The sequence below is a fragment of the Chroicocephalus ridibundus genome, chromosome 2 (assembly GCF_963924245.1).
Source record: "Chroicocephalus ridibundus chromosome 2, bChrRid1.1, whole genome shotgun sequence".
In the NCBI taxonomy this organism is placed as follows: Eukaryota; Metazoa; Chordata; class Aves; order Charadriiformes; family Laridae; genus Chroicocephalus; species Chroicocephalus ridibundus.
This window is the reverse complement of record NC_086285.1, coordinates 127,847,483-127,919,571: the sequence shown is the minus strand read 5'-3', so window position 1 is coordinate 127,919,571 and position 72,089 is coordinate 127,847,483.

Below are 72,089 nucleotides of genomic sequence, written 5' to 3'. Positions count from 1 at the left end.
TAGGCATGTAGCATGGGTAATACCAGGACGTTTACCTCTCTAAGGCAAGTGAAGATGTTCAGTATTTGATATGTGGAACAGTTGGAGAAGGCCAACAGAGAGAGATCTAGAAAACGTGACCTATGAGCAAAGATCAAAAGACTTGGACATGTTTATTCTAGAAAAGAAAAGATTAAGGAGACGACAAAATAATAGCCTTCACGTAAAGATGAAAAGAGAAAAAGAATAAATTGTCTCTACAACCATGGTGAATCAGATAAGAGCGAATAAAATAAGATTGTATCAAGGAAGATTTAGGTCAGAGACTAAAAAAAGTTTCTGCTAGGAGCAAGAACCTGTGTTTTGACACACAGAGGGAGGAGATGCGATTGCCAGCACTGAGATCTTCAAGAATAAAGCAGAAGACAAATTATCATCAGGGGCCTGGATTGTCCTTTTGTGCAAAGGCTCCTGCCAGCATTGTTTTCTAACTTTATGGTAATTTTTAAGCTATTTTATCTGGTCCAATGCTTCCTGACTAAGAAACAGAATCAGCGTGTATCAGGGACTCAGGGTAGACTGGGGAAAGAGTAAGACATCTGAAGATCATGCATCTGCTACACAAGTCTGACGTGTCCAGACAAGAAGAACACAGTTCAGGACTGAATCTTTTCAGCGATGACTGGAGACACTGAGGTTGGCTTTGTGCGCACATGCAATGGAGACAAATGCTCCTTTCTTCCCCAAAACACAGGGAAATGCATTAAAACAAATGTTCTGGGTTAGGATTAAGCTTGTCAAATCCAGGAAACTGAGAGTTAAACTTCTCACTCTTTCCCACAACTGAAAGCTGTTGTGCTTGGTCCTTGATGCATAGCTTGCATTTTTGCATACTTCAGGTAATTTAGGGGATTTAGGAAGGCTCGCTATAAATATTACATAACAGTAACATTCTGTCGTATTAAGGATGAATACCAGGGACTTTATCAGTGACAGGAGGTGAAGTTTGAATCATGGCAAAGGGTCATGTAGAAAATGATGTTCAAATGGATTTAGAATCAGTTCAAGCATACTAAAATATGCTAATTTTTTATCTTCAACTCAGCCTGCTCTCTGCCAACCCCTATTTCCAAAAGACCAAACTATGTTGCAAAACCAGAAAACCAAGTACTGCAAAATACTTCTTGGACCTTCTTGGATGTGTTAACTCAAATACTGCTGATGACTTCAGTGGATTTGAATCTTATGAATGCCTGAGTGCAGTGCATGGTGATAATGTAACCAGCAACATGATTTATGTTCATACTTTTGGAGCAGGGGGAGGAACCAAAGGGTAGAATATGCCTCTTTGAATAATAATGCCTTATTTTATCATAGCATTTTACCCTTTCAACATCACAGTCTGTCATGTTTTGAACAACCTAGATAATGCAGAGTAGGAAAGGAGGCTTAAACACACAAATGACAAGTCTCATCAACTGTTTTCTCCCAGCATGCCCACAGATTTCTCACAAGGTTGGGCTGCTGTGACTGGAGTTTTCCAGTCAGAGATTTTGCAGAAAAAACCATAAATCATTAGAAATAAAATCAAGTAAACAAGAATGTGAACATCTTAGATGGAAAGGGAACAAGGGACAAGGCTAGTCTGCAAGAGCAAGACTACTAGCAGTTCCCAGGTGGAAGCCAGTGGACATTAGATGCGCTCTCTACACATACAGCAGTGTATGCAGCTTGTCAACTACACTGATTGTGTGACCCAGATCCTAAATGCTATGGGTGTTAGCCACCTACAGGGGATGGTTAACCATCATCAGGGCAATATGACAGGATCTGAGGTTGACCCTAGTGTGTACAGTGCCCTCACTGATCTGGGTGCTGGTAACAGGGTTCATCAACAGCCCCTCCCCCCCCAAACCAGTGATAAACCACATCCAGGATGCATCCAGCGAGGACAGTTGGGAGCAGCAGGAGAAGGGACCAAAGACAGGACTGGACAAGGCCATTACACAGGTCCAAGGTCCATCCAGGAGACAGGACCAGAGGCATGACCAAGCCTGTGCTGAAATGGGGCTCCTGGGCCCACGGACAGAGGTGGGGATGTAGGTCTCTGGTGAGGCCATTAAGGCCTGTTGATGCACACGGAGTACTGGCAGACACATAAGTACCATTAGGAACGCAGGCTGTGTGGTCATTACATGGTACCGTGAAGTGGTGACCAAAATTTGGAGAGTTTTGTGCATCACTGTTCTGCACAGCCAGGGGGATTTATAGTCCAAACTTGAGGAGACTTAACAAAATGAAGATTGGCCTGTTGGGGATAATATGATTTCCAGGTGGGCTTTATTAGTTCTTTGATTACCTATCCTTTCAAAACACACTCTTTCCTAAGGAGGACTCTTTCAACAGTCATATTAGATGATGTCACTTATGAGATGCTCACCCTCCTTCTAGAACTCAAATCTTGCCTGATTACCAAAACAGGCAGTTTGTATCAGCAGAAGCCCGTTACTGTGCAGTGTAAAAAGGGAGGGCACGGGGTGCTGGAAAGGTTAATATGTAAGTAAGAAGTAGTCCCTGCTGCTTCTAATTGCGTGCCCCAATTCTGACCTGAAAGAATGGCAGGGAAAGGAAAATGTCATTAAAAAACTACAGGTAGTGAATTTTGAGTTGCAGCTGGACTAAACATATTCATACAGTGCTTTCTTAGCTCTTTCCATTTGTTTGAACCAAGCTGTGCTCCTGTGAACATTTTTGAACACCGAATGTCAAGCCAAAGCCAAGATTATGAATTGATATGCGGTATCCCTTAACTTGACAGAGCAAAATTAGGTTTGGATTGGCTACTTAACACTGTGGATCAAGCTAAAACAAGCATTTCTTTATTTCCTAATCACAGAAGTCAAAAAGTAGAACATGCTCTTGCACAGAATGACAAGAGAGGGCTATGCACACCTAAGCTTTCTCTCTGAAGTCCCGTCTTTGTGTTTATGGTGCCAGCTGATGCCATGCAGACACCAGCCTTTACCCTTGCAAAATTCAGTGAAAGTGAAATGCAGTTCAAGAACTGCACTTCTGTGGTCACAAGAATCATAAAAGTTCCCCAAACACTGGTTAAGCTGATAGAAATGCTGTGACCTGGGTTGTGAGAAAACAGAAACTGAACTAGGTTTGTGGCAAATCTTATGCAATAAAAATTTACCAATATTGCCCAAGTTGTGGATTTTTGACAGTGGCAAAACACCAGCAGGGTGGCTTAGATGACAACTGCGGCCATTGCCACGACTCCAGCATTCTGCTGAGGGTGTCACTGGGGCTGCGGGTTCAGAAGGTGGACACTTTAAGGACTTCTACATATTATAGCACTGACTGGTTTAAATAGTCCATCTCATGTGAACTGTGATTAACAGTATATATGTAATAAGATAAGAAACCTTATGTTGTCTCCATCTCATGGAAAAGGCTCAGCAGGGCTGTAGCTCCTGCCCCTGCAATCTCCTCAGGTCTCTGATACTGTAGCAGAAACCTTTTATGGCCACATCACAGAGTCTAGTTGTGGTCATCACAGCCTTGAGGACCAAGGAAGAGACACGTGTAGCTGTAGGGGAGCTAGCACCCTCAGGGGTTCTCTTCTCCTGAAATTCTCCAAAGGACCAAATGGGAGCAGCATCTCACCCAGTCACTCTCCCTCCAGCTCCATATTTTCCTCTACACTAGTCATAAGCAGGAATGACAGAGTCCAGTTGTAGTATGGAAACAATATTGCCGGAAGAGCAAAGCCCCTTTTATTCAAAAGGATGGTCTGTAGGGCTGAAAGCTTCTTTCCACACACAGGATGGGATGCTGCATTTCTGCCATCCTCCATATGGACATGTATTTCTGGTTCAGTTAAAAGTGTCTGGTACATATTTCATCAGAATTGTGTCTTAAATAAATCACAGGAAAAAACCTCAGACGAACAAACGTAAGCTGTCAGCAGCTATTTTCTCTGACAGTGAGACACTACTACGTGTCCCACACTTTCCTGTCCATAGTAGTCTGTGAATGTATAAGGAGAAGGCATTTGGAGTGGGTTCAGAAGCGTGTCTTACAAAAAAAAGGTGCCTGTGAGATCACAGGGCTCTTGTTTGTTTATACTGAAGGAGATGGAAGCAACACTTCTATCTAAGGAGGCAAGAAATCTGTTTCACACCAGTGGCAAAAGCTGTCACCTCCTTGAGTAGCTGAGAGCACCTAGAGATGTTGCAGGCCAAGAGCCTGTTCACACCTCTTGGGCTGGAGCTCTGTGTTGGTGGCAGAGCGCTCGCTGGAAAATTCATCTGCTCCCACGGTCTGTTTTCATGCTATTTTTCCTCACTGCTTATTCCTTGACTTTTCAGCAGGCTTCATGGGCATCGGAGCATGTGCTGGCCTGGCACTCACCAACAGCGTGTGGATACAGGGTGCTGGCTTACAGAGAAACTGGGTGGTTGCAGGCTGGCTCCTGCACTCTGTAGCCACCTACATTGGGCTCCAAGCTTCCCAGCCTGTTGAGCCTCCTCATCTAGATAGGATTATGCACAGTGTTCACAGTCTGTTGCTTATCATTCCCTGTGGGTTGCGTCTCTAGCTCTTCTGATAGCAGCTGAGGAAGCCACTGACACCAGGAAGCCACCAATCTGGGCTGGCAGAAGGGACACAGAGAAGTGATGAGAAGTGATATCCAGTGTTCCAGGCCATTGTCCTCTTTTTTCCCTAACCTCATGTTCAGCATACATCTTGTAGCCAAGGACAGCAGTTTCGTACTATCCTTTTTTTAATTTCAGGTTGTGCTGGGGTTGAGGTCACCTTCTCCCCAGCCCTTTCCTACTCCTGCCTTTCTGCAATGGTTCTGATTATGGCACCTATTGCTATTACCACCGTCAGATATCCTGGGGAAGACTTTCAAGTCCTAAAAGTCCTGGGGCAAGCACAATTATTTTATAATAAGAGAATAAGCGGTGCAGCCCAGAGAATAAAAGTATTGACAGAGACTACGACTCAAGTCTTAAATTTGAAACTCACTTTGATGACCTGAAGCAAGTTTCTGGCCTCATTTTTTCACCTCTTGTGATGAGACTGTAAACTTAATAGTCTCTTACAGTGTCTTTGCCCAGACAGACTCTATCAGTGGATCTTTTTTTTCTCTCTGAGAGGACATCTAAGTACCATTGTAATGCAAAACCAAACAATCTTATAAAACCAGAAGAGACCACAGCATTCAACAGGTTTGGGATTTTGCCACACACAGTAATAAAGAAAACAATAAATATTAGAAGAAGGTCAAAAAAGTTAAGTTTAATTTGCTCCTATTTGTAGTTCCCCCTTTGAACAGTGTGATATGAGAATCTTGTTCCTTGTATACGGAGGTAGAATACGTTAGGGAGTTTGAATGCAAAAAAGTGGTACCGCACTTCAAACTTCACCTCAGAATTTGACCCTGGGCAGCCATGAGTTGTTACAGCTGGAATATTTCACAGCACAGCTGTCATAAAGTTATTCCTTAACATTTGAAAGTTGGATGAATGAAAACATTTGAAAATATTAGTGTGCCTGCTTACTGTGGATCCCTCTCCCCTGTGGCTGAAGGCAAGATAAGAACAAATATGAACATATATTGATATGTCTCCTATGAATTTAATTTTGCCAATGTCCATTAAAAAGGCTGGTCATTTCCCTGAAGGTCTTAAACAGAACACAGGACAGAAATTAAAATTACTTTGACGTTTTAGAAAAATCCTTTTAAAGTATCTGTTTTTACCTTGTTTTTACTGCTCTTTTCACAGTCCTTTATAAGTCTTATGATACCTTGCTGACCTCTCTATCAACGGATAATTAGAAGGCCATCAAGTTCTCAGTGACAATGACTGTCAGATGTCCTTTTGAACACATGGTTGCTGGGAAACAAGACCTTGCACTGCATTCCTTCCTTGAAATATTTGTCCTATTTTTTATATACTCCTGCCAGTAAGTATGTCAGCATTCAGCCAACATGCTGGAGGGCAAAATGCTAGCTGAAGCTTTTTTGATATCATGTGTTTCTTCCCAAAAGGAAAAATAACCCAAACAACCAAAAAGCTCGCATGCATTGTGCTGCAAAGGGCTGCATCAACTTGACTTCCATTTTCATACCAGATCTCCCTGTCTGAATTGGTCTTTGAATGGAAATGCATATGACTTTTACTCCCATTTAGGAGTTCTTACTCTTGAAAAGCCACTGAAGTCTAAAGCACAACTGTGTATACAAGAATGTGGCCCGTCATGTCTGAATGACCTTTTGGATCATAATAAAGGATTTTTAAAAGTTCCAGTTCCTTATGATGGTGACCAATGCATTTTGGAAAAAAAGAAGTGTTGTCAAATGACAACCATGTGGAGTTTAGCAAGGATTCTGCAAGGCTCTGTTTAAAGCCTCTTGGGCACACTCCAAAAGCCCTTGAAATACACCCCCCTCCCATCCTAACAGCCTGCTGTAGTGCTTTCTGTGTGCCTATCTTATGATAGTGTCTATTTGTCTGACTTTTAAGGAAACTCTTCTCCACTTACTTAAAAAAAAGAACAACAGCAAACAAGCACAGAGAAAACTGAGAAAGACCAGAGCGTGAAAGGCATTTGGGGACAGATTCTGAACTTGCTACAATAACTGGGAATTACCAAAAAAAAAGAGGTAGAGCTTTGTCATGAAATGCTCCACTTAGAGGGATTAAGTTAGCTGACTGTACACTTGCCTATCAGTAAAGAAAAGAGAGAAAGAAATACAGCATCTGTTCCAGTAATTCCCCCGGGAGTTTGTCTTTTTCAAAGATGTTTTCCTCTCAAGGACTGTTTTTCTGTTTTTTTGCTCTACTCCCCCCTCGGCCACTGAGTGAACTAGTGAGAACAAAATAAGCAGTGCGTAAAGGCTGAATACTGAATCTGTTAAAGTATCCAGCAGACAACTGGATGGGATAGGGTTCCTGCATCAACTGCATCATCACGAAAGGCATAAAGAAACAAATTAAAGTGGTAGCTTATTTCTGGCATTTTCTGGTTTAGGGGGCTTCAGCTTTGTAACTTTGATGCTAACAGCCTATTTGATTTAAATAATAATATGCAAATAAACATCGTATGAGAGGAAGAATGGGTAAAAGAGCAAACGCATTTGCATACAAAGCGTGTATAGTATACTCATCATCATTTAATATATACTATGAGCTAAATTCTCCTCTCAGATACAATGGTACAAATCCAGATCAATGTTATTGGCTTTGACAGAATTAATCTGGATTCACCAAAGCGAATGGGGAGACGGAAAATTTTTCTATGAAACAGATTCTTATGAAAATTGCCTCTAGGTTTGTGATATTTAATCAAGATCTTATGTGAATGTATAAATTCCAAGCCATTTCTATCAAGTCTTTAACATACATGTTGCTTATTTGCTTGTAATCCAATAATTCAGCAGGAAAGCAGCAGACAATGAGAAAAGCCACTGCAGCGGAAAAAACCAAAAAGTTTTACAGTGCTAATAAATAGCTTTGGACAATATATCTTACTGATGACCACTTCCCTGCTTCTGCTCTAAAGAAGAATACTTGCCATAGCCCTCAGGGCTGCTCTAGACCTGGGTATAGTGCAGCACTTGGAAGAACTCATTCTTCCTCCATATCTGTGGTATTTTTATGCTCTCCCTCCCCATGGAACTGGTCTCATACCATTCGAGAAGGTTCAAGTGATGCAAACACAGTTCAGGCCTTTCTCTGGCCTTCCAGGGAGGGCTCCTCCAGCATATGGCAATAATTTGAGCTCTCCAGATGTTAGCAGGTCCAGAGGTACCCGCGGGCAGCTCTCGCCTGGTACCGGCTGATAGCTGCTGCTGGGGGAGCGGCTGCCTGGAGTAGGGTTAGCAGATAACAGCCTCGACAGCTGCTCTGCAGATCCAGGACAAGGAAAAGTGAGGTACGAACAAAGCAGATGAGATGGGGGGGGGGGGGGGGGAGCTGAAGCCAACCTCTCTGCTCTGATCTTGATGGTGATGTATTGCTATCTGAATTCAAACACTGACTATCTATTGGCGTGTCTGCACTGCTTGGTCATTAAGGGAAAGCATGCACAGTTTATGTCTGAAAATGCAAAATTTTACTAGGATTCGCAAAGGACATGAGACTGCTAAATGAATTCTGGATGGGCTTATTTCATGAATCTCACGAACATGAACTAAAAGGCGATGTTTAGAAAACAGTGATTAGGAAGAGGGTTGTGAGTGTGTGGGTAAATGGTGTAATTAATTCCAGAAGAAGTTTTCATGGTGAAAAATTCATTATTAGTGAATTCACCCTCTGTTTCCCCATATAGCTGTAGCTAGGAAAAGACTGGGCAAGGGAGAAGCTAGCTGTATAGCTACTAAGGCTGTGCTGATTTTACCATCTGCTGACCCAGGGTGCGCAAGACCCAGTTCAAATCCTTTCTCAGCTTAAAGGCAAGCGAGCTCGTATCTTTTATAAAAATGACCTAATTCCAGCATTATGGATGTTTTGCTGGGCAATTCCTTGGACTGTCAACCTTTCTGTTCCTGATGCTGCTCAACAATCCTGAGAATGGTCCTATTGATGGAATTCTGCAAAAAGAGAAGCAGAACAAGAGGTAAGGTTGCAGTGTAGAATTTGATGATGGCCCATTACCGGAGCGATGTTTTTTTGACAAATCTTTTCCTAAAAGAAGTCATAGTCTTCAGTAAAATAGAGAATTTCTTTGGATTAAAAAAAGCCAGTCTTTAATTTCTTACTCTAAGCAACCAAGATGGAGGTTGTAATGTTCCCTGTTTAGATATTGAGGCTTTGGTAAGAGTTAAAGGCTGTCTGTTTTGACCTGAAGAAATGCTGATTGTTTCACAAATTTTGGCTCCACAATTTACTTTTTCACTATGAGAAATGTCCCTTCTAAGAAAAAGAATTTCAATCCTTTTGTGCCTGGATTTACTTTGCCACTTAGCTGAACAAGAGTTCTAAAATCACCAGGATACATAGCCAAAATCTCGTCTCCAGTAACTCTTTATGTCCCTTCTACTGGCAATGGAGACCAACCTATTTTTCCTTTTTCCTTTCAGTCTTGTCCTTACTTGCCCTTTTTTCCTCTGACATTTAGTTCTGGTTCCTCACTTCAGCTCTGTTCTTTGAGGGTTATTCACCCCCTATTTTCCCTGCTCAGTAAGAATCTTCATGCTTCTTGGTCTGCCAACAGCAAAGAGGTTGTAGCAGCTCAGCAGAGGCTCGGGAGAGCAGAACAAAGGCATTAGGACTACAAGGATGCTGCATGCAATAATCTTTGGCCAGCTTCACTACGTCCAGCATGGGAGCAGGAATGAAAAGAAGGCCAGTTGTTTCCCAGGGACCACCCAGGGCTGAGCTTGCACCTGAGTAAGTACACAACTATCCTAATAATAAAAAGTTTTGGTTTTACACATTTTTCATCTTTTTGTTTTCCTTCGGGTTCAATTTCTTCCTAATATCTAATCAGAATCTACCCTCTGTATTTCAAACAACTCCTTATTTGACCATCTTCCAGAATGAACCTCGGGCATAACCTGGGGTAGATTATACCGTATGTGGAATAAATAGCATTGAAAATTATTGTTTCTGCAGGGAAAATGAGATCAAATATTTCTCCTTTTTAAAATGAAAAGAAAAAAGAAAATAAAGCACTTTCAAAGATATAGTGAACTCTACAAAATTAAGGAACCTTTATGCAATTACACTATTCCTCCAGTGCATGCTGTTATTTTGCAACTTTCTTGCTCCTATTTGACCCAGAAAGCCTAAAAGATACATAATTCAGTGGGTGTTCCCTGTGGTGTTCTAGATGCAAACGCAACGAAGAACTGTGGCAATGAAAGAGGCTGTAGGCTTTAATAGAAGTTAAGAGATTCATATAAGTTGACAGGGATACAAGTAACCCAGATTCGATCTGGCCTGCATAGCAAATTCATCCTCTCAGAAGATAAGGTATCTACATTGTTCAGATAACGATCACTAAAAAATAACAGTTAGTGGCTGTACTCCTAACTCTTCCTTGAGAAAATGTGATGAAATCTGGTAACAGATCACGGAGTCTAAAACACAAAGTATGTACAGAAATCATCATGAAACAGCAAGGGAAACATGACAAATTAAAATTTCTAATTGATTGGTATTAACATTTTATTAGGTGTATAGGTAGAAGAGTGTCCAGTTCTTGGCACCCCAGTACAAGAGAGATATGGAGCTACTGCAGAGAGTCCAATGAAGGCCACAAAGATGATTAAAGGACTGGAGCACCTCTCCTGTGAGGAAAGACTGAGAGAGCTGGGACTGTTCAGCCTGGAGAAGACTCAAGAGGGATCTTATCAGTGTATATCAATACCTGAAAAAAGGTTGAAAAAAGGATGGACTCAGGCTCTTTTTTGTGGTGCCCAGTGACAGGACCACAGGCAATGGGCATAAACTGAAATGTGGGACATTCCCTCTGAACATCAGGATACATTTTTTTACTGTGAAGGTGACCGAGCACTGTCATGGGTTGCCCAGAGAGGTTCTGGAGTCTCCATCATTGGAGATACTCAAAAGCTGTCCAGACATGGTCCTGGACAACAGTTTCTAGGTGGCCCTGCTTGATCAGAGGGTTGGACCAAATGGCCTCCAGAGGCCCCTTCCAACTTCAACCATTCTATGTGGTTCTGTGAAGTAAATTGTAGCTCTACAGCTCGTTGGAGCTGAACCGTGGATGAAGTGGTGGTTCAGTGAATGACTGGAATGTTATGAAAAATATAAGACTCATTTTCAAGTGAAATCAACCACATCTTTTCCACCCTCTTCTTCAGTGGAACTAGGATTGTTTAGTAAAGAAGACTGATCTGCAAAGCATTTTTTTCACAAAGCTGGGAAGTAATGCGGCAGGTGAGGATGACATTACTTGTAGAAGGAAGATAGTACTTCATAGAGATGACAAATTTCACACCGTGAAACATCAGATTTTATCTTGTTAGTAATTTCTATTATTGGTGCTTTCCATTTTGGAATGGAAATGCTAAAGCTGGACACTTAGCATCTTGCTATGCATCCTGAAAAACAGAGTTCCAGCTGTTAGGCAACGGTTCCCATCTCTGCCTTACGCACATCATGCCGCATGCATGGCTCTTGCACCATTCTTCCTGCTCTCAAAGGTACCATTGGCATAGGCATTGGTTTCACTGCATTAACTTAGTATTGCAATCTGCGGATGATAAAAGTCTGTAAGGGGAGATGGAAACCCCAGAGATAAGGGAAAATGGTGGGATTTCCTTTAAAAGCATTGATTCCTTTACAAGAGGCAGGCTGTAAAAGAGACACAGAGGCCATACACACATAACGTAAGCTGCCTGAGGGAAGTCATGGTCCAACCTTTCCTGCACCTCCCCTGGAAAACCACCATCCAAACAATCCATAAACAGCCCTGAGTTTTCCTCCTCTTATTTTTGGCCACTTGCTTTATTGGGCAGAAAAGCACTTCAAAGGCTTCCTCAGTCGCCACGTGCTGTATTCCTGCAGCAGTAAGGAGATGATTATTCCAAACCCAGGATGGGGCAGGGGTCTGGATAAAGGTTAGAGATGCACTCCCTACAGGAAAAGGAAGGATCCAAACTTCTGCTCACTCTGATCCTCTAACCCCTCTATGTGGGTGGCAGGATCTCTATGTCTGCCGGTACCTGCATCATGGGTTTCAAACGGCAGGCAAGAATATTCAGGAAAATTAGATTTGTTGAGTACTGTATAATCACAGCAAGAAGGAAGAGAGAGTTAAGATTTTAAACAGGAGATTTCCAAGTTCTTTAAAAGTCAGATTTTTCTTTTCATCCAGCTGTCTGCTGGATTTTGTCTTTATTTGAATTGGAAGCAGCAGAAGTGTGATTCCCTACACTGTGGGGCTGCAGTTGCAGGATGCTGTGGAATGAAACCCTATAGCCAAGTACAGACTGTGCCGTGTGAAGGACTGAGGATGTTGGCGGTTCTCACAAATGAAAAAAAACTGCTATTGAGTTCCAGTCAGGTGGCGCATGGCTTAGGTAACACTTTCAAGGCATGCTTTGAACAGAAACCAACAGGCTTTCAGCTGGAGTGAACTGATTTATACAATGAAAGACAAACCATTAGTCCTGTACCGAGATAAATGGCAAAAAGGAACAATGTCAACCTCTTGACATTTTTTGCAACATTTTGGGCAATATTTTGCCCTGAAGTTACTGTCCAAGGATGTTCCTCCTGCATCTCCAAGAGCACCAGCTGGCACATTAGAAAGTGCACATTATGGATTTTCATTTCACATAAGCCTCTTTACCACTTGGTCACAAAGGGAGGTTTAAGAATTATAATGCCACACAAGAGAAAAGGGCACCCTGTGATCAGCACCTGGAAACTGAATGTAGGTGAGGGAGCGCATGCACACAAAGAAATTGAGGGGGATATATAATACCTGGTGGTGTAGAGCCTAAAGGTTCAGTTTAGCCCCTTATGTTTTGAACAAAAGCTGTTTTGATTTACTGGAATTAAAATGACATAAATAATCCAAAACAGATGCTAAAACCCCTAAAAAAGCCCTAATTTAATAATGGATAGATAACAGATTGTATTGTCAATTTGATTAAATAAAATGTTGCTTGCTTGCATTTCCTCTGTCTGGTTTCCACCCGAACTACCACCACATTTGTCACAGAAACACCGCTAGCAGAAGTTGGTCTTGTTTGACGTATGTGCTTGGAATATGGGAGACGTCGAATCAGTTCCTGGCTCTCTCCTAGATTTCCATAATCAGTGCATGCCTGAGTTCTCCAAAGGATCCATAGCAGTGATAGTACCAACAGCACTGCTTTTGCCTGACCTGTCTTTACAGCACAGTATTTGTCACTGTGCAGTGTCTCACATGCTCCAGTCTTGCTAATAAAAATATCAGCCAACAATTTTATCATGCCCTTAATGTTAATGAGGAAAATTTCTAAGGTGCCATCGTAACTGAAGATAAATTATGATCATTATAAAAAAGCACAATTTTTCCCCCAAGTTGCATCTTTGACTCACTAAAGCTATCTTTCAGTGGATCACAATATAGGGTCCATTCAGCCTGGAATGAGTGTTTGCTGCGAATCCTCTAAACCCCCAGTGTGACATTTGCCCTGCAGGCAGAGACTGTGGACATCAGAGACAGTGCAGGCCCTGTAATGGCATTCGTGAGAATAATAGGCTATCCATCAGGCAGTAATTTTCCTCACTCCAGGGTCCAAAGCTGAGGAAAGGTTAGTCCTACAGGCCTAAGGGAAACTGCACGACACAATAGAGTTCACACCGCTGCATGATTGTTATAATTCCTTGAGTTGATAATCATTGCCGTTGTTGATAATCATCTTGGTTTCTGAGGAAATATTATAGTGCACTCAAGCTTGGCACTGAAGAAGTTATTTATTTTTGGAGAGATAGTGTGTAGCTTTATCTGTTTTTCTGTTGCAAGTGCTAAATTAAACATGAAAAAGACAGAATCTTGAACCCTCGGGCATCTATGACAAAATGCAAATTTCCCGCTGCTTAGCTACAGCACCACAAAACTCTTTGTTGGGAGCTCTTCACTCCATAGAGAATACAGAATATTTGATCCTCCTTCCATTGATGTCAATAGAGCTTTAACTTCATAGACAGCAGAGGCAGGCTCATAATAACTTTGTTTGATCAAGTTTTTCCTACCAAATTTTAGCAGGGTGTGATGGGATTTCTCTGCCCCTGGAATATCCCGAGACGTTCAGGGAGGTGCTAAGGAGCCCTCCCCAAGCCTGGGGCAGTTACTATGGACAGAACTGTAAGGCTGGTCAATGAGATGTACAACAAACAGCTTTAAATCCTAGAACAACACATTAAATTGCTCTGAGATCCCAAGTGCTCCTTGCGTCTTTGCTCCATCTAGCTGCTTTTTTTCTGTCCTGAGGGGAGAACAGAGGGTAAAAGGTATGAGCTTGGCAATAAAGTCACGACTATTAGATACAGAATGACGAGAGCAATTTCCCTCTTTCCTATCAAATCTGGGTCAACACGTTCAGGTCATGTCTCTCATCGTGGTCAAGCTGCACTACAGGATCTGGAGCCAGTGGATTTTGCTTTTCCCAAAGACTTCAAAATCTCTATACGTGTTTAAATCATTTGTCTTGCTTATAGAGCTGTATGAATCCTGGGCATCTTTTTTGATTACTCATGTACTGAAATGTTTGGAATTGAAGCACTTTGTTTCACTTTGGGTTTAAAAATTACATTTGGGCAGTGTTCCAAGCAAAGCCTTCAGAAATAAAACCCATGATGTTTTTGAGTTTTAAAACAATTTGTCTATCACTATTTGCTAAGTTGACATTGACTCACAAAAAGTTTAACTCCAGTGAGACAGGCTTTTTTTTTGTTTGGAATGACTGTGGTTTGTACATTAGTTGTGGGCACCTCTATTTCCTGAAGGTTTTGACCTGGTAGATTTAAATTAATCTATTTAGTAAAGCTGGTGAATTTAAAAATATATTTTTTTTCTTTGAGAATTATTCTTTTTTGCACCGGTTTCTTCCTTGTTTTATAACATTTGTTATGTTATTTAAAAGCTCATCAGTATCACATGGCTATAAATGTCTTCAGCAAATCCATATCTTCTGTGTTTCATGGCTGCTGAGCTGTGGCAGATGTTTATGCAAAGCAAATACTGAGAACATAAAGAAGACATATTACAAACAAGAAGTTATTTGTGGCACAGAATGTGTCCTTTTTATTTTCCTCTAGCACACAAGAGATACATACACACTAAACCAAAATGTACTCGGTCAGCAAAGTTGATCAAAACTTCTGTTGTCCGTTCTTGTTTAGCTCCAATGGGTTGCACTATGCTAAGTGTATTAAAGAACATTTCCTTTTTCAGTATACATGGGATGTTCATGATCCTATAGGCTTTCCCATAATAACACACACTAAAGGTTCTTTTTATTAATACCTTGATGAAAACACATTTCGAATGAACATTTGTTTGGATTAGTCTTGTCGCAGAAAGCAACAAACCATATATCTGCTTTTGGCTTCACCTTTGCAAATGCCTGCTTAAAAATATACACAAATGTACTTGGCAAATATACTTGGAAAGAGTTATTAAGAATTTATTCTCCAAATTTAGCAGCTACTTCCCAGGTGTGCGTGTCCAGGATAAGTACTGTTTCTATATCACAAGAAATAGCACAAAATGCAACCACTGTGCAAAGCAAGAAACTGTACATAAATCTTACGTGTGAGCATTTACCATAGATGCTGTTACAGCAGGGGCTGTGTCTTCAGAGTTGTCTGGGTGGGAGCAAGCACAGTCAGGGTCCAATTTGATTGTCATCCTTGAATACTGCTGTAACATTTGTACATAGTATTGATGAAAAGAAAGGTGTCACTTTCTTTAACTTCCGACAGCTCTGGCAGAGTAGAGTTGAGTAACAGAAATTTTGTCCTTCTGTTCCCTGTCAGCAGGATGGGTATTCCCAATCAATTGTGGTTGCGTGACTGTATTAAGAGCTATAAGATTTCACAGGTATCACAGATAAAATCAGTGCCTGAATTCTTCAGTATTTGTGATGTTGATGTTCTTTCTTCCTGATGCTTTTGCAGCTTTGAGAGCGCTCTCTTATTTCTACGAAGACGTCTGTTTTACCATGGAGGACTGGATTCTTGTTTTCCTCCCCATGAAGAACCGCTGTGAATTTGTCATTGGCATCCATGAGAAGTAAGAGCAGATACAGAACAGAGTTTCAAGCCCTTTCTGAAGCTGGAAGAGACCTGCAGCCCTCCTGGTCCCTGGGAACTCAGTGGGATTCCGCAGCTCTGCAGGTTGTTTTGCAAACCTCCTCCCCTGAACGTGGCTGTAGGAAACGTTCAGCACCGCTGAGGCTGCTCTGGCACACGATGAGCAGCATCCTGCAAAAATCATTCTTTGACCCTGGACTTCTTTGGGTTCTCACTGAGACTGCCAATAAGATTGACAGTACTTTTTATTATGTAGACCTTCTGCTCCCTGAAGTTTGGATTGCCACCACCTAACCCATTTTGAGCAGGCCACAGAGCCAGCAGGCACTGTCAGAAGCCCCCCAAGAGCCACAGTCAAAGGCAGAGCAGACAACATGCTCATGGAGCATATTTGGGAAGTTCAGAATTGCACCTCCCCGCAGATGCTCACTTCCTGAGCATCTCTCAACAAGGCAAGGAAGAAACCCCCAGCTGGCATTGTATGAATCATCTCTACAGATCAAGTGCTGGAAGGATGATTTCAACCATTGAGAGCAGGCTTTACACCTCCTTTTGCAATGGCCTGGTCAGAAAACTTGGTCCTCAGAAATTTTATTTTGGGAAAAAATGGTACATTGCCTTTTTAAAGTTTAGCCCTTGTTAATGATGTTCCCTTTTTGCAGAAGGGAAAGGGAAGCATGACTTACACAGCTGAGCTGGCCTCTTCCTGTGACCTCCGGTGGCCAGCCACCACGGGATCACAGAAAGGGTCTCCATAGCGAGTCCTGTCAATCAAATCACAGCTTATTCAGTTGTAATTTCAAGAGGCCCTCATCTTTCTTTTAAACCCAAATTTTTCTAGTCTGCCCTTCTAAAGAAAAATTCAAAGCTCAACACTGCTTGAATTATTAAAGTTATAAAACTGGAAAGCAAGTAAAAAAGACAAGTAAAGCGTTTGCCTCACAGTTATAGATGTTTGGAACTGGCAATATTTGCAGCTTTTTACTCCTCTTTTGAGAATAAGGTCTAAAGAAATAACTGAACTCCTGAAGATCTGAAACTGGAAAGATTTTCAAGACCGTGTATGGTGGTAAGGCCTCCCTGGGTCCCTTAGGTTGTGTTGATTTCAATGCCTTCAGCTGCAATATGGAGCTTCATTTACACTTCTAAAGGCTCCTGGATCTCCTGCCATGGTTCCCCTCAGCCCCACCAGTCTTTATTGCAATCATGAGGACTCACAAACACACCACAAATCTCCCATTACTAAGGGTACAATGAAGGGGGTGTGGAAACATAGGAACTGCTCCACAAAATCTATAGGGCTCTTTTGCTTTCCTATGAGGTTCTAAAAACTCTTGGCTGAGCATGGGCTGAAGTACTTAAGTAGTGTGGCTATTGGATCACAAAATCTGCTTTCTGGCCTGTTCCTCCTATATAGTCTACCAACCCCAGAAGGCCTGAAGCGATTCTTGCCTTTCTTCTTCACGCTTTTGGTTTTTAAAAAGGCATCCAGTGGCATCTTTCTTAAGAGGAGCCAGAAGGAATGAGGAGGGTGATGCAAGTGATGCCAGCAGAGAAGCCAGCAATAATCAGGGGAAATGATCTCACGAAGAGATTCTCTCCTGCCTGTTACCACTAGCTGTGAGGAAGAAAGCCGCACTAGCAGGAAACGACCTGGTAGATTGTTTCTGCTTCTAGATCAATAAATAAAGGCTCTGCAGTTTCCCTGGAAGGTATTCTGCTGTCATTGCAGACTGACTCTAACACATTGAAGTCAAAGTGAGATTACTTTCTAACAGCAGCCACTTAATCATCACCAACAACAGAGTCATCCTGGCTACTTTCGGATCAGGTTTTTAAATCACAGAGCTGATAGAGCTGCTGAGCTCTTCACTCAGAATGCAAATGTGAGGTAATTTATTAACACGGAGTTGGAGCTAAAAAACAGTTATCTGAAATTTTCCCTTTGTAATGTAGATTTCGTCATTACAGCCAGTTCTCCATTGCCCAAGGTAGGGCAAGGCTGTTGTACAATGTCATAAACACAGAATTAAATGCTCTAAAACATGAAATTAGAAGAAACCCTGGGTGTCCTGAGTTTCAGCCTAAAACTGTTCGCACAGCTGGTGATTCCTATCAACAATGGTTGCTTACTGCCTCCCAGAACTTCCTGTGCAGCAGAGCTCCAGGAAAAAAAAAGAAAGAAAGAAAGAAGGAAAAAAAGAAAAAAGAAAGAGAGAGAGGAAGCAAACATTTAGTCATCCAAATGTGCAGGCAGTCAGGATTTGCTGTGGCTACGTATGTGGCAACAACAACAGTTTGGGAATCTCCTGGCTGTTGAATTTTGTTTCTTTGTTTAAGGTTTGAGTAAATAACTGAGAAGGTTTTTTTTGGTATCTCAACTCTTATTAATTCAAAACTTCTGGGAGAATTAGTCTGACAGTTCTGTAGGATTATTTAAATAAAAAAGCTGAGAAGTTGTCTTTTTAAGATTGTGAGATTTGTATCTTTCAGTGGTGAAGTTGCTAGATGCCAAATGAACACAGTTTAGGCTCCACAAGCAGAATTTAAATCTCTCTGGGGAGTATGAATATTTGGCACCTAATTTGGTCAAGATATCTATTTCTGGTTCCTCCTAAGGGGCATTTAGAGCTGCAAAGTCATGAGTCTACTCTGACTCACTCTATGACCCCCCTGTCTTTCCACTACATTGGAAGGTCATCAATAGGGAATAGCCCCCTAGCTTTCATGTTCAAGTCACGTGCCCAACGTGATGGCAGTCTGATGATGCCCTCCTTCTTCTCTTACTCAATTTCCACTAATGCTTTTTTTAATCCTGTGCGATGCCTGGGTAATTTTATAGTCACTTTTTCAATCAGGTGATGGGTGGTCTATTCAAACTACCTTTTGTTTCAGCGGAAAAATGACAGTTTGCACATATTGGAGGATCTGGGCCATCACTGCATCAAGAACAGATATCCGTGGAAGGCTATAAAATAATCGACCTATTAAGTTATTGCTAAAGATATTGTCTGTTTTCTAAATAACGTAAAAGAACAAAAAACGATCCTAAAGCTTTTTTTTTTAATCTTAATTTAGCGCTTAAGAGGTAGTTGTTTTGGCATATTTGCACAGCAATGATCTTAGCGCATTATTTCACATCTTATTCTGGATTTTCAGTTCTTTGGTGAGTGATAAAGCTCTTTTTTACACGCAAAGCAAGCTTCAGTTGCCACCTACCACACATCAGAGAGTGGGTTTAGGGAAATGAAGGCTGGACAGTTTGGTAGGACACTCCCAGGCTGTAAAAACATTGCATCAACCTGAAAGTTAAGCACTAAATTAAGGAATGAGAGGCACTTCCACAGACTGAAAAGAATTAAAAACTAAAGAGAAAAAAGTAGTTAGGGAGCAAATTGCAGTCAGAATAGTCTAAGACTTATGTCAGCATTAAAATTCACTAGGGGGTGGACTCAAATTTAAAATTGATCCCAGGCAGGGTAAGATGCTTCGTAACTGTCTCGTAAGATGGAGTACTTTCTAAATTTGGACAGATTCCATACATTGTTGCAGCCCCAGAAATCCGAGCAATAAAAGATGCACGGTGTTTAATTGCAGCTGGCAGTTAAACAAAACATTGCAATGCTGTCATATTTAAATTGATCTCATTTTAAACAATTACATGGTAAAAGATTTCCTGCTGTTTATCTGCAGATATTCTGCAAAAATAAAGAAAAATAATGGCTCCCATGACCATGGGGCATAGAATGCTATTTTTTCCTTCTATTTACAGCGCAGACCATAGGAGGGAAATTATGCAAGGAAAGCAGCTCATCAGTTTTCAAGCCAGGGGTTTCAATCACAAATGCAGTGTGACAGCAGACATTTCCCTCTGTCAAAAAGTAACAAAGTAACTCAAAAGAAAGAAAATGGGCCCTGCAAACAAATTGGTGATTCGGGGAGAAAAGGCAGAAGTAGGAGGCAGTGATCAGGAAGCGCATACGAAATAGGAGCGCTCGGTCACTGCCACGTTTTTGATTTTAATTTGTTGACTAAATGGATGTTCAGGTCTCTAATGGTCTGCACCCACCCAGTTCCTGTCCCTTTTGAAGGGCTAGGGTATAGATGTGCCTGCGTAGTTAGCAGTGCCAGCTCTAATTGCTATTAAAGGTAATACAGGCTCTTAGAGACACGAAAGCTTCTAACTATCAGGGTGCCAGAAGGGAAGGGCACCTTCTAATCTATACTGATGTGCTGGGATTAAGTGTATAGCGCCCGCCTGGCAGCAGGACTGTCCGGGAATACTCTGGAATTCAATCTTCTATCTCAAAGTGCTCCTCAAGGGCGTCTTCAAGCGTTTGCACGAAGTTCTAGTATCTCTTCAGTTAATGTTTGTGATCTCTTCAGTTACTTTCTTACTTGTGAGTAATACATGGCTCACCATGGGTAAAAGTAATTACCTGGGAGTCTGAAATACCTGTTTCTATTCAGAAGACCTCTAAATTTCACTGTTTCTTTTGTTAGCATCCTGTACATGTCCGAAATGGTTATACATAGGCAGAAAAACCTTACTCTTGAGCCAATTAGGATACATTTGATTGTCACTGGGTCAAGCAAACTCATGCTGCAGACAGCCACAGAAAGAAAAGGGAAATCTCTTCCCTATTAAGTCCATTTTTAGCAAGTGATAGCATTATAATACCTCTTCACTGAAGATAATTAATGTTCTAAGATCTCCTCCCACAACAGACAGCCAAAATGGCCCTACTGAAATGTAATTCTCATCAGGAAGGTCAGAAAGGTTGAATGCATCTTTGTCAGAGAGTAGTAACTAGATTTCTGTACAGGTAAACACTGGCACTTCTGGAATCTGATACCTGCTACCTGACTGATTTGTTCTTCAAAGCATTTGCAAATGCAATACCACACTGGAAAAGCCAAACCTCTGATCAGCTTCATGGTTTATTTTAGTCACAGAAATAAAAAAAGGCATATCAAAGAGCTGCTGCTTGCCAGTGGACAAAATACTCAGCTACCAAATATTTTAAAGATCTGGTTATTCTCAAAAATCTGGGAGTAAAGAAAGCACTTAGTGCCTTCTGCACCCGATATTACAGCTACTCATGCTCTGGTGCAAAGCACAGAGACTGCTTTTTGCATTTCTCTGTTCAGAGGGATAGTGCAGCTTCCTCTCCATTCCTCCGTCATTCTTTGCTCATGGAGATTACCTGTGGGGCCTTACCAGTCAACAGCAAGCGTACCATATGGTTCAAAAGGATGCTTGTTTTCCAAATGGGGGAATATAGGCTGTGACTGGAAATGTTCCACTCAGTTTTCAACCAGCAGCAAGGGAAAAGACGGTTAATAAGGCTTTTAAATGTTTGGCTTTTAGTGAGTGCTCCATGGCTAGAGGAAAAGGTCATCAAGAAAGAGGTCACAGTTTTCTCCTTATCTATTGAGGCTGGGGTGTGGCTGGGTAAGCAAGCACCTTGCCTTGCTCTGTTGCCTTGCCTACCTGATACAGGACAACTTTCAAAAGACTTATTTAGTAGTGTCACAGTCTAATATTCCCCAGCTGGCTTTTTAGCAAGTTACAGAGGAAAAAAGTAAACACCAAGCCTTTCCGATGTCTGTGACAAAATTAGAAGCGCTCTGTAATGGTTTACAAATACTGTGTGTTGACCTAGTTCTCGCCATCCTCACCGTATGACTGCATTGGCTTAGTTTACCTGGAAATGTGAAGAGAGGAAAAAAAAACAAGCAGAAAGGGAAGAATGGGATGAGATAAGCCACCTCTCAGAAAACACTTAACAGTTGTTAAAAGACAATGCCAGGACAGGAAAATGCCTGGGGATTCAAAGATTAAAATAAAAAAAAAATAAAAAAAAATCTGGCAGACTTCAAAAGGAAGACTTTCTCAAAATAGATATTCTTTGTTTTTGAGAAATCTTTTTAGTTATTGAATACCCCTTGCCTCTGACTTCCAAAAGAAGAACTGCCAGGACAAACATGGTCCATTGTGCTGTGTAAACACAACTGATAAACAGGACACTGAAGCAGAAGGTGTAGAGGAGCTGTGGAATTTCATCTTAGCTTCAAATGTAAGCACTAGGTCAGAGGAAGAGTCTAATAAGAAACTAGAGAAGGTACAACTGAACAAAAATGGTCTGTCAAAAAATTGGATTTGCTGGTAAACCAGTCTCTCACTGCTTTTCAAAGGAAGACTCAGCCCTTTGCAGTAGTTGGTAGTGTGAAATGGGATGATCTTTTACTTCGAGATTTACAGCTTGCAAAACTTGTATATATAGACATAAAGCAATAAAAATATTCTAGTGTCATAAAAGAGAAATCTTTCTTCCATTTAGCTGCTTCATTCTTTTGCCACACATAATTTATTCACTTTTTTGATTCTAGTACACTGCAATATAAGAGTACATAGCTCTTGCAACAATTTGAAAATACCACCCAAATAAGACACAAATAATAGCAATCCAATTGCCTTTCTTTCTCAACAGGAGCCATCCACAAAGAATAATCATCATCACAACCTTCATCTCCCACCTGCGCAACCCCAAGGATCACTCAGTCCAGTTCAACTCTCTCCCTCCTCCCCATTATCTGCCCAAATAGATGAGATTTACAGTGGGCAATCATAACACCCTGAAATAACCCATGATCCCTCTTTTTGCTGCCCATCTTCTCCTTGTACTCAATCTTGAAATGAAGTCATAGTGCTATATTTGTGACATCCTATTCATTTCCATGGAAACAGATTGCCAGTTCACATGGCTTTACTGATACATAAAGAGAAGAACTGATCTCTGGGGAAGAAAGTCTCACTGGAAATAGCAGCAATACACATGGTTTCTAATAGAAATAGACATACTATCATTTTTCTTACAGTATGAGAATTTCCCTTTAAATTCCGATTGACTTGCCTAAGATGAGAGGCATGGCTGCGCTTATGTCTTTGTAATTAGTGATGCATTATTCATAATGATCCATACCCCCTCTGAAAGACGTTATCTCAAGTCTCCATTCTACCTCACTTCCTCTTACTTCTCCATTTTCATTTTTTCCTTTTGACTTTCACAAGGCATTCAAGTCACAAAGCAAGCATCCTTCCCCACCTTCCATCTTAATTTATCTCCCGCCATCCATCTTAGCTCTCAGTATCCTCTCCAGCATTATTCATCCCTCATTTCTTTCAAAGACCTTTATAGGTGTCTGTTTTAATCTTGCATCTTATCTCTATTATCCTATCTTACCAAAAAGCACTAAGATATCCAGAAGGAGGTAGGGGCCTGTCATACCAACCAAAATGAGCTAGATTCTGCCCAGTTTGGCAGTATGGAATTTGACCTAAATCTTTCAGTCCTAGGATTATCACCAGCACTTTTCTTGGATTTCTCTTTCCATCTTTCCATCGCTTGGCTGAATTGCTGTAAATTAGGGCTGCCTTCAGGCTGTTCTGATTTACACTCAAGCTGCCACTTACCCACGGAGCTATTTGGAAATGCTGAAGCTGGCTGCAGCATAGGCTCACTCCAACTGTTCATCCACATCTTTTTATGTGGAAGCCACAGGACGCTGAATGGGGTACAAACATGAGGTCATTTGTCCTCATATTTGCTTACAAATTACTATCGCCGTGGTGGTCCTGTGTAAATGTCTTAAAAATATCCCCTCTTCCCAAGTGACCCTGGACCAAACTGCCTGGTGTGAGCTACACCCACTCTCTCCCTATGTGCTCCTTGGTTATACCAAGTCCTTCTTCCGATTTCCTTGCCACAGCTGATCATGCTGCTGACAAGAACAGGAGAAGTTCAGCACGGCAGGACCTGCAGTTATTTAAAATGAGGCCCTAAGTGACTTTTGCCCTCACCAGTGGTCTGTAGACAGGTTCAACACTTTCTCTGAGATCTGACAGAGTGTGTAGAAGCAAGGGAAGAGAAAACATTGATTTAATGAGGCTTTGATTTGAGGAAAGCTGCCCAGTGGGGAGACGGTGCAGGATGACACGGAATCAACCAAGTGCCTGTGCTCCAGTTGAAGGCAAGGGAAAGGGGATGTTTGTAAACCCAGAGCAGCTGCATAGCACTCACTGTGTCCTGGAGCCCGACACACCTGCCCCTGAGTCATTCATTCACCAGGACGTAAAGCCAGGGTGATATTCTGTGATACTAAGTTCAAAGCAAGACTGAGGTGTGGCTGTTGTGCTACCTGCCTTCCAGATGAAAACCTGAAAATAGCTCATTGACACAGTAGGTAGACTCAAGGGGAGAGGGGTAAGAGCAGAAAAGGTGGAAGAGCAAAAAAAGTCACAAGTTGTGAATGATCCACACTTCTCCCTTTGTTTCTTCCTTTATTATCTTCTAGAACAGGTATTTTAATGCTCTCGGTACCAAACAGATGAAGATCTGCTGGAAGGTAGAATACGTTAAAATTTTTGGAATATTTTGGAAACCAACCTTAAACAGAAGATGAAATGTATACCTAAAATAATCCATACATGCACAGAAAATATGATAGTCAAAATAGACAAAGGGACCATTCTGGTGGTATGAAGGTTTAACAGTATGTTGTTGAGTTCTCTTTTGTATAAAAGAGTGGCCTTTAGTCATACAAATTGGTCCCAGGGAAGGTAGTAGCACTACTTGTCTGTGTAAGGATTGCAGGTTTGTGCAGTACTTCTGTGGCTGACTGCTGGAAACGCTTGTTTGTTTTATCAACTCTAATTCATGGACGTAACATGAAAGGCTCATTTCCCTTTGCTGGACGTTGTGGAAGCTTCTCATGACACCCTTTCACCTTATTTGCTTCTGTTAGAAGTTTCCGTCTGCTGGTTTCACAGATGGCTTAAATAGTATGTCTGGCCTTGGTTCATCATACAGCCCTGGTGTGAGGCCGCATGTTCATGCCATGTCCTCAATAGCTGTGGTTTCCCTTCCTGAATCCCGCAGTCCATCTGGCAATGCGGTGGCATGCAGGATGGCTCCCCTTGGCCCACAGACAACCATTTTCATGAGGCAGCTGTGAACGGCCAGCTCTCCTTTACACAGGCTACGGACCCAGCCAAGGTATACTTCAGCGTACCACAGAATGGCCCTGCCTCAAAGGCTTCTCACACTTCAAGTATGCTTGAAGTTTTGCATTAAATGGACCCAGTGTTTCCTCATCACACCCTGCTGCTTCGCTTGGGCATACTGGCCTGGATGGGCTTCGTGCTTTGTAAAGCAACAACAGCAAAATCTGAGTGGTTAGATGAATGTGGTAGAGCTCACACGACACCTCACGGTACATAACATGCAGGTTATACCACTGTTCAGACCACCAGTGAAAGTAGCTTGACACAAAAAACCTACCTGCATTATGTCATTTCTGAGAAAAAATCCAGAGCTGTTGATGCTGTTAAGCAATCTCTATTACTTTACAGAATTTGCCTGGGGCAAACATTGATAGTGACACTACATTATATCTGTCAGAGATACAAAGATGTGAACTTCAAAATAAATAATTGTCTAGGCTAATTCTTCCCCTTAACAGCAGTCTACAGTAGTGTCAGAAAGAAGTACGGACCGGAGAGTGAATCAGCACTTGTCTCACCTGTACACAGGAACTGGGTATTGTTATGCTTTTTTCAAAACCAGGAGAAATAAAGCAAAGAGATCAAGACCAACGTTCTCAGTTAACTCAGCTCAGGTACTTGCATTAGAAAGGATTAAATTGTTATATTCTCCAGATCCGCACTACAATGCCTACAATACTTTTCCAGAAACGTTCCTGAGAACTTCTTGCTACTCAAAACACCTTGGCTATTCATCATTAAGCACAGAAGCTATTTGCTGTCACCAAAAGCACCCTGTAAATATGTTACTATAAGCAGGAGGGCCTGATTTGCTCTCTTGTCTGTATCACTCAGGTGAGTGATATTCCATGACACCCTTAACCCAGATTTTTTTGTTAGAGTCCCTGCAGTTAACTCCCTTGAATAAAAGTATCTACATAAATGACCTGCTTTAGGAAAGTGTTGTACGTCTGCAGTACTGAGTTCACCTCGGCACTGCCTGAACAACTCCCTCATGCTTTTTGGTCATTGGTGTCCCAGTTGAGGAACTTCAGGAATAAAGAGACACGTGATAAAGGTGACTGAAACTACACAAAAAAGTAGAAGGGCTGTATGACCAGGCACAGCAATGGATCCCCGGTAGACGGAAGCCCTGCTGAAACGGGGATCTCTAGACAGAGAAGTCTGCTTTCTGCAACCTACAGCAGTTTTATTCTCCAAATCACATTGTCAATTCAAACTGTGGGAAATAAATGCAACTAGCAAAATTTGGGGCCAAACTTCTCCCTGTAAGGGAAGCATTATGTTTAAGAGAGTATTTTTTCATCCACATAAATACCTAGTGTACCAATAACAAAGACCTTTATGTGGTAGGAATTAAGCAGCTCTAGCTGCAATCTCTGCCACTCTGTTGCTGTGGAGCTAATCCTAGCACAGGAGAAAAGATCCTGCCTTTTTGCTTTATCCCCTGGACAACCATACTGCATAAACAAACTGCTACCTCATTCCCATTGATGGAACGTGGTCCTTACCAGTGGTGCCAGAAGGGCTCAATTGAGCCCATGCCAAAAAAATAAATGGTGTCAGCACATTTCTTAAGAATCCGGATGACAACATCACAACAACACATTAGCCTTGATATGGAAACACAAAAACTTCATTATAATTGTCTGACAGAAATGTGCACAGAGGCGGATTTGGTTTCTGGGTCATGATGGGCACAATACAATATGTTCATAGCACAGACTGTGTTTTTTCCCTTCTTGTCCACTGTCAATGGCTTTCTTTCCCTTTGACTTAAGTATTTGTCTTCCTCCTTTTTTGTTCTTTCCCCTCTGAGCTCTTCTCCTCCTGTGCAGTTACCTCCAGCTTCACTAGCTCTTCAGTTCTTTCCATCCCCCTTTTTCTTCCATTTGGATAAATCTATTTGCCAGATCAACACTATCTTCCTGCTTCCTTTCGTATTTAGAGTGACACTTATCTTAGTCCCCTTCCTTTTTTGCCATCTTTGATTTGTTTCTCAAAACTACAGTTCTTCCTTTCATGAAGGATTCCAACACCTTCAAGAGAAAAAGTAAGATACAACATGATCTTCCTCATCTTACGTCCATTCCCTCTCACAACTCTTTCTTTCCTCCTATCCCACACTTCTCTCCTGCTCTTTTCTCCTCATACCTGCTCTGCCGTAGGAGTTCTGTTCCATACCATGTCCCAGACTCCCTACTGGTTTTTTTTTCCTTTTTTATCACAGTATTTTCACTTTTCTATTGTTTTTCCCTCTCCTGGTGCAAGGTTTATTGTCTTTCCTGTATCAAAACCACTCTTGCCTTCCCCTTGCTCACCCGGCTACTGTTATATCTTCTTTCTTCCTTTTTCTTTAAACCCACTGAATAATCTTAGGTCACACATTTCAGTTCTATCCTTGACGTTCCAAGCTTCTTCCCCTTGCATTCATCTGCAGCCACACCTAACAAGGTCTTTGACAATGTCTTTTAATCAAAATTTTAGCGACAAGTACTCCATCCTTAGATATGCCAGACATTTTCGTCAGAGGCAACCCTAGTCTTTTCCTTGAAATTGCACTTCCTCTCACCACCTGTGACTCTGGTGTCCCCTGGTCCTCTTACTCTCTTCAGCATATCTGTCTGAAGCATGTCCTTGTCTTCACTTAGCTCTCAGTGGGGATCCCAAATATGTCTGTCCTTGCTTCCATTCTCGCTCATCTCTATATCTTACCTCTGGTTAATCTCATCACAGAGCACAAATTCAATTATCCTCTCAATACAGATGACCTACAAATTTCTTTCTTTGCCCAAGACCTCTCCTTTAAAATCTTCGCTGAATATCACTGTAGCGCCAAGTTCTCATTAGCTGCAATTCTGTTAACCCTGTTTGTGAGTTCTGCTCTGCATCAAACATTAACTCTGTTCCCTGAAGGCTCATCACGGGGTATATTTTCCCCATTTTTCTCTCAGTCAGTGTGATGTTTGTTAGCTCCCACTTCCAGCTGGTTCCTGGTATCACTTTTCGGCACTCATTTATTATTGGTTACACATATTGCAATTTAATTTTGCTGGGAATTAAAAATCTAAGTATTTTTAGAACCAGATTTAAACTTGCACATACTTATAAGTTTACCTCCCAGCTGAGCTGCAAGCTCTCTGGCATCTCAGAATAAATGTGATCTATTTATTAGAAGATATATATTAAAAATGTATATCCTCCATCATTTGAGATATTGTCTCTTATACAATGCGAATATTTATCATCATATCTCAGTCAGTTCAATGACACTTTCTTAAGCAAATGCCTATCTTCACCCAGCTGGAGCAGATGACCGTATTCCCGGTGCAGAGCTCTTCCCGTGCCAACCCTTACCTTGCTGCCATCTCTGTCTCCCTCTTTTTGCAGATGTCCTAAGCGTTCTGTCAGCCCACCGTCATCCTACCTGTTTAGTTTTGCTTCTGACCAGCACCGAGCACTGGCCCTTTCATCATCTGCTTGTTTGATTTTGAAACAAACATTTCTGTGCTGTCTGCTGGGCAGCCCCTTACACTCAACAGAGTCAATCTATACGTGCAGAGGAAATTAATTTTCCTCTAAAAGCCACCTTAAAACATTCCTTTGCCATGTAGCATAGGAAAAAAAAACCCTGTAAAACAATGCTTCTGCTATGGTAGAGCTACTGGCATGGACCAATATCGCTTCATTGTTTCTCAATTTGTTGATCATGACCTATACTTGACTGAAAATTTTTTGGGTCAGGGATCATCTGTTTTGTGCTGGTATGGTGACTCCTAGATGTTACAAAACAGCATAGACAGCTACCACTTACGACGTGTAGGAACAGTAATTATAGCATGCTTTCCTGAAATAAACTGTCAGCTTCTGCTAGTATTATTCCTCTTCTGGGGGGAAAGAGAAAAGCAGGTTTTATAGCAAGTTTATTTGCAGTCTTTGGTAGAGGAAAAAACATCTAAGCGATTTTACTGTTGTTCTCGGCAGGTTCCCCAAGGCAGCAATCCTTGATGTTGATTAGAGGCTGGGGGTGCATTCCAGTGCTCTGCCTCATGACTCACTCCGAGGTGAGGAAGGCAGGTCCCTGCTTATTTACGGTGCAAGCAGAGGTGATAATTTAATCCCCGAATCCAGTGACTTTCACTTGTAGAATAATAAATAGATATTTAGAGAGGGAAATGCTGTTTGTAGAAATGAAATAGCTGGATATTAGCAGCAACGTGGGTGTTTTTCCACAAGGGCAGCCAAGTGTAACAGAGTCACCCAGAAATCTTTAGCCTCAGTGCTTTTCGTCACACTCAGTTGGTGGTCTCCTGACATTCATCTATTGGGCTCTGTTCCAATAACTGGGGTGATAAATGGCATTTTTTCAAGCATGTGTACTGCTATGATCTGGCAGTATGCACAGCACATTCCACCAAGTATAAGCTGCAGAACAGGAAAGATGGACCTGGATCTGTATTACATTTTCAGATAACAATAGCCATGATTCCTGTGATTCATTTCAAAGCGTATAAAATAGCTTTTTTTCATTTAAACTCATTGAAAAGAAAGTAGGCTATTGACTCCAGTTCCAAACACTTTTTTTGCACAGGAGTAGAAGTTTAGGGGTGCACACTTCCTCCCTCTCCTGCATAAACCCCCCAAACTAGTACCAACGAAGTACTGGTACCAAAGACATATTACATCAAGCAAACAGCCAGAGCACGTATTTCTCTGTACTGGTGATGATTCAACACTGGTCGAGAAGAGGGCAGAGCTGTGATGCCACCTCTAACACACACTGTGGAGCAGCTCCTCTACTGGCAAGAAGTGTTTGTATTTCTCAAATTAAAAAAAAAAAAAAAAAGAGAGAGAGAGGCTGTACACGTACCCCTATATAAGATTAGATCTATAGGGTGAGACTAGTTCAGTCGTTTCACACTCAGACCAAGTTGTTGTCAGCTCTAGCAGAGTGGAGTTCCAGCTCAGTGCACTCACACACACACTCAGATAATTGGTCTACAGAGAGAAGGACTACAATGATAATTCAATATTTCATCATATTAGTTATTCAAATCAGGCTTCTTAGTCCATCTTTTACATTACCTTCCATCAAAACATAGTTAAAAATAATGCCGGTTTGTAAAATACATTGTATAGCAACTGGGATGCTTTTTAATTGGGTTAAAGAACTAATGTTCGTTTTGGTGTTTCTTTGTGACGACTTCAGTATTAAATACTTTCAGCTTGGGATATAATTCTTTTGAGTTCATGCTAAGAAAGACAATAAAGTTAAGTAGCAGCTGTTCATTAGAAGCTTATATATTTCATATTCAGTACACACATGCCTCTTAATGCTAAATAAATTATATTAATCACAATTTAATTATGTGGCTGCCCTATTAAATTAGAATTAAAGGCTAGAATCGACAAAGAAACTATTCAGAGTTTCACCATCTGCAGATCAGGCTTTGTATGTCCTACTGGGTATTTTTACAATATTTAAATTTTGAAAGTAATAATCACCTATGGATATTAGAACACCTCTGACAGCTGGCACTTATCCACTATTAATGGCTAACCAGGGGTCTCCTTCTCTTGTGTGTGTAATTTAGTCATCATTTAGTGATTAGCTATGGAAAAAAAATATTTTCTGGGTGGAGTAAAAATGAATGGAGTTAGTTTCTGACACAGAAAGGTGCTGAATACTCACATTTTCCGTTAGAAGCCTGGGATTTGCAAACATGCAGCAGTTCACAGAAGCCATCTCTAAAAAACAACCAAACGCTGAAGGTTGAAGTGGCAGAAGTGGGTGCATGTTCTCCATATACAGAAGGTCTGACCCTGACTTCAAACAAAATGCCCATTCTTTTAACTGGAACTTTCCTCAAGTGAAATCTGAAGGCCTAGATCATCGGACTACATGCCTATAACTGCATGAACCTCCATTGGCTGTGAGGCATTTTTTGTGGAAAGTATGGCTTTACAGCTCTCTGGAGACAGCCAGTTAAAGATACCTATGTGGGAGTGGCAGATATCACTCAGGACCTGTGTGAGACCTGTGTCTTTCTGGAGTGGCAGCTAGAGATGAGACTGCACACCCTGGGCCATATCAAGCTGGCAGTAAACATCACTTCAGATAACTGAATCCCATCCACATTTTCCACCATGTATTCAAACATACATTTTGAATGTGTAAAAATACATAAAATAGGTAGACCTTAGTGATCCTCCTTGGAAACTGCAGCTTGAAAATGAGAGAAATTGTTCTGCACATCTTGACATGCTCAGCTGTCTGTTTTGAGCAGTCTTGCACAACTTTGCCTAAAATTTGTTCCAACTTCAGTCTGGAAACGGAGTTGAAACTCCAAAAAACTAAGCTACGTGCGAAATGTTCTGCAGAACTTTGGTAATTCCTGGTATGAAATAAACCTTGCAGGTCAGGAAAAAATAGTTCTCTTTCCCTTCACTGTAAATCATTATTTCTATTACCACTCCCTGCTGAGTTATACATTTCCTTCTGAAGGGTTAGCTGAACCTTGCACTGGCTTTAAATCATCTCTATCTGTAATGAGGGGATATTGTTGCACTTCAGTATGAAGGGGAATATTCTCATTTCTCGCAGACCGTACTAATCATGAAGAGGGAAACCAAACAGAAATAGGGAGGGAAGTGGTACAGGTGTCATTATTCCATCTCTCTTTTTCCATGAATTACCCTTAGGATCTCCCTGAGGTCAGGCACAGCAACTTTAAGACTGCCTAGTGACTGGAATAGGGAGGAAGAATATTAGTCTAAAGCAGCCGAAAACCTGGAAACAAGGTACTTGGGAGCATCTTAATATAAAACAAAGTGCATGGGCACAAAGCATTAAATTGTGTGGCTGGGGATCTATAAACCTGCAGCCTTAGGAGCACAAAATAAATGGAGGCTGTAAGCAAGGCTACGGCATCATTCAGCAAATGCTTGGCAGCCATTTCCATCCGAGAGCCAGAATGTGATACTTGGGGAGCGCTCTGGCTGCACATGACTGCTTTTATTTGTATGGCTTTGTCAGTATAGCTTTAGCAGTCTGCCTCCCTCATTCCTCAGTTTGGTTGCTGCTACGACTTTGGTGGGTTCGTTACGGAATCTTGCTTACTGCTTCCAAGCGCTAGATGATCTGTCTTCAGTGAACGTCAAATCTCTCTAACCGTCACTTCAGGTTTTGTCCCATGGTTTTGACCATAGAGTTGCATGTGGCCATTCACACTTATTTGTGCTGTTAAGTTTTCAACCAAGGGAATACATTAGAGCACATCTAACTTGTGGTATTGTTTTAAGCTGTTTACAGGGAATCGATTTTAAATGGTCAGATCATCCTGTAGCAAAATTTCACTAGTATTGTCTGCCTGGCAAATTTACTTGTCAGTTTGCATCTCGTGAATGGGCAGATCAAAAGGAAAAATGCAACCACATAAATATATAGACTAATGAGAGATTTAGGATAACAATATACTGAGGAAATATATGATTGACATGAATATGGCACTGCTACTCAGAAAAGACGTGAGCTGCAGAATACATTTGAAACCCTTGCATGATCATGAAACTAAGATACTAAGATAATGGATATCTGCTGTTTATGTGATATAGGGTTCTTCCCTGACTTTCATCTTTCACTCCAGTTTGTTGGACAGTCTTGGGAGATATTTTGGGGAACATGGGAGAGCAGACGTGGTATGTGTGGAAAAGGATTCTTCTGGGCTAAATGGCTATTAGGAGGTTGCCCAGGTTGAAGATCTCAGTTCTTTTCAGTTTTGTCTTGTTAAGTGCTTTTGACAAGTTTGGTGGGCATAAATTGGAAAAGAAGCAGTTTGCAATGGATGACAGGAGAAAAACTGTTTCACTGTAAGGAGAAACCTGCATTGGAACAGATTCTCAGCAAGGTTGTGCCATCCCCATCCTTGTAGACCCAGCCCTGAGAGACCTGGCCTGCCCTTACGGCTGATCCTGAATGGAACTGGACTAGAGGCTCTCTGAGTCCCTCCCAAGCTGAATTATTGTGTGATTTGTTGAGTCTGTGAATTGCTTCTTTGAGTTAACATTTTAGAAGCAAGTCCATTAGAAGGTTTTACATAAGGCACCTGTAAGGACTTGGAGGAAAAGGTGAGACAAAAAGCAGTTAGCTGAAGCCAAGGAGTAATCACAGGTGAGAAAACTCCCTGTGTGAGGCAGGAACCTCTTCGCCCTTTTAATGGTTACTTTTGCTTACTATTCAAATTACAGAGGGCATTTCTCTGTGGACAAGGTACAGAAGTTCCATAAGCAGTAATTTAAAGATGATGCTCAAGAAAAAGGTATTTTCTCTTCATATAAGTGCTCAAACACAGCAAAAGCATTTAAGCAAGGAAGAAAACTGTGAAGAGAACATTTTTCTTTTTGTGGTATTTTTAAAGAGCGTCACATTAATAATTTAGAACATCTATGATCCATGTGAGGAGGGTGAACGCAATTGAAAGTATGGTGCCAAATTTTACTCTTACATGCAAAAGGATGTCCATGAGTCTTAGCTCCAGCGTCTGTCATCTGATGGCATAGAAGCTGTTATCTGCCTTTTCGGTATGTTTGTCCAGAGCCCAGATCTGTTCTGTAAGATGTCCAAAGATAAGACTCATCCCCAGCCATGACACTGATTCAAGGAGCTGCAATGATTTTACCTGCTGGATTTATAATCTTTCCTTCCTTCTCTCTGTCAATCAACTTTTGACTTTTTATTAAAAATGTTATTATTATTATTATTATTATTATTATTATTATTATTATTATTATTATTATTATTATTATTACTTGTTTCGCCATCATGCTTGATTTATTTGATTTGAAAAAATACTGCGCTGCAGCCTGTATAACTGGTGTCTGTTGAATCACGGAATCACAGAATCACGGAATTTTTCAGTGTTGGAAGGGACCTCTAGAGATCATCTAGTCCAACTCCCCTGCTAAAGCAGGATTGCCTAGAGCACATTACTCAGGACTGCATCCAGCCGTGTCTTGAAAGTCTCCAGAGAAGGGGACTCCACAACCTCCCTGGGCAGCCTGTTCCAGTGCTCTGTCACCCCCACCGTAAAGAAGTTTTTTCTCATATTTGATCGGAAAGCAGGGGGAATTAGCTCAAATGGTAAAGCACACACTTAGCATGTGAGAGGTAGTGGGACCAATGCCTGAATCTTCCATTTTGGACCACTTGGTGGATAAGGAATTGGCTGGGTGGCTGCACTCAAAGAGTTATGGTCAATGGCTCGATGACGGAGTGGAGAACTGTGACAAATAGTGTCCCTCAGGGATCCATACTGGGACCAGTATTATTTAATTATTATTATCTTTGTTGAGAACGTGGACAATGGAATTGAGTGCACCCTCAGCAAATTTGCAGATGACAGCAAGCTGAGTGGTGCGGTTGACACTCTAGAGGGAAGGTAGACCATCCAGGGGGACCTTTACAGGCTTGAGAGGTGAGCATGTTTAAACATCATGAAATTCAACAAGGACAAGTGCAAGGTCCCATACCTGGATCAGGGCAATCCCAAGCACAAATACAGGCTGGGTGATGAGTGGATTGAGAATAACCCTGAAGAGAAGGACTTGGGGGTATTGGTGGATGAAAAACTGAATATGACCCATCAAGGTGCGCTCACAGCCCAGAAAGCCAACCACATCCTGGGCTGCAGCAAAAGAAGCGTGGCCAGTAGGTTGAGGGAGGTGATTCTGCTCCTGTACTCCACTCTGGTGAGACCTCACCTGGAGTACTGCATCCATCTCTGGGGTCCTCAGCATAAGAAAGACATGGACTTGCGTGAGTGGCTCCAGAGGAGGGTTATGAAGATGGTCAGGGGGCTGGAGCATCTGGCCTGCGAATACAGGCTAAGAGAGTTGGGGTTGTTTGGCCTGGAAAAGAGAAAGCTCTGGGAGACTGTATAGCCCCTTCCAGTACCTAAAGGTGGCCTACAGGAAAGATGGGGAGGGACTCTTTATCAGGAAGTGTAGTGATAGGACAAGGGGTAACAGTTTTAGACTGAAAGAGGATAGATTTAGATTAGATATTAGGAAGAAATTCTTTAGTCTGAGGGTGGTGAAACACTGGAAGAGGCTGCCCAGAGAAGTTGTGGATACTCCCTCCCTCGAAATGTTCAAGGCTAGGATGGGTAGGGCTTTGAGCAGCCTGGTCTAGTGGGAGGTGTCCCTGCCCATGGCAGGGGTTTGGAACTAAATGATATTTAAGGTCCCTTCCAACCCAAACCATGCTATGATTCTATGGTTTTATGATTCTATGATTCTATGGAAGTGCGCCTGCCATGAAGAAAGACACGTTTGTATCCTTTATGAAAATGTTGAGCTGTGTGATAAAGTCTAGTTAAAAAAGCTTCTATAACGCAGCCATGAAAACAGTTTGAATATTAAGTAACACAAATGGTTAAGAGTTGGCTTCCTCAGTGGGATAACCCTATAGGCTAAAAAATTTTGGGCTGCAGTGGGTACTACGTCTTCTGCAATCTGATCATCTTCTTTCCCTCTGATCCTGTGAATTGCGAATGTATTTTACATGAGTGCTTTATGTTACTTCCTCTTGTGGAGGATTTTCCACATGTCTCAATGCTGACTATTATTCCTTTCCTGCTCCTCTAGTGTAAATCCATCATCATCTGAAGTGTTAGCTATATGTGCCGTATTCTGTAGTCACACAGAAAAGAGAAATGTAATTTTCCTAGACCAGCTTTTGTAGACAGTCCCTCAGGGACAGTGCTGCTGAGCGCTGCCAAACGTGTTCTGTGTCTCATACCTAAAGTGGAGATTTCCAATCCGTAGGCTGTGAGCACAGAGAGACTGACAGTAAGAAAAAGGAAGGCTTTCTCAGTGCTCCTTCTGGTTTTAAACTACCACAACTCACAGTTCTGCAAATAAATAAAGATGGCAATTGCAGATAGCAGGACTTCTTATGGATCTAGAGTTCAACGTCTAACACACATTGGAAAGAATGGGCACATATCAAGGAATGAGTATCTACAGAAAGAAATATGTGAATGCACAAATTGTTTGAAGTCTCTGAACTCACAGGTGCAGTGCCCTTCCTTCCACTAATTGAAATGTAAACCTGAAAAGTGCTAGCTGTTAGAATCGAATCCTGAGAATCCAGGAATTCTTAATTGCAAAATAGGTTTCCTACTTTAAACTTAACCATATTCACATCACTAATGTGAAATATATTAGTGATCAGCTTATTAGAGAAGCTGTTTATGCAAAAGATGCACTTCCCTGAGACTGTTGCACAGTAACTGTGGAAATTGCCATATGGGGAGAAATCATTTGAATCCTGGCGTTAGGTGTGAAGTTCTGGTGTGATATGATAACCAAGATGAATTACTTTTGGGAGAGATAGTCTTGCAAATAAAGGGTCAGAATTAATGATGCAAATAGTGAAACTCCTGGTAGTTGCTTAGTTCCTATTTAGAGAATCTGTTTTACCAAACCAGGGTTAAGCTAGTGCAAAATCTTTACATAGCAGTTGACTTTTAATTAATTAAGACATAGATTTATGTGGTTATTAATAAAGCCATGTGTATATATATGCTCCATCTCTACTTAATACTTAAATTGCTTTAAAGTTATAGGGTTGTGACTGTATAGCACACTTGGTGCTAAAATTATCGGTTTCGAATTCAAACTGAAATCAAATACTTTATCTCTAGTATTTGTTGTACTTAGGTGTTAAGGAATAGCTAGAAAAATGTAATGGTAAGCAATGCTGTTGATTTAGGTTTGAAACTGTTCTTAACCCTTGTATCATTTTCATAGTTTTTTGTAACAGGAACAATCCATTACAATTGGGAAAGTGTTTAGTTTTGGGTTGGTTTTGTTTTGTTTTTTTCTGTTTTTCCCAAGCAGAATTTTCTGGAAAAATAGAATTTAATTACTTGAAATTACTATCTAGTTTTAACTCTGGTCTCTACATTTGTTAAGCTACGTGTTCATATGCGGGAGTTTAGGCTGTGGTAATATGTTTGAAATGTCCTGACCTTTCATGTGGCCTTCTTCAGTGCTGAGGATTTACCAACATGGGACTTCCCAACAAAGTCCAGGAACCGTAGTTAGATCAAAATCTGTTGTAGAAAATAAAAATTATCTGATAATAAACATTTCCTGCATTGAGATCCTTGATGAAACCCTGCTGTGATGGAGCTTATGTACAGTACAGATAAACTGAACTTCCAGAGATCCCAGTGAGGTCAGGATTTCACTCTAGAATGATCCTTTGGCAAAATAACACATTCTCCAATAGTATTTTCAGCCATAGAAATTTATTCAAGATTTTCAAACAAAGGGCCCTGCTGAAGCCTATCAGACTTTTTTTCCCCCCTCTCTCTGTCTTTCTACCTCATTGTCTCCCTGTCCCTCATTTTTCCTTTTCTATGGCTCCAAATATACATGAGTGAACATTTCCTACTAATACCCTGAAAGAATGCTTTGGATAGCAAATCAAAGAACAGAAGTAACTGTATCTACTTGAAAATACTTAAGAACGTGCTTTGCTTGCAATACTACCCCCACCCCCCAGAACCCCAACATCCTACCACATACCAAAACCGCCCCAAACTTTTGATTTTCTAATTAGGAAAGTCAGTAAGTTGAGTAAAAAGAGTATTTTCTAAATAGAAAATCTTTAGATAGAGGGTGTTTTGGTATATTTGTCGTAAATCTGGAGTCCTGGATAACACTGAACCCTTAAAGGATTTCAGTAGTTCAGAAGTTAAATTTATCTCTATTAAAATCTACCCTCTGGGATAAAGTAGTCAGATTGCCGCTACAGTCATTTGAAACTTTTTCAGCAAAACCTAGAATCACACCAAACTCAAATATCAGCTCATGTTTTCATACAGACCCAATACTTCAGCCGAGTTCCCCACAGTTTACAGAATTTTTAGTTAACTTGGACAAGGTTTCAAGCAAACCTGGGGTTAATTATGACTTCATGTACAAACCATGATAAACACTGTGGTTTTGTTGGATTTTGATTCAAAATAGGCAAGACTTGTGGGCTTTGGCTGAGCATCACTGAGTTTCATTTGTGTGTTAACCCAAAACTGAAAACAAAAATTGCCTCCAGTAATATAAAAAAAAAAAAGGTCATTGAAACACCACACAACTGAGTTTAATACACTTCTATTTGGGGCTTGGCAGGCTGTCTCATGACTTTCTGTGAACACCTGGTGACAACCCTTCATGCCAACAACATGAACTGCTGCTATATTACAGTTTGTTTTTTTTCCTTTGTGTCTTGAGTGTTACAAGGGATCACATTACATTTTTGGATTGTCCTATTAATTGCTAGACCTGTGAAACACCAGCACAACACATGTGTTGGTCTCTTTGTGCTTGACATACACACCTTTTGAAGAGAGTATTAGGTCCGTCAAGTTTCAGAGACAAAACTTCTTTCCTTGCTCCATGGCAACTCAATATTGTGCCCAGACTCTGGAAAAAGAAGCAAACAAAAGGAGAGGAGAGGAGAGGAGAGGAGAGGAGAGGAGAGGAGAGGAGAGGAGAGGAGAGGAGAGGAGAGGAGAGGAGAGGAGAGGAGAGGAGAGGAGAGAAGAGAAGAGAAGAGAAGAGAAGAGAAGAGAAGAGAAGAGAAGAGAAGAGAAGAGAAGAGAAGAGAAGAGAAGAGAAGAGAAGAGAAGAGGAAAAGAAAAGAAAAGAAAAGAAAAGAAAAGAAAAGAAAAGAAAAGAAAAGAAAAGAAAAGAAAAGAAAAGAAAAGAAAAGAAAAGAAAAGAAAAGAAAAGAAAAGAAAAGAAAAGAAAAGAAAAGAAAAGAAAAGAAAAGAAAAGAAAAGAAAAGCTCAGCATTCACCGAGCAGTTCTTAATGTCTTGTTTCACCACAACTGTCTCTGGAAGAATTTGCTTCAATAAAGCTCCCAGCTGGATCTGTAATCAAGTCCATCTTTTAGAAACAGACTGACAAACTAACAAATAGCAAATGTTGGTGTTAGTGAGATTGGTGATAGCAAAAGGAATTATCCTGTGCAAATGGAAAACTGAGACATTACTTGTATATAGCAATTGTCTAAGGGAATTTAGAAATACAGCAGTCACAGCGGAACCATCTCTTGAGCATAGATTCAACTAGAAAAAAATCCCATTTGGGATAATATGCATGAGTTACATAAAGTCTGTATCTCTATATCTATTTAGTACCTCAAGGCTCATTTGATAGGCATTCTCTTTCCCATGAAAAGGCTGTGTCATTCTTGTCTTGCTTAAGAACCTTCATAATGTTAGAATTTATTGGAATTTTACCTAGTGGTTTCATAACTACAGTAGCAACATCTGCTTAAAAACGCTGATTTTTTTTTTATGTAATGTTATTGCTGATGTGTTCTCACATTGTTCTTGCATAATGTTAAGAGTCAAATGGCTTTGCTTTGCTCTTCTCTTTTTGAATATTTAAAAAGCATCAGTAAAGTTTTCTAGCAGCACAGCATAGCTGGCAAACTTCGGGGAGATATTGTTCTCATCTCTGTGGCTATGGCTTCACAGCACATTCTCATTTGAGACAGCTATGAGGCATCTTGCTATGTTCAAATTACTTAATACAATCCCAGACTAAACCCTAAATTACTTGCACTTACATTAGTTTCGTGCTCTGTTAGGGTTAGCATACCCTGGATTTTCCACAGAAATTATTCTTCAGGGGCATCCCGTGCTCCCAGTCTGTCCCCAGTCCAACTGGCTATCCCTTTACATTGCACTGCAATCTCTTTCCAGCAGGGTTACAAATATTAATTACCTCTTGTCATAACTTGCTTCACCCCATTGACATTACTGTAACTCAGTATACTCTAAAGATTGTAGCAGAAAATGAGACCTGTTGATTTATCAATTTAAGAAGTGCACTTGTCAATACTGGCTTTGCTTAGTACCAAAATGAACTGCTTAGGGATTAATGATTGTAAGAATATGGTAGGTATTGATACAGGTTTGACAAAAATCACTAGTGGATGACTTTTCATGGATGACTTTTACCTGTGCTGTGGTGTCTTAGTCTTGGATTAGAAAAATAAATATGTAATGTTGGCAAAATGTGAGCTAATGTACCAAAGGAAGGAGATGCATTTGAAAAGGTTTCCAAAGATGTCCATTCCAGGAAGTGCTGGCATAATCATCTTCCATCATTTGATCTTGCTGCAAAGCCCTTTTCTGTTCCACTTACAACTTCAGGCATTGACACACAACATCAGTGTATTAGAAATGTGCTTCTGGCTGCCTGGATTAGGACCAGATCCCGTTTCTCCTCCTTGAAACTCACATGTTTGAATACTGACTGGCATTGGTAGTTTGGCTGTGATTGCACATTGCTGGTTGGTGTTTGTGAAAAGTGGCCAAGAAGAAAAGATAAACAAAGGGGCAAGAAAACAAACTGATGAAAGCATTAGTGAAGACTTCATCCAGCTGAATAAGAGGCAAAGGGTGTAGATATATGAATGGAGGAACTCTGCAAGGCTTTGTGTTTGTAGGAGAGGCCAACTAATTTATAAAAGGATGTGTAAAATGTAAGGAACTGGAATCATCAGCTGATTTTTTTCCCATTGCAAAGCACACTAACATGTAATTTGCCAGCTCTTTTATTTGCACTGGATCTTAACCTTGTCACTTTTCCCATGTGTAACAGCTTTGATGAGGAGTTTTGTAAACAACAAAAATAAAAAAAAGATACAGGAATGAAAATGTTCCTTCTTCTGTACCCTCTGTTTTCACTAGAGAAACAGGCTTGTCAGAATTTAAAAATATTCCATCAGACTACCTAATAAAATTTATGAGACATTAAAAAGATGGGTTGGATTCAGATGGTGGTCTACTCTCAAGGAGCGTTATCAAAGGAGAGAAACAAAAATCAAAGGCATATTGACCACCCACAACTCCAGCCTCTGATTCCAGAGACTGCACTTTCCTCCTCCTAAACCAGGAGGAGGGGAGGCAAGGGGACAAAAGAGGAGGACGTTGTAGCTTTGTTCTAGTTAACTCACACAGGTAGATGGACAACTCGTTTGCACACCACCAGCCTTTAGCCTCAGCTTTGCATTAACCAAGGTTTTTAGGAGCAATGAATGCTCTTCAGTTTTCAAGTCTTTGACTCAGTACAGCTTAACAGTTTAAAATCATAAGAAATCCCTATAGGGTCAACCCAGTCTTGGCTGTAGCCAGTCCCTGCCGTGCACAGTGGAAGGGAAATTCATGCAGAGCACCAAGCCTGGCGGCTTTCCATGGCCCGTTCCCCTGGTACTCACCCAGCACCCATGGCCATGACAGTATCGATGTTAGAGGATGCACCCTTGTCTAGTCACTCACTACTTGTTTGTCACCCTGTCCCTTGGTGAACCTGCTGAAGATTGTGTCTCTGTCTTACGCTCTCACAGGAATGAGAAAAATAGGTTTTATTTCAGAGCGGCATGCCTGTCTTCTTAGAAAAACAAACACAAGATCCAACTAAAAATTGTCAAGCAGCCATTCAAAAATAAAGGGTCCTGAATTATTTCTAGTCACTTAAAAGTGAAAGAGAGAGAGAGAGAGTGAAATATGCATTGGAAATAAAGGGTCCCAAGGCTGGGGTCACTCCTTTTTAATGCATCTGTGTACTGCTCAGCATAATGCTTGGCCCCACAAATCTCAGTCTTTCCTCTCTCCAACATAAACACCAAGGCAGTCTTCTGGGCCCATATCTTAAGCTTGTCAAATAAATTCTCCTGAGGACTGAAGGACCAACAAAAACCATCTTGCCTTTCCATCTGGTTTTCCTTCCTTTTGCTTTTTAACGTGCATACAGCAGTAATGTATCATTCGTGTTTGCACATTAATCTAAAAGGTACAATAAAATGTAGGAATTCACTGCACACCCTGCTCCCTTTCAGGAGACGATAAACAGGCAGAACATGCTTAATGCAGCAATTCTCAAAGCTTTGTTCTCTGAGCCCCCTTCTCTCTGGAGAGTTTGCTCTACTTGTGTACTCCCCTCTCATCAAATACCCCACACCCTGCTCTGCTCCAGACCTTGACTTCCACGGTCTGTTCCAGCCCCCTTACAGAAATTCTTTGCAACTCAAGCTCCAGCAAAGCCAACTTTGAGCCAACCCAGCCTAACTCTACCAATTCCTACGTCCCAGTTTAGCCTCTTGCTGGCTGCTACACCAGCCCTGAACTCGCTCTGCAGCCACCATGAGCCTTCGTCAGAATATTCAAGGGAAAAGTCTCTTCCTCTTTCATCCCACCCCAGCTACTCATTGCTTGGTTCCTGGCTTGCTTTGTCTCCCTCTGGAAGGAAAATGCAGTCATGTTTTTCTCCTGCCCATGCTTGATGTGGCCTACCATTTTGCTGGGGGTGAAAAAGGCTTGAGATTGCAGGCACCCAGCCACTGCATCACACACCCAGCATGGTCCAGTCCAAGGCAAGATGATTGGCCTGGGAGCCAACCCAGCCAAGGCCTGGGAGCCTTCAGTCATCCTCAATTCCCGCCACCATTGTGCTTGCTAGAATAAATATTATGCCCTCTATAAGGCTTCCAGGTAGGAGGGAACTAGTACCTGGAAGGAGAGGAGAAAAGGTGAGCAGACAGAGGCAAGGGAGAAGAAAGACAAAAGACAGATGGACTTTTCTTGGGATGTCCTGTCCCTCAGCTGAGGATACATTTTGGGCTCCGCCAAGGGGTTTGTTTCACCAGTCAGAAAACAACTGGCTTGAAATATCCTTAGAAGGGAATTATCGACCAAGAAAATGGTACAATAAAGAAGAACAAATCTTTAAGGGACAAATACAACCAAAAAAGATGAAAATCCTTAAAGAGAAATACTTAAAAAGCTGCCCAGATTAGACTTAAATGGAAAGAAGACAGGAATTGCTCTGAGGCTAAGGCAGCAATGGGGGGGATATAAACAGTTTTGGTGGGAGATTTTTCTTATGTTCTATTATGAGCAATTTATGTTTAATTTGATACATAAATGAGATGTCTTATTTTACCATAATAGCAAACTCGATAAAATCCAATGATCCTCAAAAGCTTGCAGAGTGGAAGGCAAGAGGATGATCATTACTCTGGAGCTGAGAGTCATGAGTGATGATGGCTTGTCCTCGTTTGCAGCTGACAAAGCAAGAGGCAAGAAGGATTGGCGTAATCTCTGAGATGCTTCATGCCCAGCAGAAAGAGAGCACCATGAGTTGAAGCCTGGAGAAAATGAGGCTCAGGGGAGACCTTATCGCTCTCTACAACTACCTGAAAGAAGGTTGTAGCAAGTGGGGATCAGTCTCTTGGGAGCAAGTAACAAGTGATAGAACAAGAGGAACTGGCCTCAAGTTGTGCCAGGGGATATTTAAATTGGACATTAAGAAAAATTTCTTCACTGAAAGGGTTGCCAAGCATTGGAACAGGCTGACCAAGGAAGTGGTTGAGTCCCCATCTCTGAAGGTATTAAAAGGACATGTAGATGTGGTGCTTAGGGACATGGTTTAGTGGTGGACTTAGCAGTGTTAGGTTAATGGTTGGACTTCATAATCCTAAAGGTCTTTTCCAACCTAAACAATTCTATGTTTCTGCGAAGTCCGGCTGCGATTTCAGACATCCTACGACATCAGGTGTAGTACTCATCCTTTCATTAAGATGGCCATACTTTCTGAAGTAATTTTCCCCATGCCAGCACTACTAGGACAAAGCAAAGGTCTGCCAGAGCTAGCTGACAGGGCTTGGCAGCAGTTGGGAGCAGATTATGAGAGAAAGGGGGAGAAAAGAGGAGAAGCACATGCGGTAATAGTCCCAGGATCCTCTCAACTCTGATGGTATGCTCCACTTTGGAGACATCCAAGCTGCAGAATGCACCTGAATCTCAGTCTGCAAATAGCCCTTATGTATGCAAGGATAGCAGTGAATAAAGGTTGTTTTTCTATGCGTTTATGAAACATCATGGACACTCTTTCGTGAAGGAGTTTTCCTCATCCCCAGCCAGGGGAAGTTCATCATAGCACTTTTTAACTTCTCCTAAAGCTTTGAGTTTTAGCTGCTATTGCAACACCATTGGCAGAGTTTGGGCCATTTGGCTTTCTGTAACAAATCTGATATCCTTTTGGGGGGAATTTTCCACACATAAAAATGGTTGTTATGGGTGAGACCAAACCAGTTACACAGGAAGCTGTGTGAGTGCAAAGAGCTACATGCCCAGAAAACTCCCTCAACGTTTGGTGATCTATAGCTCAGGCACTTCTGGAGATGGGGTTCTTTGTATTTAACAATTCTCAGAGGACTTTTCTTCCATGAATTTGCCTAATCCCTTTTTGAACTCATGCAAACTAAATTTTAGAGTTCACGTTGCACTAAGGAATTTCATAGTTTAACTGCTCATTGCATGAAAACTATTTGTCTTGACTGTTTTGAGATGGAGTAAAAAGCAGCACACTCAGTCCTGTGTAAATGAGTGCAAAGGGGAGCATTTAACGCTGCACTCACTCCTTTTTGTGCCTCTCTAGGAAAATCAGACTTCAGGATCAAATTCTGATGGAATATGCCTATTATATTGTAGTCCCAGCCAGCAGATGCCTTTCACCCAGCCCCTAAAAGGGCACTGTCAATATAAAATAGGACAGACTAAGGTTATTCTGTTCACTAAAGTCAATGTAAATATAAGACGAGTTTTTTAAGATGCCATTAGAAATCTCTCAGAAGTTCCTCCTATGGCCAAGAATGTTATCAGCAGTTCAGCACAGCAAATCCGAGCTGTGCAAGAAACCCTATGTTGAGAGATATTAGTTCTTCAGCTCAAATAAGTAAGTTTTAATTAGAATAAGCTACTTAAGGTTATAATATGTTGTGATTTATGCTGTTTGCCTAGCTTTACTTACTTAGCATGAGTAGCTAGTTTTGCTGAAGCCTTTAGGCTTCAGTAGAGTTAATTTTCTTTGTAATTTTCTGAGCAGCTGGTACAGTGCTGTGTTGTCTTTTAGTATGAGAAAAATGTTGATAGCACACTGATGGTTTGGCTGTGGCCAAGTAGTGTTCTCCCTAAGTCTGGGACTTTTCAGTTCCCCATGTTCTGCCAGTGAGTGCAGGTGCACAAGAAGCCTAAACCAGAAGATAAGGAAGTTCCAGCCATCATCAGAGATGGCAAATCAACAAGACAAGAGCAGTCAACAGCCTGTCTGGACACAGAAAACGAACCCAATAAGGTGTTAGAAGACCCCAGACCAAAAATCACCATTGGGCTAAAAGATGCATGAAGAGTGAGGGGTGGGTGTATGGATCACAAGTGTATAATTGTCCAGGGATTTCTTTGTTCAAGGTCCCCCCCGGAGGTACCCATCCTGGGCTGACTCTGCTACTGTACCTTTCAATGAAATTATTTATTTTTGTAAAATCCGACACCTGAGACTCTGCTGTGGGAAACCTAAGGATGAGCCTGAAGATGAAGGGAGTGTGCCCAAAACTAAGTGTATGTGTGTGGAGTGGAAAGAGGCACCCATCAGCTCACTGGGGTTGCCCACTGAAGGGACCCTGGTTCGAGCAGTGAAAGACTCAGGTGTTGTGTGTGCGACTGCTTGAATGGTGTGTGGCTCAGGCAGTGTCTTCTCCTTTAACACCTAAATGAGGGCAACAGCCCCTCTTGGTTGAAGGTCGTGGATCAGTATTACAGCACCAGGTATAAGGATGAAAGTTGGAGTATCTATTAAGAGGGAGTACAAGTGGAAGGGGCATTCAGCTGACTTTCAGCTATTTAGCTAGTTTCTGGGCTACATTCATACCATTTTTAATAGAATCAATAGACTTCCAGTATCACACAGTGCATCATTTTTTGTTTCAACCCAAAGTTGATCACATCATGGAATGCCATCTAATTTTTGTACTGAGTCATTACACTCTCACATTATCTGTGACACCTAGAAAAGAAGTGATCAGAGCTGCAAAAATTAATCAAGATGTGGCTGTATCAGGGGTGGTATTGAGTGATTGCAGGACTAGGAGCTGAGATCAAACGAGCTTCATCCACAAAAACACAAAATACACCAGTTAACTACCAAATAAAAGAAAGCAATATAGCATATTTGTATTGAGACCAGTCCTAAGGAGAAGGACTTGGGAATGTTGGTGGATGAGGAGCTCAACATGAGCCGGCAATGTGCACTCACAGCTCAGAAGGCCAACCACATCCTGGGCAGCAGCAAAAGAAGAGTGACCAGCAGGGTGAGGGAGGTGATTCTGCCCCTCTACTCTGCTCTGGTGAGATCCCACCTGGAGTACTGTGTCCAGCTCTGGGGCCCCCCAACATAAGGACATAGACCTGTTGGAGTGAATCCAGACGAGGGCCACAAAGGTGATCAGGGAGCTGGAGAACCTCTCCTATGAAGACAGGCTCAGAGAGTTGGTGTTCAGCCTGGAGAAGTGTTGTGGTTTGGGCTGGGCTGGACTGGTCACTAAAATGAATGACAGATGCTCTCTCTTCAGGGAGAGGAGAGTGAGAGAGAAAAAAACTTATGAATTTAAAAGAAACTAAACTACTTTAAAGAAATACTACCAATAAAATAATAATAAAAAATCATATTTAAGAAAATAAAATAATGAAATATATACACTATTTACAGTAATGAGCTCTCAGAACGATGGTCATGTCACTGGAAGGCACTGGGAAAGTCCCAGACTGGACTCAGTGACAAACAGGTACTGGATTCCGGATCTGGAGGCAGGAACGGACAGACAGAGATCAAATGCAGATGAACAGACAGAGTCCTCCTCATATGCCAGCCATTGCAGAAAGAGGCCTGATCCTTTGATCCCTCAGCTTTTACACTGAGCATGATGCAGATGGGGTGGAATACCCTGTTGGTCAGTTTTGGGTCACCTGTCCTGTCCGCTCCTCCCCACAGGTGCGACTCTACGCTTTTCCACTTCCGACCCTCCAACACGGTACGTAACAAAGTTAGCTGACCTTGGTTGTTACAGCAATAAGTGTAAGCAAGAGCCTCTCTGCATACCGTTCCTTGATATTAATTATAAATATCAGGCCTTATCTCTGCTAGAAGCCGACAATGTCTGAAAAATATGCTGTTAATTTCGGAGAGTTCAGTTAGTTAGAAGCCACTTAACTGAAAATTAAAATTACTGAACAGAAAATTTGTTCTGTTTTACCTCAAACCAGGACAAGAAATCTCCAGGGAGACCTTATAACGGCCTTCCAGTGCTTAAAGGGAGTCTACAGGAGAGATCGGGAGGTACTCTTTACCAAGGAGTGTAGTGGTAGGACAAGGGGTAACAGTTTTAAACTGAAAGAGGGTAGATTTAGATTAGATATCAGGAAGAAGTTTTTCACTCTGAGGGTGGTGAGACACCGGAACAGGTTGCCCAGGGAAGTTGTGGATGCCCCATCCCTGGAAGTGTTCAAGGCCAGGCTGGATGAGGCTTTGAGCAACGTGGTCTAGTGGGAGGTGTCCCTGCCCATGGCAGGGGGGTTGGAACTACATGATCTTTAAGGTCCTTTCCAACTCTAACCATTCCATGATTCTATGATTCTAGGATATTTAGCTGTTAATAGAAGTTAAGCAAAATCTCATTAACAGGAGTATTTCGAAATACACCATTGAAAATACACCCAAGGACAGCAAGCAAAAACTAGGTTTCATTGTGCTTTGCATGTTATTGAAATAGCCTGACTAGTTTAATAGCAGTTCTCCTCACTTTCTTTTTTTTTTTTCTTGCTTGGCTGAGTTCAAATATGAACGAAACTGAAAATAGCAACCAACAAAACCGTCAAATGTGAGCCATGATAATTTCTGTCCAGAAACTTCTTTTTCACTTTCCCACTGTATAAAGAGCAGAAGGAACACCTGAGAGATCCTCTGATCTTTATATGAAAAAGGTCTCAGATAGATTATAGAGAACAGAGAAAGGGACCAAGTGAAAAGCTGTGCATCTGCCATTCATCACAAACACATGTGTTCCAGGTGGCTTTAATTTATGGTTATGCATACATCTAGAGAAATAATCTCGCCTCATAAACCCCCAAACTGAAAAACTGCCTAAGATATAGAATAATTTGATACTGGTATATGCATTTTTTACTGTCCAGAACTCATTGTAAATCATCTTGCAGTGTGCACTGAGAAATGAATGGTGTTCAAGGTGAGAACTCGGAGACATTAATTTGATACTGTATCTAAAATATTGCACCCTCATCACCATTAAGTGATCTATAAAGGATTGAATAGTTCAGCCAAATAACCTTGGTTAACTATCACAAATGATCGTTCATTCTCTCATCTTAAGGAGGAAGAGTAAAACTGAGTATCTTGCTAAAGACCTTTAAATTGCAGGCACTCGTGCAAACCCTGTGCAAAAGGCCATTCAGTGGAATAGAGCAAACAACATCTACACTTATGAAAAAGCCGCAAGATCATCCATACCAATGTGTGGAAGGACTTTTTTTGGTCTAAACTGAAAGACAGTGGGAAGACATGGAGACAGACAGACATCAGCTCCTCACACTACACAAAAGGAAGTTTATCGTCTGTTAGTCCATTACCAGCCATGAAAACTGCCAGCTTAGCTGGATGTGTGGTCCCATGGGGAGGGGACACAGTGCTGCTGACTCTATATTTTGACCCCTTCCCTCACTCACGTTCTCCCCAGTTAGCAAACAAAATGGCAATCCCAGCATCTAGGAGGCTTTGGGGTATGGGAACACTCCATCTCCACTCCCTTCATTTCCATGGCAGGGAGTAAAAACTGCATATGTATTGGTAAATTGAGCTGGAATCGCATCTTGGTGTGCATCAAGAATTTAAAACGCCAAGATACAAGGAAAAGATTAAATGGGAAAACATCTGGAAAAAAAAAAGAAAGAAAAATTAAAGGAATGTTGGAGAACAGGTAACGAATGACATGCAAGTCATGATAGGAGGGAGGGAGGGAGAAGAAAGGAAGGAAAGAGGGAATGGAGGAAGGGAGGGAGGGAGGAAGGGAGGGAGGGAGGAAGGAAGGAAGGAAGGAATATTTTGAGTTACTGTTAGAAAAAATCTGAACAAATGGGGAAAAACAAACACCAAATTGACACTGTGCTGGTGCTGCATGGGTACAGGAGTGGTAAGGAGCTACTAACAGCTGAGGCCGTTCTTGCATAGCCAGCACTGTACAGTTGTACCACCCTGTGAAAAATTTAATATCCTTAACTCAGAAAGAAAAGGACACAAACCTCTGGAACATAACTTTTTTTTAATTTATGAATTTTGAGGTGAAGAGAGTATTAGAAGAATGGTAACATCTCCGAGACCTGGATCAGGATCTGTAGGAATAGGAAATGAAATGTTTAAAAGGACTTTTACAATTGCATCACATGGCAGATTGAGCAGAAACAGTCAAAGCTAGCAAAAGGACAAGATGATTTATATCCTGTAGTTCAAGAGGAGGCAGTGAAACTAATAGCAAGCTTTTGGCAAATGTTTTTGATACTCGGTAAGGACAAAGATAGTGGAGTTAGAGGACAGATAGCTCATGTTGCTGTGGGTTCCAGCAAGTAACTACTGGACTGTGATCCCACTTCACAATGGTAAATAATGATAAAGAATATGTTAAAGACCTTATACAGAATATCTAATATTAGTAAGGAATACTTGACATGCTCTAAAGGAATGACATCCATTTCAGAAAAATGTGACCAGCTGCCTTAACAAAAAATGCCTAACCATCACCTAACAGGCAATGCAACATATAGATCAAGTTCAAGCCAATGCACAGAAGAATTAACTCTATTTGTTGAAGGCAGATGCTGAACTGAGGCTGGAAGGGACCTCTGACGGTAATCCAACCCCTCATCAAAGCAAGACCAACTTTGACGATAGAAAAGGTTCCTTAGGGTTGTGTCCAGTCAAGTTTTGAATATTTCCATGGACGGATACCTCATAGCCACTATGTACACCTGCTCCAGTGTTTGACCTCCTTCTTTGTGAAATGTCAGTAATTAGGAGAAAAGGCAATTCATTGAGGATGGTTTCAAAGCCATTTGACTGGGAGGAAATTGCGAAGAACTTAGGTCTGAATGATACTGGCAGAAGGAATTGCCCAATATGAAGCCATCATCCTTTGCTGCTTACCAGTTTCCTGACATTTCATAGGAGACATTTGCAATCTTTTAGAAATTATTTCAGATATGGATTAAAAGGGTGTCTTTCTCTGGATCATACTGAAATAAATTACTTTTCCCCACTGCATTTACATCTTGGTCTTCTTATCCTCCCAGTAGAAAATCCCATCCCCGTACTGTCCTTGTTTGAGTGACACAGGACTAACTTCTCCTCTAATTCTTGGGAAAACAGCACCTTTGGAAGACTCTAGTGTCTGAATTAATGAAAATATTTACTTCATAGCCAGGTATGTTATGTGGGATTCAAGGTCTCGGTGTTTTCAAGCCTTGCCAGGAGCAGGGGTGAAGAGGAGTGAGGCCTGGGCACTTGACCCAGGCTGGCCAACAGGATTTTTTCATACCATAAACATCACGTTCAATATAAGTTAGAAAGTTTACTGCATAGTTGCCTCTATCCCATGATGGCAGTGATCCAGAGAACGTCTTGCACTGGTGCTGGACCCCTGAGCCCTTCCCTTCCTCCCGGAGCCGTAGTGCTCGCAATGTCTGACGTTTGCAGTCCACTGTTGGGAGTGCACAGCTTCCTGCTGATATAATTGGCTGAATATAATCCTTGTCTATTTTATATTAGTATCAGGATCAATACTGTTTCTTTGGTATTGCTGTTAATTATTTAGTCTTATCCTATTAAATCTATTTACATTTCAACCCTTGTGTTTCCTTGTTTTCCCCGGTTCCCCTTCCCGCGTGGGGAGGTGCCATCGGGTGATAGAATGATTGTCTGAACAACAATAAATTGTTATGGGTTTTTCAAACCATAACACACACAAAGTGAGATGTCTTCTCACTGTCTTCCAGCACTGGCACACCTGGAAAATGGATTGCCACACAAGCAAAAATCCTGATGAAAAGACAGGGCCAGATTCAGTAACAGATTCCATGGGAAGCAGAACTATGTGAAGGCGCTTGCTTGGCTCCATTTTACAATTGACATAAAGTTGTCCATTTTGGCATAACTGAACTCATGAGAAAGCCAGACCATGCATGGGAAAGAACATTTCATGGCAATGAAAAAAGACCTCCCTAGTCTGAAAGCAATTTTTGACTGGGGACTGGTTGACTCAAAACTGCTAACCTGAGCAAATCTGGTGGAATACAGTTTTAATTTGTATAAAGGGGAAAACAGAAGGGAAATACGCAAAACTTGATGCATGCTAGGTTGGTAATTTTTGTGAGCTAGGGTGATGCTACCTGCATACCCTGTATGCCTCCATTACACTCGATCCGCAGAGGGAGCAAACGTGCTGCATCCCTGACTGGAGCTGCCCAGTGCTTTTGCAGAAGCAATAGCTGCCTAAGCTGACAGCCCCGCTGCTGTGTAGTTCCACCCCTGGGGACTCACAAAAATGGCAAAAAGTAACAAAACAGCATGCACAAGACTGCTTTGTGAAGAAGACACTGTTTACCGGACAGGGTGCAGAACCACAAAACATGGAACCTAGCCTTTACCGCATGTCAAGTCATGCAGTTTATCCTACCACAATTGGCCAAAAATTTGCACTTCTCTTTCCCTCCCCCTTCCTTGGTACCACACAGCTCCTTTATTTGTCTCGTGTTAAACGAAACAAGAACCCCCAGGTCATATAAGGCACTCAGTCCTTACTGTAACAGGAATGATAATATCCTGGGTATAAAATCTGCCAAATGAACAAAAGACAAAGCAGATACTTTTGTTTCAGTGAAAAATACCAATTGTTCTTGTGTTTCTTAACCACACATTTATCTCCCTCTTTTTCCTTTTTTTAAAAAAGTGAACTACCATGCTAGTGGTTATTACTTTGCCAATAATGTCTGGTTCTGCCTGATAGCATCAAGCTATGTAAAACAATGTAGTGTTGTCTACACTCCCTGCTATTATAGTAAGTTAACAGTTACTGTAAACAAAAGGGCTCTTAGTAAAGAAGATGAACCAAAGATATATTTTGAATTAAGCACAAGGCAAACACTTAACATACGAGAATAAATCTTCTCCAGCTGGCAAACGTTGCAGGAATAGTTCATTCTTTCAAGAAGATTGCATTGGGTTTGCACTGCCAATAGTATACACAGAGTCATTGTTTCAGTCTCAGCAAGAGAGTTATTTATACACTCTGAATGAGTACTGCTTTCTCTAGAGCTCCTCTTAAACTTCACAAAAATCATCCGTCAAAAATCATCCCCAAAATATGAGGCTTTATCCGAATGTTTGAGCTTCATTTTCTCTGGTGGGGGGCACTAAAGCTTATTTTTAATAGATCTTGAGGACAGAAGGGGAATATTAGGTCACACAGTCAGATCTCTTGTATAGCATACGCCGTAAAATTTCTTCCAGCTACTTCTGTACAGAGACCAATGGCTGACATTTGGCTAAAGTGTGTGCCTGGAAGGTTTACAGTCTTGAATCTACCACTTTTCTCTGTAGCTGGTTCCAGCAGAAATCAACCTCACTATTAAACATTTGTGTTGTACTTCTATTTGATTTTCTTTGGCTTTGATTTCCATGCTTAGGTTCCTATCGTGCTTTTCTCTGATCCCTTAAAAAGCCCTTTAATAACTGTTATTTCTTTACCATCCAAGAACCCTGAACCATCTGAATACCGTGTGTTTTTTGTTCATTGGTAGTTCTGAATAAAGGCAGGAGAGGGAAAGCAGAGAGGGAGTCGTCTGGAATCCAACTAAATTGTATTTGCATTGTTGTTTCAGCTTAAATGGGAACATTTTGATGTTCAGTTTGTTGTTTCAATTGGAAACAACTTTCAGCAACTTTCATTTTTTGCAAAATGTGTGCATCTGAAAGAAATGACCCCCAAAACCCATAAGGAATTTCAGTGAAATTCATGCTACTTTCTTGCATTACCCAGTCTACATTTTTTTGCTAGAAAAGTTCCATATTAAATAAACTTATCTTAATCGGCACTTATATATGATAAGCACTTCAGTTTTTAGTATTATGGTAACTTCCCCAAAGTGCATCTGCTACAAAGCCTCTGCCGTTATTCGTAAGCAAATATATTTGATGTGAAACATAAAATGATCATTACTAAGAGAAACATTCACTGTCCTTACTGTTTCACCAGAACTAGGCGCCTTTTCAGTGGATCAGGAAGGGTTTCATGAGGATGTTTCCTGTATTTCTTGAATAAGGATTTTTAAAAGTTACCTAACGTATCTTCGATCCAAAAAAGTTGATTGAGCAGTGGAGCTTGCAAGTAAAAAATACACGTGTATTTGAATGTGTAAGAGTGCCTGCTTTCTCTGTATAGTCTTCTCACACTGTATAACAACTATCCAACAATAACCAGGTAGAAAAAGATAAGATAAAAATTGGCTATTATTTAACTCTAAAAAGTAACTCCCGGCAGACAAGAAGACGATTAAATAAATGTTTACATTCCAGAAGATATTGAGATCCTTCTGATGTGATATTCATACATGTTGCACAAACCACTATGAATGTTCATCTTAGGCTTCCCATTCTCGCTTTCATTGAGGAGGATAAATCTAACTTGCACGATGGGAATATTAAAGGACAAAATAGCCACTAAAATGCTATCAATGGCATCTATGTAATTTTAATAGAAATGTAAAGAGTAATTGCCATCTTTTCTGTACTCGTTATGCAAATTATGATATTTTCAGCTCCACTGGTCTGCTAGTGTGCCTTGCTATTGGCATTACATCCAGCATTATCATCCCTTTATTTATGAGGGTGATGTAATATACACCTAGTGAAGCTTTTATTTTAGCCAGTATCAGCACATTGCAATCAATACGGTCTTATCCCTTCTGCAATCCAAGTAATTTTACTACTGAGCTTAATTGGCAATGAGCAAAAGTAGCATGATCATTATTCAGTAGGGATCCTTATACACTCTACAAGTATTTGCTTTAGGATCAGTGAAAAAGTAGGAAAGCTGCCAAGAGTTTTCTGGCTGGCAAGCATTTGGGGGCTTATGAAACTTCCCAGACTTCTCATTTTTCAATAAAAAAAGGCAGTTTTGAAAAGTTTAAAGGGACCTGCAGGCTTTATGGAGCTTTTTGATAACTTTTAGAGAGAACGATTTCCTATTGGGGAAAGAAAAGTTACACAGATAACTTTCCAGGTAACTTTCCTAGGCCAGGTAAAAACCTTCACTGTACCAACCTCAGCTTTGCCATCCTCTGACGCACAAGTGGCCAATTTCCCATGTGCTTCATTACAGAGGGACCCACCACAGACTTCCCTGCCTGTGTTTCTCAGGGAAGACTGGCTTCCCCACCTGACGGTGGCATTAAGCAAGCCTAATGTTTCACCAGATCTGAGAATATTTTCAATGGTGAAGAAAAAGCTTAATAACAATGCTACGTTGCCTTCCTTAATAATGGCCTTTTGCATATCGTCTGCTTTCTGTATGGAAACAAATTGCGGACCAACAGAAAATACTGCAGCAAAAAGTGCAATAGGTATGTCTATGGAAACAAACAGATGAATTGAAAAAGTAGGAAAAGGATTATTGCAAGCCTCTTGCTAATGCTGTTTGATGCATCTACGCAGTTTATGAGCTTAATCTGATTAATAATACAAAAAGATACCAGTGAAACAGAATTCCCCAAACTCAGATGTACATTTTGGCATTGTTTAGAGGGTTATATGCAACATCAACTGTTTGCTTTTTTCAACAGAATGAACCCCCCGAATACACTCCAAGTTCTACCAGCCCTTGAATTATTAAATGTTTTCCTTATAGTCTCATGAACTGGACGCAGGAATCCTCAAACATGTAAAATTCCAAGACCTCAGCTGCCAACGAAAGCTTGAAAAGATGAAATGGCAGAAAGAAAAGATTTCAAAAACAGGAATAGAAATAAGAACAAATGTACTTCCCTCCCACCCCAAATAATCTTACTGAGAGACCTGTAGTAGGTTGTTCAGCTTTTCTGAATTCTGGAAGGCAGCAATACAGTGCGGCAGTAGGAAATGCCTCTCTGCCTGTATTGCGTTTGCATGGCAAGGTTTTGGTCAGGGTTGGGGGGTGCTACAGGGTTGGCTTCTGTGAGAAGCTGCTGGAAGCTTCCCCCATGTCTGACAGACCCAATGCCAGCCAGCTCCAAGACAGACCCACTGCTGGCCAAGGCCGAGCCCATCAACGACAGTGGTAGCACCTCTGTGAGAACATATTTAGCAAGGGGAAAAAGTTGCTGCACAACAGAAACTGCAGCCAGAGACAGGAGTGGGAATATGTGAGAGCAACAACTCTGCAGACACCAAGGTCAGTGAAGAAGGATGGGGAGGAGGTCATGCAGGCACCACAGCGGAAATTCCCCTGCAACCCATGGTGAAGACCATGGTGAGGCAGGCTGTTCCCCTGCAGCCCATGGAGGTTAACCATGCAGCAGATATCCACCTGCAGCCCCTGGAGGACCCCACCCTGGAGCAAGTGGATGTCTGAAGGAGGCTGTGACCCCGTGAAGAGCCTGCGCTGGAGTAGTCTGTTCCTGAACGACTGTACCCATGGAAGGGACCCACACTTGGAGCAGTTAATGAAGAACTGCATCCCGTGGGAAGGACTCACATTTCATGGAGTCATTTCACTCACAAGTTCATGGAGGACTGTCTCCCATGCGAGTGAACCCACACTGGAGCAGGGAAAGAGTGTGAGGAGTCCTCCCCCTAAGGAGGAAGGAGCAGCAGAGACAACTTGTAATGAACTGACCACAACCACCATTCCCAGTCACCCTGCACCACTGAGGGGGAAGAGGCAGAGAAAACTGGGAGTGAAGTTGAGCCTGGGAAGAAGGGAGAGGTGGGGGAAACGTGTTTTAAGATTTCGTTTTTATTTCTCATTATCCTACTCTGATTTGATTAGTAATAGATTAATTTTCCCCAAGTCAAGCCTGTTTTGCCTGTGATGGTAACTGGTGAGTGACCTCTCCCTGTCCTTATCTTGACCCATGAGCCTTTCATTATATTTTTCTCTTCCCTGTCCAGCTGAGGAGGGGATTGATAGAGTGGCTTTGGTGGGCACCTGGTGTCCAGCCAGGGTCAACCCACCACACTGCCATTGTATGTGCACAAGGTAAGCAGGCAAGTTAACATTTCTTCCACCTCTCACTTTGGCTGAAACAGGAGTCCGGTATGGCAAATTAAAGTCCCATTGAAACAGAGCCACTATGAACAAGTAGAGGAAATACATACTCACACTAGTTCTGGCAGTGCAAAGGTTTCACGTTTTCCATAACATTTTATATTAACAGTTTTTACCTTATAAATAGACAAGAAGAGACACAAGGGAGACACAAGAACAGTTTAGTTATTCCTAAATAGTTCCTCTTTTTTGTTTTCCTGATCTACTCCCCCAATACCAGGCTGTCACTAACACTTAAGCTTTGCTCTGCAGTCAGATGTGCTGTGTAGCACCGTAATGCATGAAGGCTTTTGAATTAGTGCCTGTGTCAGGAGGTGACCCAAGAGCAAGTTGTTCAAGTCTAATCTCCCCTCCTTGCAAGGTGCTAGTCCTGGGCAAATTGTTTTCATAGTCCAAAGTAATTTCTCCAATTAAGAGCTAATTTCCCTTCTACTATACCTATTTTAAACATGGTTCATTATGGCTAGTTAAGTACGATGGCAAAACTAGCAAAGTTATTATCCACACAGCAGTAGAAGCAGAGTTGTAGGGCATCACATGGAAGTATTCAGTGATGTGTGTATGCCATGCAACACTAATTCCAGTGGAATGGGGGCAATAGTCCCTGGTGAGTGGAAAAAGGGAAACATTGCACCCATTTTTAAAAAGGGTAGAAAGGAGGACCCTGGGAATCACGGACCCATCAGCCTCACCTCTGTGCCTGGGAAGATCATGGAACAGTGCTGAAGATGTGGGAAGAGTGGGAAGATCATGGCCAGGCTGTCCACTGAGATGAATGACAGATGCTGCTCCCATCCTCCTAGAAGCTATGGCAAGGCACAAGCTAAGGCACATGCAGGACAGGGAGGTGATTTAAGGCAGCCAGCTTCACCAAGGGCAAATCCTGCCTGACCAATCTAGTGGCCTTCTATGATGGAGTGCCTACATCAGTGGACAAGGGAAGAGCTACGGACTTCTCTAAGGCCTTTGACGTGGTCCTCCACAACATCCTACTCTCTAAATTGGAGAGACATGGATTTGATGGGTGCACTGTTTCATGGATGAGGAACTGGTTGGATGGCCGCATCCAGAGAGTAATGGTCAATGGCTCAATGTCCACATGGAGATTGGTGACAAGTGGTGTCCCTCAGGGGTCCGTATTGTCAACAGTACTGTTCAGTGTCTTCATCAATGATAGAGACAGTGGGATTGAGTGCACTCAGTAAGTTTGCAGATGACACCAAGCTTAGTGGTGCAGTTGATGTGCCTGAGGGACAGGATGCCATCCAGAGGGACCTGGACAAGCTCAAGGAGTGGGCTCACTTGAACCTCATGAGGTTCAACAAGGCAAACAGGGTCCTGTAGCTGGGTCAAGGCAACACCCTTTATCAATACAGGCTGGGGGATGAAGGGATTGAGAGCAACCCTGCCAAGAAGGACAGGGGGTACCGCTGGATGAAAATCTGGACATGACCCAGCAATGTGCACTCACAGCCCAGAAGGCCAATTGCATCCTGGGCTGCAGCAAAAGCAGCATGGCCAGCAGGTGAAGGGAGGGGATTCTGTCCCTCTACTCTGCTCTGGTGAGACCCCACCTGGAGTACTGTGTCCAGCTCTGGGGCCCCCAGTACAGGAAAGACATGGACCTGTTGGAGTGGGTCCAGAGGAGGGCCACAAAAATGATCAGGGGGCTGGAGCACCTCTGCTGTGAGGACAGGCTGAGAGAGTTGGAGTTGTTCAGCCTGGAGAAGAGAACGCTTGAGGGAGACATCCTTGGGGCCTTTCAGTGCTTAAAGGGGGCTTATAAGAAAGATGGGGACAAACTTTTTAGCAGGGCCTGTTGTAATAGGACAGGGGTAAATGGCTTTAATCTAAAAGAAGGTAGATTTACACTAGGTATAAGGAAGAAATTTTTTACGATGAGAGTGGTGAAATACCGGACCAGGTTGCCCAGAGAGGTGGTAGATGCCCCATCCCTGGAAACATTCAAGGTCAGGTTGGAGGCGGCTCTGAGCAGCATGACCTAGTTGAAGATGTCCCTGTTCATTGCAGAGGGGTTGGACTAGATGAACTTTAATGGTCCCTTCCAACCCAAACTATTCTATGATTCTATGATTCTATTAATTACCCCAGGAACAGGTTGCATGTCTGCACCTTTCAGGTCCAATAAAATACAACTGTTGAGTTTTTTTCCCTTTGTTAACTGGTAAGAAATTGTTTTACTGCAGATAAATGCATCCAGTGAAACTATTTAGATGGCAGCAATTGATAATTTACTAGAACAGATTCTTTGAAAAAGACAGAAAAAATCAATAGGAATATCTCCAGTGGATTGACTGGGAGACGAGTATTCATATTACCAGAGACACAAAGTAATTTAAGCAAAGGAATGAGAATTGAAATGGATTGGTATCATTAGTTAAGCTGGATAGCACAATGCAAGAAACAAAATGAATTTTTAGCTCTTTAAGGGAAGTATCAATGCATGTTCTAGTTTTGAAGCAGAAAAAAAATGGGAATTAAATAGAGAAAAAAGTTTAATTAGGCCTGTTTAAAATTGCTTCAGGTTCTGACACAGAATCACTAGGAGTGGCAAGAGGGTGGTGGCTTTGGGGCAAAATTGTCTTATGCTGGCTGCGACCAGCATCAGAGGGCCCCAAATACACTGGGTCTGTCTAGTCTGAAGTGTGTGTAGCCCCAGCTGGATCCCCTGAGCGGATGACGGGCTGACAAGCCAGAAGAGATGAAACTGGGAAGTGCAAACACCAGGTAGCTGGCCCCAACCTGAGTGAGGTCCATGCTGCAGATCTGTGTTCCTGCTGTGAGAAACTTCTCTTCCCCTGGTGAAGGAATCCACAAAACGCCATTTCCAAAGAGAAAAACTCTGAAATCCCCTCTCCAGGGGTTTCCCAGTAGAAATATGACAACCTAATAAACAGAGCTCTGATGAAATATGGCCCACATCTGTAGTCATTTTATAGCTGACCAAATGTGCAGCCTGGAGTTTGTATTTGCTAGAGCTAAGATAATAACAGGCCTGAGAACTCCCAGCGGTTGTTTGCTTTGATTTGCAGAATGTTTGTTACACCACATTATAATCAAAAATTGGGTATATCCGCTGGTAAAAATCTCATGAGTTATAAAAACAAGGTTTCTGCCAATGTTGCTTTATATTAAAAAAAGGAAAAAAATATCAGGGTATTTTTTTATGAGTTAGTGAGGGGTTTGGGGTTTTTTGGCTGAAATACCCTATGGCCTATGCTAGGACTCAGTAAAGAAAAAATATTTTTTAGGTAATAACTACATTATGGTTATCACCTTGTTATCTATGATTCAGATCACCAGACTCTACAAGTTTAGGTAGGTATTTTTTAGTCAGGTAATTATTTTAAAACCAACATGTTCCATGTTTCCTACTTGAATATGATTAAACCCGTCCCAAAGAATCCCTGTTCCTGAAACGATATTTCGAGGACAACATCTCACATCTGCAGAGCTTGTACTACAGCATACAGCTGTGATCTGCTCTCAGATGAATCATCTAATTTAGATGTGGCTACATACCACTAACAAGAAACAATACTGACATTTTTAATTTAATGGATATGACTGCAAGCGTGCTTGTGCACATTATCCTCTAGTGGTTAAATAATTTAATGCCAGATTAAAAGGAGCTAGTGACAGAAGCTTACAGGTGATTGGAAAAAATGGGAGAAAATCAAACGAAAGATATTGGATGGTAAATTGCAAAAAAGAAGACTACGCAGCAATATGTTGAATATCTATCTGAGGTGTTTATATGCCGGGACACGGGATGCAAATAGGAGAGCGTAAGTCAGAGTTAAACCTAAGTATTAAACAGCAACTGAAATTTGGTGGGCCAATTGACAGAAGAAGAGGCATCAGTTTCTTTTTCAGAGTAGGCACAGGACATCTTAAACAACTTACCAAGAATATATGCTGCTTCTAGACATTAGATAAAAGCAAGAGGTAGATGTGTTGAATGAGACAAAGAAGAAAAGAAGAGAATTGATTCCACTGTGTAGGCTGATCAGAGGAGGCAGGTAGGAGCCCCAGGCAACCACAGCGGCTGGGAGAGGCAGTGCTTCAGAACGGGGCAGTGGGAGATCTCATTACCTAGCTATCCCCCTGTCCGAAAAGCAACACTGACCCATCTGGCAATGTATTCACCCCAGTTTGTTTCAGAGAGGGTTTGGAAGTTGCTAGCAGTGCAGGCGAATTTTAAATTTGGTTCTGACTAGTAAAGACCGGTTCTGACTAGTCTGGCTGTAAACCTGGTGGCGAAATGTAGGTAGAAGTTAATTAGTATGAGAAAGAAAGACACAAAAACAGCAGAATAAAGAGTAGTCACAGCATCTGAAATACCACTGGTTGGCCATCCTTGTTCTATGTGATTAAAAGGAGCAAAGCAAACAAATAATAAATAAAAAGCAATGAGGATAAACCACTACTAAATTATGAGGATAATTCTTACCCTGAGGGAAAAAAAAAAAAGCCTGGTAAATGTCAAAAGCAGGGGCAAATGAAAGGTATACAATAAAGGATGACTGTAAAGAAAATAACAATAAATAGAAAAACAAAACCCAAACAAACAGAAAAGCTCAAGTTTTTCTTTTCTTTTTTTTTTTTTTTTTTAATATAGTCCACTAGAAGCAACAAGGCAGTAAGAAAGGGTTCAGGAACTGCAGCAAGTAGAAAAGAAAGACAGAAAAAGCCCTCAAAGAAAATCTATTACTTAACAAAAAAGCGCAGAAGTCAGGTGATACAGTGAAAGCTAAAGTATTGGGTGCCTGCTTTCTTTCAGGCTGCAGAAAGGAGATTAGTCTTCACCAGACACTGAAACAAAGTAAATAGGGAAATGGGACAACACAGACCAGAGCAGGGTAAAGAGTAAATTAAAGAATATTTAGACCGTACAGATGTATTCGAGTCGGCAGTGCCTGACGAAATCCATGCCAGGGTACTTAAGGAACAAAGCAGCTGGCAAGGATCAGAGATCTCACGCAGACCAGGGAGAGCAGGGGAGGTACTGGAGGATGTAGTCTTCAAAAAAAGGAGAGAAAGACAACAGGAACTACAGGCTGGTCAGCTGGTCAGGTCTCTCATACCCAAGAGAAATGTTACTAAAAAACAATAGACACCTCTAGAGTAATAAGGCACAAACCTCAGGATGAAGTTATCAACAGTCCACTTCAAACTGAAGGGCAGCTCACACTGAGAGCTGCAGGGGCTCTCCATTGCTAACAGTTACTTTCCATTTGCTTTTGAAGAACTTGCTGCTCCAAAAGACAAAACGCGTCTGAACTTCCTGAGCAGAAGCAAGCTCAGGAGCATTGCCAGGATCTGAATTCATCTTGTTCTTGATGAATCCAGGGAGGGGTGGTCTCAAATCATAGAATCATAGAATCATAGAATCATAGAATCATAGAATCACAGACAGGCAGGGATTGGAAGGGACCTCTGGAGATCATCTAGTCCAACCCCCCTGCCAGAGCAGAGTCACCTACAGCAGGTTGCACAGGAACGCATCCAGGAGGGTTTTGAATGTCTCCAGAGTTGGAGACTCCACCACCTCTCTGGGCAGCCTGTTCCAGTGCCCTGCCACCCTCAGGGTAAAGAAGTTTCTCCTCATGTTTAGGTGGAACTTCCTATGCTCAAGTTTGTGCCCTTTACCTCTTGTCCTGTCCCCGGGCACCACTGAAAAGAGCTTGGCCCCATCCTCCTGACACCCACCCTTTAAGTATTTATAAGTGTTGATAAGGTCCCCCCTCAGTCGTCTTTTTCCAGACTGAAGAGACCCAAATCCCTCAGTCTTTCTTCATAAGAGAGGTGTTCCAATCCCCTAATCATCTTGGTAGCCCTTTGCTGCACCCTCTCCAGCAGTTCCCTGTCCCTCTTGAACCAGGGAGCCCAGAACTGGACACAGTACTCCAGGTGCAGCCTCACCAAGGCAGAGTAGAGGGGGAGGATGACCTCCCTCGACCTGCTGGCCACACTCTTCTTGGTGCACCCCGGGATGCCATTGGCCTTCTTGGCCACAAGGGCACATTGCTGGCTCATGGTCATCCTGTTGTCCACCAGGACTCCCGGGTCTCTTTCCACAGAGCTGCTCTCCAGCAAGTCAGCCCCCAACCTGTACTGGTGCATGGGGTTATTCCTCCCCAGGTGCAGCACCCTACACTTGCCCTTGTTGAATTTCATAAGGTTCCTCTCTGCCCAACTCTCCAACCTGTCCAGGTCTCTCTGTATGGCGGCACAGCCTTCCGGTGTGTCAGTCACCCCCCCATCTTTGTGTCATCAGCAAACTTGCTGAGGGTGCACTCTATCCCCTCATCCAGGTCATTCATGAATATATTGAAGAGGACTGGGCCCAGTACTGACCCCTGGGCAACACCACTCATCACTGACCTCCAACTAGACTCTGTGCCCCTAATCACTACCCTCTGAGCTCTGTCTTTCAACCAGTTATCTATCCACCTTACTGTCCATTCTTCTAACCCACACTTCCTAAGCTTCCCTATGAGGATGCTGTGGAAGATCATGTTGAACGCCTTGCTTAAGTCAAGGTAGACCACATCTACTGCCCTCCCCTCATCTATCCATCCAGTCATGCCATCATAGAAGGCTATCAGATTAGTCAGACATGATTTCCCCTTGGTGAATCCATGTTGAGTACTTCTGATAGCTTTCTTTTCCTCCACATGCTTTGAGATGACGTCCAGAACGAGTTGTTCCATCATCTTTCCAGGGATGGAGGTGAGGCTGACCGGCCTGTAGTTCCCCGGCTCCTCCTTCTTGCCCTTTTTGAAGGGCAATGACTTCAAAAAGAGCGGCCCAGCAATGACTTCCGCCAGCTCCCTCAGCACTCTTGGGTGCATCCCATCGGGGACCATGGACTTGTGAATATCTAATTGATCTAATTGATCCCTCACTCGATCCTCCTCAACCCAAGGGAAGTCTTCTTTCCCCATTACTTTCCCCAATGCCTGGGACTCCTGAGGGTTGGGCTGAGCAGTAAAGACCGAAACAAAGAAGGCATTCACTAACTCCGCCTTCTCCACATTCTCCATCACCATGGCTCCTGTCTCATTTGACAGTGGGCCCACAACTTCTCTGGTCTTCCTTTTGCTTCCAATATACTTGTAGAAGCCCTTCCTGTTGAGCTTGACATCCCTAGCCAGGTTTAATACCAAGGCGGCCTTGGCTTTCCTTGTTTCATCCCTGCATGCTCTGGCAGCATTCTTGTAATCCTCCCAAGGGGTCAGTCCATTCTTCTACTTACTGTAAACTTCCTTCTTCCACTTGAGCTTTTTCAGAAGCTCCCTGCTCAACCATGCAGGTCTCCTGCGTCCCTTGACTGATTTCTTACTCTTAGGAATGCACCGATCCTGAGCTTGGAGGAAGTGGTCTTTGAATACCAACCAGCTTTCTCGAGCCGCTTTGCCTTCCAGAGCCAAATCTTTCAGATGAAATTGGATGAAGACAGATGCAACATGCTATGCTTCTTGAGGAGAAATCAAATGCACAAATACAAAATGGGGAATAATGGCATGAGAATGACCTAGCTGAAAAAAAATAAATATATGTCTGTGTCCTACTGGATCTCAGGCTATTTCCCAGAATGGAGAGGAATTCCTACCAACCCAAGATCTTGCTAACACCATGCAAATATTTTAATCATCTAACATATATGTAACAAGGAGGTTGAACGTGTGGGCCAAGACAGTAGTACTATGAAGAAATAGAAGTCTCCATGCCACACAGACATGGAGAAATGGTGCAGAGCTTTACTGAAGAGATCTCTTAAGGGTCTATAGAAGCATATCTCAGCCGTGTGTAGCAGCTTCTTCAGCCACTATTCAATCAGGTCAGTAAGCACAGGTAGTCTCTTCCGTGACAGATCAAGAAGATGAATTTAAGCCATTGCATTGGAAACATTTTCTGCATTGGAAAGTTTTCTGAAAGTGTTAAAGAGCCTAAACCATTGGGTTCAGCTAATAAACAGGTTTGGTCCTGCGGTGTGTGTACTGTCTCACATCCTGAAGTGATACTATGGAATCCATATAGACAGACTTGATGTGTTCAGAGGTCTGAACAGGAGATGCTGGAAAGGTGTTATGTTAGTACCCAGGCTGCAGGCTGAGGTGCACTTTAGGACAAAGAGCTCCATTGCCTAACTGAGTACGCATTCCCTGAGATTCAATATAAAGGCATGTGTAGGAAATGAAAAACCTAAAAACCTTAGTGTGAGAGGACTAACACCATTGCCTGGTGTTCCCACCTGCATCCTCTGATCAGCCTACACAGTGGAACCAACTCTTTTTTTTCCTCTTTATCTCATTCAACAAATGACAGCAGTGTCATTTGCAGGACCTGGGGAACAACTACTCTGGTCTGCTCTCTGCCTTGGAAATCTGAGATGGTCTATAGGGCCCTCTCCAGGTTTTGGGCACCACCACTTAGGAAGGACATAAAAAATCAGAGAATAAAAAGGAGATGAACAAGAATGAAGAGAAGATTGAAGGGATTGAGTTTTGAGGAAAAGGGAGCACAGGATAGCGGTGTTTGGGAAAGCAGTCACATCATTGTCTTTCAAGATGAAAAATGCTTTTTAAAAAACAACTGAGATCGGTTATATCCTCTGGAGGGAGGCAATAAAGGAAAGGACCTAATTTTGCAGCAAAGGCAACCGAATATGATATTAGAGTAAGGTCAGCAAAGCAGTAGGACAGGTCTCACAACAGCTACCTGAAGAGCAAATGATGCAGAAGTCCTTGCCCTTATTAATCAGCTTTCTTCTCCCATCCCTATGAGCTCTTGCTGTGGCTCAGATCAATGCCAACACATGATGTTGACTGAAGGGCTCCAAATATTTGTCTGTCCATGTTTCAATCGGGTTACGGTGCAGAAGAGGAGGAAGAGGACTGCAGCATGACTGCATCCCTGAGATTTTGGATTGACTGAGGGGGAGGGAAGAGAGTGAAGTTTGGTGGCAAGGCAGTCATCAGTGATAGAGATGACTTGTTTGCCTCTTTCTCAGGTGGTCACAGAATCTCCATCCTTTGGTCTTTCCCCCTCACACTGTATTTTTCCTAATTCACATATCTACTTCCTTTATCTTTTTCCTCTCTGTCTCTGTTTCCCATTCCCTTTTCTCTCTTCCCTCACCACTTTTCCCATTTTTTGTCTTCCCTGACAGAGACTCCACAGTGTCAACTCTTTATTTTGATTGTCTAGTTGTGGTGGATTTTTTCTCCTGTGACTCTGCTCTATGGCTGAGCTTTGTGCACTTTTTCACTGCAGAGCCCTCCTGCCAAGAAAAACATGGACTTCTCTGAACTGTTCAGCACTAGGAAAGACCAGACTAAGTCAAGGAGAAGCATGATGTGGAAAGGGAGCACCAAGGGAAAGTGTTCCTTAACATGGAACATGCCTGATTCAAGCAAGAAACTTGGCAGATCTGACCAAGAAAAAGCAGGATCGGACTGCCCAACATCTGCTCAAAATTACCTAAGGGCCAGCAATCAAGAGGTGCTAACTTCCAGCACACACCCTTTATTGCTTTTCAGCAAGAAACCAGCCCAAAGCCTTGAAAGGGCACCCTCAGTGCCATGTCTTCCCACAAGGCAAGCAACAAGTCACTAATTGGACCATCTGCCTGATGAATGCATTGTTGTGACTATTTTAGGAACTTCAGCCTGAAGAAGGAATTTAAAGAAAGAAAAAATCACTTGAAGTGTGGTGTGGCAGCTACCGGGTCTCAGGAAAAAAGGAAAATTAGGAATAGGTACTATTAACAATGAAAGAAACCAGATAGGCTATTACAGAACAGTTCAAATGGTCAGATAAAAAGGCTGATTATGTGGTCTCTTAGAATGAGCCACCATGTAGTTTTGATCATTACCAACCATTTTCTATCACAGCAGATAATTTCTACTTCTGAGACATGACTAGAATACTTTCTCACAAACATTTCTGCAGTCCAGGCTTCAATTTCAATCTTAAAGATCTCTGTTTTCAAAAATAGCATGTCATTTCACAAAGTGCTTGGACACAAGCAAGTCAGCTGATTAGATGGCTACAGCGTGAAACTGCTGCCTGCAAACTAACTTTGAATACTTTATATAGCCAGATAGAGAAAAACTCACAAGGAACTGCATGTCATTTTACTACTGGATGGCTGTCCTGCACAAGATAACATGGCAGGCCATGTTTCTTTCTCAGCTACAGAAGTGACAAACCAAGGGACAGGTAGAGAACAGTTTCACCATTATGCCTTAAAATGCGTAGTCTGAGGCGATCGTGCTGACTGTGAAGAGTTTCTTTGTTCTCCTACATTTACAGATGCATAAAACAAGTATCAGAAAACTGAAGCAAGCCATCACCATTAAGAAAATCCCTTAGACACAGGATTAAAAGAATGCTTATTGAAAATATTTCAGGCATTTGTCATTAGATCAATATTTCTACTGGAGAAAAGAAAAAAAAGGGCAAGGAAAAAGTAATGTACCCTCTACCGAGCACATCTTGCGCTCAGTGCCAATGGAGAAAGGAGAAGCACCTCCTCCTAAGAGCAGTCTCTTAGTCTATTTTCCATAAACCTGTTGGGTAACTTGAATCAATAGGGTCTTCTGGAACACCTGAGGATTATTAGACCCCTTTTCCACCATATGCTTTTTTATACAGCGTCTGGTTCAGTTTATTTAGGCTAAGTGTGTCAGTTTGCATATCTGTCCTTAGAACTAATCTGAAATAGTGATGCAATAACCGTTTTAAGGATAGGCCTTTTTTGCCCTATAAATCTTTTAGGTTTTAAATTATACAGTGGCCCAGTGGCCCTTTAGAGCTCTTGCACTCCCTGACTGATAAGATTTAAGTCCCTGAGGTCCAAAACGAACTGTGCTGTAGCACGCATTATGGCTGCATCGCAGAGCAGTTTTATCAGGAGTAGGAGACACAGCAGAATTACACCAGTCTGTAGTGCTATCAATAGGAAGTGATGACTCACCCTGCTAGTGCTTTCAAAGTGGCAATATCCTATATATGAAAGCATGTTTTGAGGGTGATAAGTGACCCCATTGCCAGGAATAGGTGAAGGAGTCTTAGCGGCAAGAAGAAGAAAAAGTAAGTCTTTACACATAGCATCCAGTACTTCTGATACCCGCGGAAAAACCTCGTTTGTGTTGTGAGTTTGACCATTAAATTGCGTGGAGCTTTGCAAGCATTATTGAAGTGATTTTTGAACTGAGATGTCATCCTTACAAAACAAGTTCGTGTCAGTCTTCACAGAGCTCACTGACAATTCTCTGATCATATAAACATAGGCAGATACAAGACCTGGGACATGTTCAGAGAGTGTTGTGATAAAAGAACAACCTGACTCAAATGAATGGTGGATAATACTTAGAACAATAGGTGAAAGGTGCTTGTGGAAGTTAAAAGAAAGTGTTCTCCGTACTCAGAATGAATCCTAAAGAGGAATGACATGATTTGGTCGGGTGCAAGCCAACCTATTCTGCCATTCAAAGGCTTTGGAGGCTATTTATATGGAGCTCCAGAGACAGCGTTTGATAAGCTTAACAATCCATACGGCCCCCTGCCAAATCTGCGTGAGGCAATGGAAATTCAAGTCGCTCTCAGCTTTCTAGAGAATAGATTGGATGTTAAGTAGAGCAAAGCAAAGTAGGTTTCTGCTATATGTCTAGACTTGGATGGTAAATGACTTTTTTGAAGGTGCATTGATTAGAAAAATGACTGCTTGCCCTTGAGTCACTGCCAACCTCAGACTGACTCTATATCATTGATGAATACTGATGCAAGAGGAATGAATAAACTTTGGCAATAACATTAGGTCTACACTGTCACTGAGAACTTTTTGAAAGGAAGAAGAACATGTGGATAATCTACTTATCTAAAGAAAAGGCAAGAAATAAAACTGCAGTTTAAGCTATCTTGACATGTAATAAATCGTTCAGTGAGATTTAGAGGTGATGCTTTCCGATTTTCAACGTATCTCTGTTAACAGACTGATGGTGATTTTCTAAAAGAGTATGGATTCTGATTAAAGATTCTTGGGAGTTTGTGTTGTTTACTAGGGTTTTGTCCTCTAACGTTCCTCTGGTGTTCAGCAGCATGTGTGCTCCATGTAAGAAAACCTTCCTGTACCCAGCACTCACTTTTCTTCATTACAGAGTCATTCTTTTCCTTCTATGAATCACACAGGGAGTTTAATGCTCTCTTTGAGAACTTCAGACCTTCCCAAACTTGGCTGATGTTGGACAAGGGGTTCAAATGTCACCGAGTCCCTGGAAGGCTGAACATATATAGACAGACTGAGGGCAAGTACATTTTGCCTGTGTAAGAAGTGAGCCACGAAGGGGCTCCTTGCTGTGCTGGATTTGCCCCTAGCCTTTGCTGAAACTGCTCCGCAGCCTCTGGCTTTCTCCCTAGTGAAACAGCAGAATGATTCAAGAGAACTCTAATTCCTGAACTGCAAACATCAAGAGGGATATGCGTACAGGCTTTATGTTAGGTACCAACAAAGGTAACAGACTTTTCTTTGGACTAGAGCTTTTACCAGCTTGCTTGTAATCCATTATGAAAAGGTCAGTAAAAAGCTGCAGTGCTCAAGCTAGACCCACAACTCAGATCTGCCTCCTTGGCCTCCTCATGAAGGACAATAAAACAATAAGAGCTGAAGCAGTGGAAATCCAGGGAAATGGCAAATATATCTATTTAAGAAAGATGGTCAGAGAGTGCAAGCGATATAAAAGCAGTGCACCAAATAGAGATGAAGCAAACACTAGGTCCCAGCTCCTATTGAAGCCACACAAAGGGCAGGCTGGCACTGTCAGAGAGATTCATATCTCTCTCCTCCTGATTATCTCCAGGTACATGGTCCCATCACCAGTCCTGTGCTAGTGCCCGTACGATATGAATGAATCATGAAACTAGTCCAGTCAGAAACCCATCAATTTTTCTTATTTTTGGGATGGTTTTCAGGCAGATCAGTTTACTGGACCAGCTCATTGAGCATCAGAATGTGTAGTAGAGGTGGCAAAAAAGGAGAACTGGGAATGCATAGCCAAGGATAGATGACACAGACTCCACTTCAGTTGATTTAGGGCCATTGTAAAATTACAGCCTAAGCTGTAAATACTTGAGAAGTTGGAAGAAATTTCTTTCAGAAAGCAGCTATGTAGGACAGTGCAATGCAGGTAGTGAAACACATGGACATCTGGGTCCCAAATAATATTTCTGTACCCTGGGCAGATACAACATTTAAGCTAAAGAAATTCTCTTTGATACTAACATAAAAAAATTAAAGCATCAGAAGATATTAACAAAAAAGTTAGTTAAATAATTAGCAGCTGACTTCAGTTGTACTAAGGCAAAAAAATCTGGAATAGACCTTATTCCCTTACCTCGACAGAATTGATCTAGTTTCTCAACTCAATAGAGCAAGACAAAAGACAATATTCTCCAAAAACTGACTTCCTGGGAAGTCAATAGTGCAGAATTCAGAGCAGGTTTTGTCTGCAGCTTCAGGAAAACAGTTTCCTGTAAATTCCAGCAAGCAGGACAGCAAATGTGACCTGAATCCCAGGATTTTCTGTGGAAATGGCTGCATAGGTACAAGCATGAGTGGGGTGAAATTAAGTAATTCTATTCAGGTTTTCTAAACAAAACATTAGAGCAAAGAAAGATGCAGGGGTCAGTACGTTGCCCAAGCCATGGACCATCTCCTAAATATGTGAGAAAAAGCTGCAGATGAAGATGCATAATTATACAGCAGAGCAAGGCTGTCTTTTTTTTCCCTGTCTTTTAAAATAACCCAACTTATGCACATACTTGATAAATTATATCTGCCGTTTAACAGTAGCATAAAATTCTGAAACCAAGAAACAACACATGCCTGATGTAGTGCCTCTTCAAAGCTTCTCAGTGACATTGCTAGACTAATGGGTCAATTTCCCAGCCTAACATGCAACTATCTTTCTTCTTCGACAACCAAGCTAGCATCCCTGACAAGGCAGTTTCATCTAACTTGCTATTTCTGAAGAGTGCATATTTTGATCTTTGGGTAGGGTCAAATTTGACCAAAATACTAGCTAAAAAAAGGTGCCCTGAGCAAAAAAAATTACATACTGCCACTTTTCTCACTCACCCACATATGTTAGCTTTGCATTGTAATATCTGTGCGGTAGAAGAGAAATGTTGGTCCATACTAGGAATATTAAGCAGAAAAATAAGGAGACACTCTGAAAGAGTGAAAAGATAAAAATGGAAGCATGTTACATACTGTTCATTGTTATAATCTCTATCCAGAGGAACTCATAGTTGAGGGTGTTTATTCTAAGAGATTTAACTGAGACGTAAATCACTGATATCAAGAAGTTTTAACCAACCAGCTTAACACTAGCATCTGTGTAAGATGCTGGGCCTAGAGTCCTCATGTAGCATCAAAAAAGAATATTACCTCTATATTTAGTGAGATGGAAGAACTAATGGAAACTGGTTGGGGACATGTACGCCCATGAAAGATAAGTACTGAAAAAACTGGAGACTGTTTTGTCTGAAGGATTTGATGGGATAACCAACAGCAAAAGTTTTGAGGGTTATAAAGCTTAGTAAAGAGAGGATGAAAGGCTGTGATTTGTCACATTGCCGTGCTTACACGGGACAGAGATTTTCCAGTAAAGGGTGTCACAGAAAAAGAGAGAAAGCAAAACACAATTTCATTTTCTTTAAAAAAAGTGGGATTGGGATTAACCAGTGGACAAGTCACTAAGATTTAGGACAGAGCTGGTTTTCTTAGATGTCTGTGAAGAGGGTATTCTTCTGACCAAACTTTTGGGCCTAGATTCAGTGACAGAACTAGGCGCTTTGAAAGTGTGGTGTATCTGATCCATTTTAAGAATATACTTTCAGAACAGAGAGATTGTTCCCTACCAGTGCCTGTTTCTCCACATCAGCTATCAAAGCTTGTCTAAACAACCACATGGGAAACTAATGGCTACCACACCAGATGTCATTCTATATTTATGTTTCACTTCAGAAAAAAGATATCAGGAGATAAAGCATATTTGTAAATTCTGGTCTTACTTCCTGTGAACACTAAGAACTCAAGAGAATTGCCCTAAAGGGTAGTAGTACCAATTTCATATCACCCATTGATTTCCAGCATATGTGTTTCCCCCATACATGGAAACAAACACCAAAGCAGATTGAAGAATACTCTAAATCCAATCAGGATGAGAAACAGTATAAAGCAAGCACCTTTCTGCTCCAGGGGAAATACAGATTATGTGGCTAGATTTTCTTTCTTTTTTTGCTTTTCTTTTCTATTTTGCTGTCTTGAGAAAAGTCATTGGAGTGATTCCTAATCAATAAGCTATTTTCAGTTGGTGTTTTCAGTTTTAGTTGGTAGATTTAGGTTTTGCTTTTTTTCTTCTTCCTAAATACTGTGCAATGTGTGTCTTAAAACAAATGTTCTTCTGCTCAGGAAAGACCATCCTCAGAGACACAAACTCCGTATTCAGAACACGTTGCATTTTGATGGCTGATCTGCTTGGCTGATCGTGGTGCTGAAATACTACTTTGCGGACAAGCTTTGGATCTAAATATCATTGTTTAACCCTACTTTTTCCTTTGGGGAGGAGAAATAGAAAAACCTTGCAAGATTCTTCAGCTCACCTTGAGCGGAGGTATGTTTTCTCTTGGGCTTTTTAAAACCATTTATATGACATGGAAATTATCTTAGATTTTGTAGAAGGCTTGCTTTTATAGAATCATAGAATTGTTTAGGTTCGAAAAAACCTTTAAGATCATCAAGTCCAACCATTAATCTGATACTGCCAAGGACAACACTAAACCATGTCCCTAAGCACCACATCTACAGGTCTTTTAAATACTTTCATGTATGGGTACTCGACCACAGACATGGACAGCCTGTTCCTGCTTGA